General features: G+C 39.3%; 1 protein-coding gene across 1 annotated transcript; it reads right to left on the bottom strand.

Annotated features, from left to right (window-relative positions):
* Nucleotides 1-752: 752 nt before the first annotated feature.
* LOC122180741 (V-type proton ATPase subunit S1-like) lies at nt 753-51,789 on the bottom strand. Its single transcript, XM_042872604.1, has 10 exons — nt 51,668-51,789; nt 45,385-45,511; nt 45,214-45,282; nt 38,647-38,840; nt 37,698-37,741; nt 32,345-32,430; nt 10,293-10,534; nt 9,620-9,673; nt 5,839-6,076; nt 753-1,574 (listed from the first exon to the last, which is right to left on the bottom strand). The coding sequence occupies exons 1-10, from the start codon at nt 51,769-51,771 to the stop codon at nt 1,365-1,367; spliced, it is 1,368 nt and encodes a 455-aa protein (XP_042728538.1). The 5' UTR covers nt 51,772-51,789; the 3' UTR covers nt 753-1,364.
* Nucleotides 51,790-54,227: the final 2,438 nt, after the last annotated feature.

Genomic DNA, 54,227 nt, shown 5'->3' with positions numbered 1-54,227 from the left:
TGGCCTTGTATAGCTGTCCTTCAGTTCTCATATATCATCACCAGTGAACAGAATCTATTTTAAACTTTGGTGAATCTAGAGAAGAGTCATAGGAAAGCTGTCTTCTCCAAACCAAGTCCCTTGTAATGTCCTTTGTCCTAGCTATCAGTTTCACGACTATTACGTCAATTTTCAAGGAAGACTCATTCTTCAAAGAGGGGATTAATGAAGTCCAGTTATCTCTTCTGCCAACTTATTTTTGCGCAGTGCCTGTCTAACGCATTTCTGTGCAGATCAAATGCCAGCATTCCTCAAGGTTTTGGGGAAAATACTACAGCAGTGGAGTCACTTTTCCTAGTACCACACCAGTCTCCTTTTTGTCTTCCAAGTCAGGACTGAATGATTGAGAAGGAATAGCTTCAGAGAGCATTTAACTTACTTCACTGGCTTCAAAGCAAAAATGTAGCATCCAGAAATGATGAGTATAAACTATTACTGGTTTAGTTAAATAGCTGATTTTAACCATCTTTGCTCTTAATCTCTGTCCTATGAGATGGACAAAGATTAAAAAAAAAAAATAGAATTTTTCTCGTGTGGCAAATATAACTTTGCTAAATTGTATCTTTTTGTTCTTTATCTAGTAACAGAACGTGTACAGTCTTAAAAATACATTTCTAACAAAAGAATAAAAATATTATTTTACCTTTTTTCACCATTTTTCCATTTTCTGTCCCATAATATTTAGCAATTCCCACCACATTCAGATGGATCAGTGAGAGGTTGTAGTCTCTTTATTAATTAATTGCAAAAGAATTAATCACACTGAGCTCTATCAGGCTTCTGGAAGCAGTGAGATGACCATGAACACGTTCAGACTTAAACTGTACAGTACCACTCTCTTTTTTCCCATTTTTTGTACAACTTCAAAACTACTCCAAAGATACCTGGCAAAGGAAGAAGTCTAAGAAAATTACATTATTTCTATCTGCACTGGCACATTTAATCATACTTAGTATGACAATATTTCAGTTTCTTATTGAATTAGTTATTTATAAATCCTTCTCATTTCTCTCTGTTTTGATAGTCTTTCTTTGCCAAAAATATTTAATCTGAAGGCAGCTTGTTCTGGTCTTTTTAATAGCTAGAGTAATAATCTTGACAACCTCACCTTAGACCTTAATAATGAACATTATTAAAAAAATGAAAGTTAATAACAAGTAGAATTATTATTATTATTGCTAACCATAAGTATCCTTTTAATATGTCGTTTGATTATCCTTTTCTGCGATGACTTTTTAGGTTACACATGTCAGACAGTAGGAGGCTTATAAAAATCATAAATATCAACCCAGGAAAAGCTGAAGCAGCATTAAATAAATCCATAGCTATTCTGTCTGAGGAACTGACAGAGCTGGACCTTTGGGATCATCAAATCTGCTGTTTGTTGTGAGCTGCATGATCATATGGATTCCATAGGTCAGGATCCACAGTAAAATTATAGATGTTACCAAGCCCATCCAGATTGCAGGACTGAAGAAACCTGTACAGTCGCTGGCATAGGAAAACTGGCCATTTTCCACGTTGAATCCTTGAATCTGAGAATGAAGAAAGACAGATGAGTGAGATTAAATGTAAAATACAGACGTTACTTCCAGAATGTATGCCACTCTCACTCAGCCCATTAAAAAAGAGTGAGAACAAATTATTTTGCATAACAATTTTCCAGGTCTTCTTTCCACTTAAAATTTTAAGATGCAGAAGTTATATGTTTGGCAAGAGAGAGTTGTGTTTCCACTTCACAAATCTGTATTAGTTTTGAAAGTAAAACCCCACGTGTGATCAGCCTAGCTCAATGACCACTTCTGAATCAGGAAATTCAAGGGCACGTGAGGCAAAGCTCCCTAAATGATATGATTTGTCAAAATATCTGGAGATTTTTAGATAATATCTCCTTGATGAGTAGAACTTCTAGAGCCTACTTTAAAATGCATTTAATGATATGTAATATTTTACCTGAGTTTCAGGAAAAGTTTAAGAAAATAGTTGGTAAGGTTTTTTGTCCTCCATTGAGGTGTGGACTCCATGCTGTGTATTCACATACAAAAGCCCATATATGGAACTGGACTTCGTGAAGGGTGTGAAAAAATAACAAGAAGGGATTCTACAGGTGCACTGGGCAGAAGAGACAGGCAAAGGACAGTGTACCTCCTCTGACTAATGAGAAGTGAAAGTTACCTTCAACAGGCATGAGAGGTAGTCAAAGACTATCTATTCTGATCCATCTCCAAATTTTGCAAAAAGTATGAACTAACTGAATGCCTTTGAGACTGATACTATACTTAAACTTTTGTTAAAACCAGTTAAGATTTTGAAAGACATAAAGGGAAGACAATTTGCTGTGTAGAAACAGGCACATAATGACATAAGCACCCACTCCTTCAGAAGGAAGGGAAACCAGTGGAAGAAAATGGGAAAAGAAGATCATGGATTTTTAATTTCTGTGTTCCCATTCTATGATTACTCTGTGCTTTAAGATAAATTAACATAAAAATGTTGTGTTAATAATTGATTTTGCACTTCCTATGAAAGATGCTGCACAAACTAAAGCAATTTGTCTGCAGCTTGTAGACAACGCTACTTCAGTAAGCACTCTGAGTTTGAGTTAACTTATGGTTCAGGCAACTGAAGTTAATGTGCATATAATATGTGTTAAAGGCAATGCCTGAACCTTGTGGAATGCTGATTAATAAAGCTATTATCACATGCAGGAGTAAGGTACCATGGTTGTAAAGATAATTTTAACATCATGAGATTTTTTGGACCTTGCAGAAGAACCTTTCCGAGCGAGATCTCTGCCGCTACTTGCAAATCCTAAATGCTTTCGCTATGGGCAGTCAGAGTTCTGATTAAAGCAGGATTACTGGCAATAAGCTTTTGGGTTGGGTAACTGTGCAGTTTCAAAGAATACAGGTGCTTACCAAAGCTGTTTCTTATTAAGCCACTGCTTTGACAACAGATGAAAATGTAAAATAGTCATGAAATATAATCTGAAAAATTTATTTACAATAAAAAGCAGTTGATGATTTATATTATTTCAGTAAAAAAAAAGGCTGAAATTCTGAAAAACAACGCAATCTCATTACCACTTTTACAGGAAATCTGAAGCACTTAGCACCTATATTTTTTTAGCAAGATATTACCACTTCTTTAGAGCCAGAAATACTGTATTTTATTTTGTCGATCCTATTGGTGGTGGTTTTTTGTGTTTTTTCTTTAGTGCTTTTTTTTAAAAAAATGATTATGCTTATTGAACCTCTGAGATGAAAGCTTTAATTGTACATTCTTAAAATGTGGTATCTACTTTCAAGAAGAATTATATGCAGGATTCTTTTTTAGCTTTTCTGAAGCTTTATCGTTCCTGTGGGGGTGTCACAACGCAGCTAAGCGATAAAAATGTCATTTCTAGCAGCATTTCTACCAAGAGGAAATTAAAAATACTTCAAAATTTCTCTAATTTTTATGAATGCAAAATACAGCATACAGGAGCCAAAGCTCACTTTCTGTGGAAGTTTTGGTTTTACTGTTTGGACTAGCATTATTTGTCTTGTCCATACTAGCAAGCATTTGCTGAACATGTTTTAAATTATTTGTCCTGAATTGAGTCTCCTCATCATCTGGCTTCTGACAAAGCCTTCAAGTAAGATCTCTTGTTTTCACTGATCTTAAATGTACACTGGACTTCTAATTTTTGAACATAGTAATATTTCAGCCATAAAGAATCTTGCCACAAAAAGCCACAACAGAGTGATATTAGTACAGTTACATCTGTGAGTGGTGACACTGTAGGCAAAGGCTTTGTCTAAACAATATCGTACTGAGGTTTTTTATAGCTCCAGAATAAAGCAATACCTGCATCATTTCAGCCTGGTTCTGGAACATACTATGGAAGCCTTCACTGTGCAGATGCTACAACCTCTTTAGCGTGGTGACACTATTTTGACCATCCAAAGTAGTAAAGTGCAATTGTACCAGCTAGACTGGCACTGGGTCCTGATTTCTGATTCACTGCATAACATTCACAATGAAAATGATGTTCACCAGTGTCAGCAAGCAGATTCTGTGCTGTCTGCAATCACTAAGCACATCCCATGTGCTTTCGTCATCTTGCAACACAGCTTGGGAGTTAGCAAATCTCATTCTTGGACAAAGACCAACAGTGATACCATTCAGATTTCTTCACGTATCGGTAGACGAAAACTGGGAAGGTATGATCTAGCTTAGAGAGAACTTAGAAAGTGGTAAAAAATGGTGACATTCTGGCTTGACACAGAATCATATAACAAAAATGTTCAGAATAAGACTTTCCAGGCTGTTTTTAACACCAAAGACTTGATTAGAGAAGAAGGCCTTGTTCCAAAGGAAAGTTCTGTTATCTGAACAGTGGAAGTGGAAGCAGCTGTTGCTCCACAGGAATAAAGAAGAAGGTAGGTAAACCTACTTCCTCTCCTCTTATTAAAACTAGACTGAAAGGATTCCTGCTAAAGGAGGAAGAAGACCTCTCATGACACTTTGAGAAGGTAGAAGTTCTAGGAAAAGACAGGTTGTTGTAAGTGGACCCTTTGTATTTTCACAACCCATGAATTTTCACAGATCACAGACTAGTGATGTCAAAATCTGTGCTCTGCACTTCAAAGATTTGACTAAACAAGGTCCAGTTGCATGGACTCAGACATTTTCAAGCCCTTCCTTAAAACACCACCATCAGGAGGAACCTTCACAACAATGGTATGTACTGCTGTACTGCTTCTCAAAAACTGTGGGACTTAATCTTAGAGCCTGCAAAGAGGCAGATAAAAACAGTGATTCAAAAGGAAGGCTGCCAGAGATACTTAGGTCTAGTGTTTTTGTGTGGCTGAATAATGACTAAACATATTAAACTTGCATTTCATCTTATTTTAGAATTCAAATCTGCAACAGACCTAAGCAGCTCTGGGTAGTAGGAGGAAAGTAAATCTTACTACCAATGCTATTCTTTTGAGATTTCAGTGTTTAAACTGAAATGTCAAACGTGAATTCAGATCACTGAGATTTTTTGATAAATTATTAAGAACTATATGACTATACCAGCATTTGTATTCAGTTATGAGATTAGCTCATCTTTGACAAGGTGAGTCTGGTTTGCTAATGTGCCTCTCCCTAAGTGAAAATCTCCCTAAGTGCCCACCTGCATCTACACAAAATATAGGGAAGATCTGTATTTCATTAAAAAAAAAAAAAGCAGCAAAATGTTTTCCTTCTGGGCCATGTGGTACCTAGTATTTCTCCTGATTGAAATCCATGGCAAACCTTCCAACCTTCCATTACATTTAATTCTACTGGGCATTGTTTCTGTCTGTAGGAGTTTAGACTATCTATGTCATTGAAGGCTGTAACCACACTAAGCTGTACTTTTCTAGGTAAACAAAGAGCAAAGAAATCAAATAAAAACAAAGTAAGCAGCATAAAGCCACCCACCTAAGAGGTCCACATTTCCAGCAGCAGCCCAATTCATTAAACAGGCGTGGAGACTTAGTCATTCTTTGCCTGATTAAGCGCATTTGGTTTTATTGGTTTTTCTTTTCTGAGGACAACTTTGGAGGTTTTGTTTTTCACAGCTGCACTTCCATGTTCTTACTGTTCAGCAACTGCCATCTCTTTTACCCCTTTTTTGAATAGCTCACCTAGGGGGAACAGATTTTCTTCTACATTTTTCCTCAGGTCAAATTGAAAGTAAGGGTATTATGAATTTGTGTCGTTCAGCACCTACAATAGAAAGTAATAATTCTTGGAATTATCTCTGAAACAGCAATGTGTACTCACTTGGAACCTGGAAATGAAAACATCCCAGTTGATTGCTTCCATGTTGGATGGAATCAGCCTTGCCGGATAGAGACTACTTGTTCCCACCAGCTGACAATGAAATGAGTACTCTGCAGGAGCAGAGATGACAGATACATTATACTTAGCAAGTTTTTCTTCATCTTGTACAATCTCAACTGAATCCAAAGTGAACCAATTTCTAGCTGAGCCTCCATAGAACATATTGGTCATTAAAAACCTAGAAAGACAACAGAATAAACAATAAGTCCAAATGCCAGAAGGAAAAAATTAACATTCATTTGATAAAGCACTGGTGGCAAATAATAAAGGTACATCACAGCTGGCGTCTCACATCATCAGGACTGTTCATAAGTGAATAGCCTTTGTGAACATTTCTACTGCTTCTTGGGGTTTCATCTCACATCTCATCTTTGGCAGGCAAGGAGCAAGAAAATGTGATTTCATTCTTCAAAGGCCTATACCAATGCAGTATCTCATCACTTACCAGCACTTTATCATGAGTGGACCAGAACTTAAAGACACCGTCAATAGGCCTGTAGTGGCTCTCAATAAACAATTTATGGGATTTTTTGAAAAAAATTGCTTTTATGATAGGTACAGCCCTGATAACTATTTTGATTTGTTGTAATTCTTCCTTGATTCAGATGCTTAACTTGCAATCTATCTTTGCAAATGTCTGAATTTACAGTAAAAGACAGTTTTCTCTCACTAGAGGGGAGGAAGGATTGTCAGCCACACTTTCCTATGTGTAGCTGTTTAGCCACAAATGAATATTATCTCATTTTGCAAAAAGTGGTTTCCAGTAGTTTACAACTGTGGCATTTAAATAAGTGTTACTACCACTGCAGTATGAACAAATGTTCTGAAAGAAAAATAGCTGAGAATATACAGAAGTAAATTCTTATCTATAGATACCAGGACCAAATCTTTACCATTTTTACCCAGTAGCTTTTAGGTAATCAAATTATTTCTTCAGGAAATGATAAACTTTTCTCCTTATTATTTTTTGCTTCTTACTTAGTCCCCACTTGTTTTGCATATTGATATCTCTCCTGGATATGTGGAGTCATATAACCACAAGGAGTTTATAAGAGTAATCTGTTTATCAATAAGTCAGACTTGATTCAAAATGAAATATTCTAATGTTTATCCACACCACTATGGGCACCACTATGCATGGATTTTAAAATCTAGGGTAATAATTAGATGCAATTATGGCAGGTTTGAAAAATACGCAGTCACCTATAAATGAGGCACAATACAGAGTAATAGTGTTCTCCATTGATTGTTTAAATCAGTTGCTTTCAGTAGCATATCATCCATTCAATTGAAAGTCTACACTCAATACTATCAATGTTCCTTAGAGGTAAAATAAAAAATTACTACATTGAGCTATTTTCTTGGTTTTTTTTTTCCTTTTTTTTTTTTTTTTTTTTTAATGATCAGTGGGTTTTGATTCATATAATTTCATAAAATCATAGAACTCAAAGCATCATTCAGGTGAAAAAAGGATGTTCTGTCTTTTGTCATTCCTGTCTTGAACTTAAACTGCTCCTTCCACACTATATTCAGCCATAAACATCAGTGAAAAAAGAACACACCCTTTGAACTGCATCTAGTGTACAAACATGTATGGAAAATTACCCCATTGTTATAATGATAACAACTTATAAATGTATTAGCAGAGATACTAGTTGTGAGAATCTTTTCCTGATATATAGCACAATTTGAACTGAATTTTCATCTGCAGGCACTAGAAGAACTTCTTCAACTTAAAGACATGGCCTTTTATAAATATACATAAATATACAATATATACATAAACATACTTAAATCTTGTGCCAGCCACAAATGATGAGTGTGCTGTGCTTTTGCTTAGAAGGCAAGGAAGTGAAAATAAGGAAGTTCTTTGGAAACACACTCCATGAACAAACAAGTTTTAGAAGGCTATGTATCTTGCCCTTTACAGGAAATGCTGTGCTCACATTGAACATTACAGCCAATGCAGGAAGCAAACTTTCACAAAGCCATTATACTAAGTATTGTGGCACAAACAGTTCTTGGCTGCATGCTAGACTTCCTTTGTGGCAGATAACCCTGTGAACTCTAACTGTCACTACTTGTTACTGATCACCATCTCACGTGGCTATTCATTGCAAGGAGAAATGTTTCTGAAAAGGAAGTTATATGGAATTACTGTTGTTCCAAAGATTGCAACAGAAGCACAATTGACATGTACCAGACTTTACACCACAGTTTCTGGAGCTATTCTATTCTATTTAATACATGCTGTACAACAACAGTCACATTCTTAGAAATTTAAGTAGAGAAAAGAGAAACGAAGCTCTATCCAGCTAATGCCAGACAGAGCATTAGCACTTCTGTCCAATTTGGTACCTTTCTCCAGAGAAGCAGCACAGCCAGAAAACAGTTCATCCTTCTACGACAAATGCAGGAGGCTGACCACTGCTCTTGCTAGAGGAAAGAGCGAGGCATGTTTCCATAAGAAGAGACAGCTATTGCAGCTGCTTATAGGAGGTGGGATATGCCTAGCTGCTCAGCATAACGTGGTAGGCTTGGGGTGGTAAGGACACGCTCCGATTGAGTTTACACTGCTGAGGTTAGAGTTTATTGAGCTTAAAGAGAAACAAATTGAGCTATTTAACCATGATCCTGTCTGGTATCATTTTATTTTATTAAATGACCTTTATAGAGAAAAAATAATGCAGTTATGGCTTTGTCTTCTGTTCCTTCTCACCTCTTTGCCCTGCTCATGTCCTGTCTACTGAGGCAGAATGTAATCTTCCTAAGAAGTCATCTTCAACAGCAAATGTAATTGAAATGAACCAGAAGGGGAGAACAGAAGTTATAATGTATCTCTGTGGGTTTTAGTTCTTGAGAACAGACATGCTGGGATGAGCAAAGTAAATAAAGTCTTCCCGAATCATGAAAAGGTCAATGGACTGTTCTGGTTCTGTTAAGTACATATTATATACCATGCAATACTGTATTATGGGAGCTAGTAGAGGCCTAAAATGACATGACTGTCTCTTTAAGCAGGAGATAAAGTGAAATGAAAAGAGCAGGCCACATTGCCTCTGACGGAAAACATTTAACTGCTGTTCCTGCTGCTGAGGAAAGAACTGAGGTTAGTGGACCAGTAGCTGTATGGCAATTCTCACAGCAGTACAGATGCTATCCTGGAGTCCCCCAGCAAAAGTAAAAGCAGCATGTTTTCTGTTTGAGTTTTCATCCCAAGTCTTCCTGTTTCTTCATTTTCTCTTCCCTATTATATATTCTCTTCCCTTCTTACAGTGGAAGAAGCTTCCTCTTGCCATCATCCACAGAGCAGAAAAATTATCAGTTTTTGCAGCCCTCATTAGCCACAGGCTAACTCTGAAAGAATACACTGGTAATCCATATCAGGTTGAAACACAAGCCTGGCAAGGGAAGCAGACTTCAGCTCCTAGAACTATTTCTAAATTAAAGTTTGATTTCCCTAAGAAGGGAAATCCTGTTCTGACCCTACCATCAAAATATGATGTTTTGTGTGCCACTGTCTTACAGAATGATTGTTTACACTATTTTTCAGAACTTTACCTGAGCATGCTTAGATACTCCTTAGTATATGATAACTCCTCAGCAATAAAAAACAAAGCCGTGATTTTAATAACCTTTTCACCACTTTTTTTCTTTGTCTTAACTTACAAATGGGCTTCGTACATCACAAAGATTTATTTAAGAATAAATCATAAGTTACCTTATCTCTAGGCTGTTGATTCCATTCACTGGCTTTGTGTATTTTAATGACAGTCTAAGAGTAAGAAAAAGATTTTTAATGTTAGAGTAGTCAGCCTTAATTAAATCCCTGTGACATTTCAATCAGAAGGAATATTCTAAATCAATAGGCAATTACAAAAGTCATGTAGAAAAGGTTCACAGTACAGAAAGCACACAGAAAAATATGACAAAATATTTCTATAGCCGTTTTTCTTTTTTTTTTTAACCAAGAGCAGGTGCTTCAAAACAAATGAAAGCAGAGATCATGTTTCATTAATGTATTTCCAACTGAAGTACCACCTACCAAACGGCAATACTGCACTTCAAGGGAATTTTACAATGAAACAATAATCTCGTTAATGCTAGTGGAGATCTCTGTGATGGCAAGATTGGGCACAGAGAAACCCATTTGGACCAAACATAAACAAGCAAGCAACTAAATAATGCAGAAGGAAAAAAGAGCAAATGTAGAGGAGGCATCTGAAAAATTGTTGTGGTCTTGACTCAATCTTCTTTGTACAAGAATATTAAATTTAATATTTTTTTATTTTGCATGCTTTAGTAGAAGAAAATTAAGTTTTTATTCTTTCCATTGCTCTATTAACTTCCAGAACAATATGTATATGAAATTTAAAATTTCTTGTTCTACTCACGTTGTGTTGGCGTCTGAGCACGTAGAGGAAGAAATATCCACACTCCGGGTAACAAACGTCGCTTTTGTCAATTCTATTAAAACTGAACCATTGACAACAAGGCTAAAATTACTAGCATAGAAAAGGATGCACGTATTATTTCCAGTGGTCACATTCAGAGGTGGATATGAGGAATCGTCGTCTTCTTCAGTAGCCATTAACTGTCGCCTTAATTTCCACATCACATCAGGTTTTCTAGAAATCTGGAATAACAGCACATTAACACTTCATAACCTTTGAGAGAGAACTCACAGAATCACACAGAATCACAGAATGGCCAGGGTTGGAAGGGACCTCAAGGATCATGAATCTCCAACCCCCCTGCCACACGCAGGGCCACCAACCTCTCCATTTAATGCTAGACCAGGCTGCCCAGGGCCCCATCCAATCTGAACTGAACACAGTGAACCTCTATCCTTCTTAAATCTGCATTTAAACTTAATATTTGCAATTGTCTGCCTTTTTAATGGGCAGCATGGTGGCTAACTGGGTGGTATTGACTTTGGTTCCCATGTCAGGTGAGTAAAATGCGTACCCCTTATATGAGACAAATGAATATAAAACTACGCTAGTGCTGCCTTAAGACGGTAGCATCCATTTCTGTTAACATATAAATAATTAGATTACAAACAATATAGTGAAATAATTTCATCTCTTCTGTGATCACAAGAAAATTTTAACTTAACAGTTCAGTGACCATGCTCCTTGATAACAGGAACAGGTTTTACACTCTTCATTCTAATAAGCAAGCCAGTAAACCACTGCAGTTCTGTATTTAGGCTCTTCTGATGGTTTCTGGAGGAAAATGTATACTCAGTTGGATGAGAAGGCGAACTTTTATAAGAGACTTCACTACAGATACATTTGCTTTAAGGAAGCTTCAAGGAATTCCTTTAATTGGTGCCTTCTTGCAAATGTGCCTAGGGCATCTTTGCTAAAAAGAGCCCCTCTGATACCAACAGTAAAAGCTATCTGGTTGTACTGGATAAAAACTTTATCTTTTTGTTCATGTCTTCACTTTTTACTCATACCTGTACTATGCCATTTATTTTTAACACGTGCATCAGCTTTACAACTTGATATCCTACTAGTGGCCTTTGCCCCTGGATAACTTTAGAATATAAGAAATGAGAAGTGTCACAGGAGTTACCAGAAGTGTAAGTGTGTTGATCTACTGTCTCAAACCATATCTAACAAGTTCAAAGATAGGTAAGGACTTTTTTTTCCAGTTTGAAAGAGAAGCTATCATACCACTTTATAATCCGACTGTAGAGAAGCCCCCCAAAAAATTTGTTACATTAACTGCTGCCCTCTAAACACTGTGGGACATCTGTTATTTACAATGTGTCTTTGCAGATAGCCATCTCATTCTAGGAACAAAGCAGAATGGGTTGAGTAGAAATCCTTTAACTAAACACTCAAATGAAGATTGCAATCTTCCTCTCCTATACATGCATACTTTATGAATTTCTTTTTAATGCAGAGCAGTGCCTTTTCAAATACATCAGAACACGCATTATTTTAAATGAATACCATTTCCTTTAAAAGAAGAGTGCACAACAAAAGAAAATATTCAACTTTTGATATAAAACTTTTAATCTTCCCTTAGGCTCTCCTGAAATGTAATCATTTTATTTCAAACTGAGAGGAAGAGCTGAAGTCTAAATTATATCCTGTCTAACAATTGACTTCACTATGTGGGCCCCGCATATCATCTAAGGAGGGCTTTAAAAACCACCTGGTAATAGCTGAAAACAATGCTGCATTGGAGACTGTGATTGGGCTGAGTTTGGGGATTAGTCTAAAGTATCTTAAAATAAAAAGAAAGCCATTAGGATATCAACAGGAGACTGCAGCTTTATTTCTACTGCTCTGCTGCCAGTACCTTTGACATGAAGCTTTCACATGAAGATTCCCTTTGGTCTCAGAAAAAGCATATAAACCAGAAGAGCATTTACCTGTAAAGTAGGGGTGTCAGGGACTAAGAAATCCATTCGTTTTCCCCGACTACACCTGTTTTAACCAATTTGCTCATGCTGAAGAAGGGAGGCAACACAGCTTGCCAGGCACATTTCTAAAAGTGAGCTTTGTGTCAGTCATATTTGTGACTGAAAACAGAGAAAGTTTCAGATGAACAGCAGTCCTTATGTGCACTGCTAGGTAGGAAGCACAACACCACCAAACAGGAGCCTGAAAGTGTCCCCTCTCTGGAGGAACGTCCCCCAGGTATATTCATCCTGTCAGCCTGCAGGTGTACGAGGTACCCATGGCTGAGGCAATTTAGCATGTTCAAAATCAGAAAGTAGCAATTCAAGAAAAGCTCAGTCCTGAGGCTGGAAGGAGAGGGTCTGAGATAGATACACAGCCTAGGAGCTGCTGGAAGGCTGAGGACAGCAATGGCTCCTTGCAGCATCCTGCAGCTTGGGGCGGGCAGCTCTCCCCAAACGTCCCCATCTCTCTGTTTAAGTTTCCTTTTGTGGCTGCACAAGCATGAGTTTACTGAATTAAAACTGCTCTCCCCATAACGTATATTCCATGCTGAGCTGTAAATGAACAGATACTTCCTTGAGACATTGATTATATTTACACTAAATTTTTGTAAATCAATCAGATTTTTTAGAAACAATTCATAGAAGCAGTGCTCTCAACCATTACATTGTATTTTGTTTGGTGCCCCCTTCAGCTTTACCTAATCTGAACTGTACGTACTGCGAGTCACTGTCATTTGCCTGGATTTATCAATGGCATTTCTGACCTCAGATTTACAATGAACAATCACAAGACAAGATCAAACAAGATATGGGGGAAAGAAAGGGTGCAACTGACACTGCCTTAGATCTCAATTGAACACTATGGTTCCTAACTGAACCTACAGTAGAAGCTTGGACAAGATTTTTCCCTTTGATCTAGTTTGTAATCATTTCTCTTGGAAAGGAGAAAGCTAGCCGAACTGGCTACATTTTGATGCACAGACATGCTGATTTTTTTTCAAAGCAAACAGATCCAAAATTATTCATTTGTTTTGTTGGCTGGCTTACTGTTGGCTGTTCTGAAACAGAATGGCTAGGGACAAGAAAAAAGATTTGGGGCCATTTTATATATCTGAAAATACAAACATATAGAAATTGAATGCTTGCAAATACATGTAAAAAAAAACCCAAACATAAAATACTGGGAAATAAAATTTAATTGGCTGAAATTATGAATGGTAATGAAACTGCAGAATACAGGCTACATTTTGCATTAGTTCAGAAGCAAGATTTTTGGATAACAGTTCAACAGATGGTTATGCTTTTTTTCAGTCTTGCACTTCTTGACTTGTACATGGCTATATTTAAGTGTGAACTTAACTATCACTTAACCGTGTAACTATCAGTAAGAATACAAAGTGTCCTGATCTTGTCCATTGCTCCTTTTCATCTCTAACATTAGGGTTCTGTAACCACAGCTCTGTGCAGTTGTTGCTCTTGTTGGAACAGCAACAGGAAACAAAAGGTCATTCCATGCTTTCAGAGAAGGGGGGAATGAGGAAGAAGATTACGCTTCCTTCCACTTTTTGGGTTGTATCCCAGTCCTTGACTCCATACTGGTACTATGATCTGTGATGTTGGAATCACAAAACTACATAAAATCTCAGCTTCCATTAAAAGCAAAACAAAATAAAATACAGAATATACAGTATAAGAACCAGATAATAACTTATTATCTTATTATTAGCTTATTCTGATACACAAAGAAAAGAGCCCAAAAATATTTAGGGGCTGTATTTCAAAGACAAAACTCAAAGTGAGAGGGGATATAAAAAATACTTCTGGGTCACTTACAAATTTAAGCCTGAATCATGAGCCCAGTGTAACATCAGAGGAGGGGAAGGCACTGTAGCCATGTGATCGGAGCACTCCAAAGACAAATACTTGGTATCTGGAATAGAATTTGCCTCAACAGCTTGAACTGCATCTACATTTAATGTACCATCAGCAGAGCTCTTGACAGGACCCCAAGCTGAATGCACAATTGCAATTTTTTAATATGAGAGACCATTACAATGTTTATCACAAGGCATCTTTCTAAAAATGATGCTAGAAAGCTGCTGTATGCTGTGGTGCTGGTCCCAGGACAACAGCAGATAATGCTGCTTGCTCTGGTTTTGTTGTAGCATATCAGAGATCACTCAGTATTCATGTCTCAGCCAAGAATAAGCACATTTCCATTCCTTTTACTGAAATTTCCATTTTCCTTTTGTTCCTGTGAAAAAGGTCAGTTTCTTATGTTTTTTTAAATTGATATAACATCACAGCTTCAACACAGACAGCAACATCACCACTAGTCCAGCCCCAGCCCTGCCAGTACATCAGTTCAGCTAAAAAATACTGCATCAAAAATCTGAGCTGCAGGCTCATGGTAATGATAAATATCAGAATTCAAGATCGGTGAACAAATATGTTCTTTCCAGAATCAGGCTTAGAAAAATCATGAACAAGCAGAAGGAATGTCTTTGCTCAAACTTATTTTGAGCAAACCTATAAACCATTGGCACAAATCTATAGCCTATCAATATTTTGATCTCTAAAAAAGTAGAATGTCAAGCAGTTACCAGTTATCTCTGGTTCTGAATTTGAACTTTTCAAGGTTTTTATTATTTCCATTTTGTTACTGTATTTGTTGCTTTTTTTGCCCCTCTCTGTACTATTTTAAAATATCATCTCGCTTTTGGTGTTGCATTTGGCTAACTCTGTGTTCCATTTAAATCTCAAGCTATCTCTCCTTTTTTTCCTGAGCAGACTGGATGTACCTTGGATTAATTCTCTGGTACACCAGTGGATTGTGCTGCCCTCCAGAGGAAATTGGACAGGCTGGAGAAATAGCCTAAACCTGACTAAAGTCTGACTAAAACCTCAGCAAGTTCATCACAGTGAAGTACAAATTCTGCACCAGACAAAGAACAGCCCCAGATACCAGGGCACACTGGGAGTTGCCCAGCTGGAAGGCAAAAAAGAAGCTGAGAGTCAAGGTGGACACCAAGCTGAACACTGACAGCAATGGACCCTTGCCACAAAGAAGGCCAATCCTGGGCTGCATTACGCAAAGTATCCCCAGAAGGTCAAGAGAGGGGATCTTTCCCTTCTTCTCAGCACTACTAAGGCCATGCCTGGAGTGCTACGTCCAGTTCTGCCCCCTCCCTAGTAGATGTAAGACATGGAGTTACTGGAAAGAGATGCTGAAGGGACTGGAACAACTCTCCTGTAAAGAAAGACTGAGAGCACTGGGCCTGTCCAGTCTAGAAAAGTCTTGTGGTGATCTCATCAATGTGTATACATACCTGAAGGGGGCACGCAAAGAGGACATTCTCTTTTCTGTGGTGTGCAGTGCCAGGACAAGAGGCAATGGGCACAAACAAAGACTGGAGGTTCTAACTGCATTTCTGTACCATGTGGGTGATGGAGCACTGGTGCAGGCTGCCCAAAGGCTGTGCAGTCTCCCCATTGGAGATCTTCAAAAGCCACCTGGGCAATCTGCTCTGTGTGTCCCTGATAGAGCAGCGGTTGGTGCAGATGGACCCAGACGTCCCTACCAGCCACAACCATTCTGTGCTTCTGTATGATTCTGTCCTAAGTCATCTAAAGATGTAGACATCATAAATACTAGACCAGGAGGCATGATGTGAAAGGCTTCCTCCAAAATGTTCAAAGGCTGGGTTCCTGTACTTCAAAAGATAGAGGCCCCACATTGTTAGGACATAATTTCCTACCTACTAAACAAACTGCACATTTTTTTTTTACTGCTTTTTGTTATTCCTACTGTTTGAATTGGCCGAGAAGGCCAATGGCATCCTGGGGTGCATTAAAAAGGAGTGCGGCTAGCAGGAAGTGATCTTCCCCCTATACTCTGTCCTGGTGAGGCATCCAGAGTACTGCATCCAGTTCTGGGCTCCTAGGTTCAAGAAAGACAGGGAAATGCTAACAAGAGCCTAGCAGAGGGCAACAAAGATGACAAAACGATTTGAAGCATCTCCGGTATGAGAAGAGGTTGAGAGACCTGGGGCTGTTCAGCCTGGAGAACAGAATACCAAGAGTGGATCTGATAAATGTTTATAAATATCTAAAGTGCAAGAGGCAATTGGATGATGCAAGAACAAGGAGGAATGGCCAAAAACTGCAACACGGAAAGTTCCAACAAATATACGCAAGAACTTCTTTACAATGACAGTGACAGAGCACTGTAACAGGCTACCCAGAGAAGTTGTGAGTCTCCTTTTATGGAGATATTTTGGACACTTTCCTGTGCAATCCACTGCAGGGAACCTGCTTTAGCAGAGCAGGGAGGTAGGACTCAATCATCTCTAGACATCCCTTCCAATCCCTGAAATTCTGTGATTCAGTATGAATTGACCTACCAATACAATGTGTGAACTCTCAGATCCATGTCTGTCCATCACCTATACAGACATTACATCAGAAATAGTACTAAACAAAAAAAGAACTTGGTTCAAAGTAGCAAAAGATTTTGAGTAAGTTCAAATTCAAATGCGAACTTTGATGGAGTAACTACAGTCTTTCATACTCAGTCGCAAATTATCTCACCTACCTGCAACTAATTTTGACATTCATTCCTTATTACTAAAAGTGACAGAGATAACATTTCTGTGCTGCTGCAGCTGAACTGATGTTTAAACTGCATTTTTACCAGGAATGTTTGTTGGGTGACATGTCTGTTTTCAGAATCTTCTGAACATTTCCAGTAGAGATGTCTAGCTTATCAGGAATTACCAGAAGCTCATTTGAATGAACCTTTCTTGCTCCTTTAACTATCTCTTTTGAAGGCAGCAGGGTATCACAACTTCAAGGTGGTTTTTCAAATTTGAAGTTTCTATCCATACTTAGATCACCTGATATTTTACAACTTGCATATTAATTCAGTAAAGCTTACATATCTTAAAACTGCAGAAATCCCAAGTAATTGCACGTGCTGGTGTTATCAGAAACAAAACTAAATTTTCAAATTGTTCTTTCCTTCCACATTACATCTTTTCAGTGCCAACAGCATGAGGTAAAGACAAAACAGTTACCAACAGAACAAAACAGGTAAAAATGTGCACTGCGTAGATTTGGAAACATTTAGAAACTTGGTATAGAAAAATCCTTTTCCATCCATCCGTATATAAACTAGAGTAAGCACTTTGGATTGAGAGATCCAAGTCCTTACATTTTTTACTCAGGCACACTTCCTGTCAACAATTTTTTCCCTAAATAAAAGCTTCAAACTGACCAGAATCACCAAAGCACACTGAACAAGCTAGCAGGCTGGTAACATGCTTCTTTTCAGGGAAACACTATACAGAAAAGTTGTTCTAAGTAACAAGTAACAGGAGAAACAAACTTTAAAAGAAATATCATCTAATTCAAAATCTAAGCATATTATTCTTTTACAATCAGTGTCTCAAAGCTTGCTGGGGACACAGATGAACAAGTCCTGGGCAAGGGTTGAGAAATCCTTTGTCTGGAGAACACTGATGGACAAGTCCTGGGCAATGGCTGCAAGATCCTTTGTCTGAGGGACACAGATGGACAAGGCCAGGGGCAACGAGAGAGAGATGAGCTGCAGCTTAATGGCCGTGAAGCGGTCTTTTGTGTGGACTTATCTCAAGGATCATGGCCGTCTCAGCTCATCCCTGCTCAAGCACCCAGGGATGTAATGTAGGCAGAAAAATGGATAAAATGGATAAAATGGGGACCTACAATCACGAGGTTTAGATTTTCTGGCAACAGATTTCTCATGAAGAAGAGGTTTCTGCCATGAGAAGCCTCACAACCTGCCTCTCTCCCTCCTGGACTTGCTCTGCGCTCTACCACGATGCTGAAGAACAAAGGTGTCTGCCATCAGATTCCTCACTACAGAATTCCTGCATGCTGACGGACTCTCCTGGGCCTGCTACCGGAGTGCTGCTGCTTCCTCCAGGATTGGCTCTGCGACTTCTTGCTATTTGCTTGCTGCCCAAGGCCAGCCACACTGCTGCTCTCCTCCCCTGCTGCTTTTGCCTCAGACCTTCAAACGCCGTGCAACAGGACCACTGCTGTTTCCTGGTGGTGACTATCCCCACTTTACGCAATTCTTGCTTCTTTCCTACCTTTTCTATCGCCCTCCTTCCCTTCCCCGTCTCCCTGATTAGGATTTAAAATAAACTGGTTGGACCAACATTTGAACCGTTGTTTCTTAATCTCATGCTGGGTATACAGATACTAAAAGAACCTCATCTCCCTCCTTTAAATTGGAGCAAGACAGTGAACTATAACAATACGTGGGATAAGTATAGACTTGGTTGCCTGTAGTGTTCACATATGTATGTATGCAGAAAGAATTACACAAAGTATGAAGATCCAAGTGCACTGTGTAGAAGGCTGGCTCATGGAAGAACGGGATTCAGCAGATCAAAAACATACTTTGAAGCAGACAACTCCTTACTCAGAAATCTCATTCTTATCCCAGCTGGCTGCAAGGATCTTCAGTTGGATCTAGATGTAGAACACAAAGCTAGTGTAGAACACAGATCTAGTGGTGTTTGCAGAAGGACCAAAAGGAGCTTTAAGTGGTCATACTTAACAATGCACAGCAGGAATCCTGTTTCCAAAGCAAGTTTAATTAGCATTGCTGAAAATGGAATGGGCTCCTCACCAAAAAAAAGAGAGAAGTGAAAATTCTAAGATATAATCCTACTTTCTCCTTTTCCTTTCCAGTTCAGCAGTTGGTAGAAATTCATTACACCACTGAAGCTAGCACTCTGAAGTGAACTGCATGCCATTTCACACCTTTGTAAAGCAGCTGTAAGCCTAATCAAGACATCTGAATAAAACTGAGTAGCGTGTCCTTTTGCTCAGTGGAGTTCTTAGCTTCTTTTTCACATTTTTATTAATATTCTCACAGAGCAGGGGAAAAAAAAGAATGCACAGAAATGAGGTTATTATATCAATGGCAATCATTTATTAACAATGATTACTAACACTTTAGTGCCTTGCGGGATATATGACCAAGCTTACTGGTTCACATTATCACCTGATGCCTCCTTCACCAGCCACGAATGCTTCTATTAGCAACCCAAACAGCTCAGGGACTATGATCTGCTATTCTGCATCTCATCTCCCAGAATTCTTCACAAAAGTGAGGCTGGGACATAGGAAAAGTGAAAGTATAAACATGACTCTAAGAGATAAGGCTCTATAATTGATAGCATTGTTGTGACGTTTTGATATCTCTGGTTAGAAGGGACAATAGAACTGCAATATAACTGCTCAGCTCAGTGGCCTATACAAACATAATCTGCAGTGTTATTCAGTATGTTTATGGCTAGATGTGTTTCTTCACAGGTCTGTCCTTTTGCAGCACTGGGCTGTACAAGATTTCTTACTTATGTTTACCAAGTGCATGGCCAGCCTGTGCAGTTTAATATGGTGCAGAGGTGAATGAGCTAGTCCATCAGAACCATAGTTAGCCATGGTTCTGGCCAGCCATGCACTTACCAGAACCCAGAGCAGGGAAATGCGCTGAGATGCAGCACTTGAGATGATCATTCCATTTAAAAGTCCTTAAAATGAGGCATGGAACGTTTTGTGTACATAGGCTAACAAGCATATCCACAAACACCATCCATAGTAGTCTCAATTTTTCTGAAGGAAACTGCAGTATTTCCTGTTTATTGCTCCAACTTTTAAATGATCTTTATACTACACTTTTTCAGCTAACTTCTGGAAGAACAGGAACTGGTCCATAAAAAAACTCTTGATTTTAGAAAGTAAAACACAGCATGTATGAAACAGTACAACGAAATATGTGTAAAACAGAGTGTGTAGCACTGGAAAGAATGGCGACACTTAAATTCACCACTTATATTTCACTTATGACAACCACCCCAAATGCAATTATTCCAATGAAAACAATGTCCTGGTCATCTATCAAATTGTTAAAACTCACTTGAATCATTTTAGCTAACCAAATTTTTTAAACTTGAATACAAAATAGGGGGGGAAAGTACAGAGAATTTCTATATAACCTAGATTTAATCCTGCAAAGAATCTACCAGATTTATTGTTCAAGCAATATGCTGATGCCAATATCTCCAGCCTGATCTCAGGCAATTCTGCTGTATAGATAAAAGAAGCTGCAAATTTTACATTAGTCTTAGACTGCTACGGGGAATACCCACTCCATCTAACTGTTTTCCCCACTTTCTTATATCTGTATATAGAATCCAAGTTGCCATGGGAGATGTGAAAAAGGATGAAGAGTCTCTGCTGCAGGAAGAAGAAAGAGATATGTAATGAAGGTTGGACTGAGATTAGACAGGGGTCTGGTGGGCTACATCACTGAAATACGCAGACAGGGTAAAATGCATCACTACCAGGGCTGGAAAAGTTGCCAACACTGTTTTTTTCTCCAGTGTAAAGTAATCACAGGAGAATTAGAAACATGAACATCCATAAGTGCCTCTTTTCCTCCACTTAAAATTTTGAGCCCACAGCACTTTGGATGACTAATCTGCAAAACAGGAAAGCCTATCTCCTGACTGAAGAAAGAGATGTGGACAGTATGATAGTATTATATGCAACACTTACATTTTTACTTACACTTCAATGAAATTATTTTTTTGCTTTAAAATTTACATATTATTCTTACTACTCCTTGGGTTTGTCTGTAATGAATGAAAGTCCAAATACTGGTATGTTTTTCAGATGGTCCCTATAAAAATACTGTGTTCCATGTGACAATGACATTCTTTGCTTCCAGCATCTCCATCTGCTTGTCACAACTCTTTCGGAGAAACTCAGAACTTGCAGTGAAGGAACTTGTGAGGGGAATCTGGCACTGTCTGTCTAGTTTTGATGAATCAAAAGGCAAAGGCCAATAATTCAAGCAAACTGCATATTTTTTTGAACGTGGAAGCTGAAACAAGCTTTTTTTTTTTACAGAAAATCAATTAAAAAGTGTTTACTTTCTACTCTGTTTTCTTTTACTCAGTGATCCACTTAATTTTTTCTGACAGTTGCATGTAGCTGGAAGGTATATATATAAATGCAATCCACATCAGAAAGTCTAGAAAAAGTCTTAGTTCTAAGATAAGAACTAAGAGCCACGCATGTTAGAAGATTAGCACACTTCTTTTTTTTCTTGATAAACTTAAATGAAACATTACAGGTTTGCCTCAAAAAGCTGTATTTCCATGAAAACTTAGTTAATTCACCCAGTTAACACAACTAAGCTTGCATCATCAATCTCACCTTCATAGTTTCCTTCATCTCCTGCCACTCTCCAGCCCATACAAGCACTGCCAGCAGTTGGTTGTAACTGCCCCCTCTGGGGCTGTTAGTTACTGACCTTCAACACACCTTGATAAACTTTGAAAAACTGAACTTTGTACGGTGAGGTGTATCAGAAAACAAAAGACCAATGCCCTTCCAGCACTACAGAGAGGTCGCTTTAGTAACCCCACGCCTAGCACTGTTCTTACCCCCTACCCAGACAATTCCAAGCCTGTCTGGGGATTTGGTCCAATCACCAATTGCTCCTGATGGCAGTTCACACCCTGAGAAGAACTGTGGAGCAGTCAAAAGGAAGATAATTAGGTTCATAAAGAACGCATATACTGAGAAGAAGGTAAGAGTTTGCAACAGTGAAGAGGCAAAGTAGGATATAATATTCATAGAATCATAGAATCATAGAATCACCAAGGTTGGAAAAGACCTTCAAGATCATCCAGTCCAACCGTTCACCTATTCCCAGTAGCTCCCACTAAACCATGTCCCTCAACACAACATCCAGCCTTTTCATATCCTACTTTGCCTCTTCACTGTTGCAAACTCAGGACTTGCAATAGTCCTGCTCAACGTAAGGCAAGAAATTCTCCTTATTCTGTTCCAGGATTTTGTCAGTGTTTCATCTGAAAGCCCCAGAGGCAGAGCTATCTTGCTGTTAGAATACCAGGGGTTTAACTTACATGCTGTACCACACTAAAACAGAGGATGCTGCTGCTTATGAATCATTAAATATCTATCTGTGAAATGACTCAATCATTTGAGTTAAAACAGAAATCCCATCAGAGAAGAACAGCTGCAAAGTGGCTAAAATTGTAAACATTGAGGTGTTAGAAAAATGACAAGGACGGAACAAAACATGCCATGTAATATTAAATCTGATGTCAGGTACCACATTACAATAATGCCTCCATTAACAAATTAAACAAGATGCCTATGGCATTTTGGCAGGAAAAGTATGGGTTCCTTGTCTTTTTTTTGTTTGTTTTCCAAGTTTGACAACTTTCTAAGCCAAAACGGTAGCAAGAAAGATACCATTTATTATCTGACTGAAATTCTACTGAATCCAATGCTGTCAGCTACAAGGCACAAGTAAGCATGGTCCTTGGAAAGGAAAAACTTCCACTACACAGGCATTTCTGTAACAGGCAGTATTTTATTACTGACCTGATCTAATTTGTAGCTTTGTCTGCTAATGCTCTAATGTACAATCTTTGTGAATAAAGGTTTGCATGCAGTTCCAGGTGAATAGATTTTTATGGAAAAGCCTGTAGTATTTAATAAAAGTAACTTCTAGAGAGAGCATTTCAGTAGAGCTATCCATCAGAAGCAAGGACATACTTCTCTGCTAAAGTCATAAAAATGCTTCATTATTAATTATCATCTCCTCTAATTTTAGAGGTGTGCATGCTGAACTTAAGAAGTAATAGCTGTGTATGTACAATGGCTGTGCTTGAGTAATGATGGCCTATCCTTCTGCCTGCTTCTAAGGGCAGAAGGGCATTAGGTGATGGCTTTGGATCAAATCTAATACTAATACTTCAGTGGATCTCAGACAGGGTAAGAGAGAAAACACAACTAGTACATGCACAAATATCTAGAACTGCTCCGCAAAATGTCTCCCTACCAAAAAACACTGAATTTTTAAAATTGTAACATTCTGTTGCACTATATAAAGTGAATAAATTAACTTCTAAAATGAAGGGAACGATGAAATACAATATGCCAGAAGAAATGAAAATGAAACAATTCAAATTTCTTCTAATTAGTTGTAACTGTGTTACAGATTGGATGCACTAAGATTTAGGGGTTTGTTAAACTGCCTCTAACCATTAGATCACAAAAACTTCCAGGGATATCAGGGTTATATGCATCTTACTGACTGCTGGCAAATTTTTCTCACGTGCTGGTGAAGGGTGTCGTTGTCTTTCTAATAGCTCTCTTTAGCACAGACAACACTAGAAATCAAATGATGCAGGATACAAAAGCTTTTGCTTTAACTTCCTACAGAGGAAAGGAACATGGGAAGTGCTGGTTGGTGCTTCAACCACAGGCATGAGCACTCTTGTCCTACAGCACAGAACTCCTTGCTCTTCAGACACAGGAATATACTGTGAGGAGACACCAACACTGTGATTCTCATGGTGGATGGGATTGGTTTCCCATTTCTAATCTCTCACTTCTTCAAAATTGGAATGCATGTTTACCTCTGAAGATTGTGCATGTGAACCTCAATGTCCACAGGCAAGCATGAGAACGAAAGTCCGTAAACTTCCTTTTGCAGAGCTTTTTTTAGTCTGTTGGCTGCCTCTTCTGGCTAGTTAAATATATTACATATTACCTTTTACATCCTTGTTACAGAAAAATGCTATGTGAATATCCCAACCTGCCATCACCAGGTAACGACACAAAACCAGCCACAGTCTGTGTGATCAAAGGTCCATCAACCTCCCTTCCAGTGCTACTGATCATAATTGGATGATGAAGAATAAGAAAAAATTACATAAAAACAATTATCCCAGTATACCCTCCTTGATTCCTGACATCTTGCAATAGAGACTTTCAGAGTTGAAGGCTACATTTCAAATGAACATGGGCTCTTCCTTCCATCCTTCCTTCCTTCCTGACTTTCTTCTGTTAGTTTACCAAATCACAGAAAGCAATGTTCAAGTGCTGCTTTGAAAGCAATGCCTCATCTTTTATTATGTTGGTCAACAAAGTCAGAGGTGGACGTTGGTGGTACGGTAGTAGAGGCTGAACCTTTCTGCCAGTACTCCATTACATGTTGTTGCTGGGTGACAGATGGCAGCAGAGGGGCAGTCTGACAAAATGGTGCCTGACATGGAAGCGCCAATGGAGCAGAGATGTCATTGCATTCCTTCATGCCATTAACTGACGCTTGCTGAATTTTTTTTGAGACCATACAGTGGATGTGAGCACAGTGAGGCAGTGGATGGTGCATTTCAGTAGCAGTGACAGTGGGTCACCTCCACTGGTGCAGATTTTTACGAGCGCAGAATGCAGGCTCTTGTTTATTGCTGGCAAAAAAAATAGTGTTTTGTAGCTGAGAATTTGCTTGATCAAATTCTGTTACTGGGTTACTGTGCTCTTCTTATCTGTTGTAATTTCCACGGAAATAAATAGGAGGCATTACTTTCAGAGCAACCTACATACTCTTGTCATCCAAAGATAAGTAATGTGAAAATCAGTTTATTTTGTTTGTTTTAAGGAACTTGATGCTCCTGAATTCCTGACTGCAGTCTGTAAGTTCTGATCATCATCAACAGTAGACAGAGTTAACAATTATTTCCTGTTTAACTTCTCCATGTTACTGGTGTTTTTATTTATTATTTCTCCTTGAAAAGTTGCTTTTTCTAGATGAAATATTTATGTCTGGTACAGACTTCTAATGTATCCCTTTGGAGATGGGGTGGCCAGAATTTCATGTACTATGTCACTCACAGACTTGCACTCACCAAGGACTTACACAGTAAAATAAATGACGCTTACTGCTTTACTCTCTTCCTTTCCAAACAATTCCTAACTTTCTGCTTGCTATTCTTCTCAGTGTTGAGCACTGTGATGCTCCAAGAGGTGCGCCCACAGTCACACCATAATCTCTCTTCTGAGAAATAGCAGCCTCTCACCACAGTGAAATGTGCATATTTAAGGCTTTCTTCATGTGTCACTTTCCAGTACACTGGATTTCATCTGTCATTTTATCACACAGTAACACAATGCTGCGAGTTGTTTCTCTAACTCATCAGTACATCGACAAGCTGCAGGGCCCTTAGATTTTGGCCCCCTTCCATACTGACAGTGTCTCTGAGGAACAGCACATCTCTATGTAATTCTACTGATTGATAATTACTCCCCATTATAAACACCGATCCTTTATTTTTATCCATGATTCCTACCTTCAATTATTTTCTTTTTATTTCTGCTCTCAAGTAACCCCATTTTTACTGCAGCAACAGGATCACTCCTCCTGTGTATATTATGCATCTCAAAGAATGTTGAATCCACTCTATATTGTCCTCTTGTAGCCACATAATTACTACTATATTTTAGCCAGCTTGACCATTACAGGAGATAGGCTTCCTGGTTGCATTCTCCAGAAATATGGAACCTCTTTTAAAAAAACATGTAATACCAGGCAGCTCCTGTAGCATGTAAGTACATATATGTGTTATATAAATTATAATGAATAATTTAGTCATTAGAAATCATAGTTCGGCAGTCCCTTATTTTATTTTTCTTAGAACCCAGGTCAAAATTACCTTACTTTTCTGATACAAAACTATTTTATTGATTTATTCTGAAATCTATTCTACCAACTCAGTAACTACAGAAGAGACTGGATGATTACTGAAAAAGTCTTTGAAGTGAGAACCTCTCTGTGTTCCATCACCAAGATTATCAACACAGAGATTCACTTGGCTTTGTACTGTCACTTACTTTTCAGATTTCCTCATTCTGATTAGAACCAATACTCACTGAAAGCATTCCTGCCTACAGTACTTCCATATTTTTTATATCTTTTGTACATTATTTCTAAGAACATCTGCCTTATAACTTCACACTTATCATGCAAGAATTTACATTCCTTCCCATTTTCTGTACGCATACAAGATGTTCACTTTTTGAAGAACAGTTTTATTACTTTCAACAGTCTTCCACTCTATGGTTAATCATGATGAAATTTGGGACAGTTTTATTTGAGGAGAAGTGCAAGGGGAAAGAGGTGATCTTTCAAAAACAATTTTATACATTTAGTTTGAACTTTTAATATATTATGTTTGAACAGTTTGCATTCTAACTAAGAATCAGTCAACATAATTAGAGGATAACTGGGCAACTGACTGCATCACAGATACATGAACTGTTTCAGTTTTAGGATTAAAAAACTTTACATTCAAATCACATCAGCTGGATGCTATGTACAACCTGTCTTCTAAAACACTACAGGAAATCCTAGAATGCTTATCTTTCTCTCTTGATTTCAAACTTTAAAAAGCTGTCCTTTGCCAATCTGTCATTCCAAAAACATCTCTATCCTGATATTTTCCTTCTACAAAGTTTTTAACATGCTGCCAAAATGCTATATCAGTATGCTTGCTTGTTATTATGTATTCCATTTATCCTATTTTATTTTAGTATTAGACTCAATTTTTATTTGATTATCATTTTGATGACCTCTAACTGTAGATTAATGTATTTTTACGAGTTTTCTTGGCAGTTCTTCAATCTACATTTTACAGATTTCTGGCTTTTTCTTTTCAGACATCCCAGTTTTCTTGGTCCTTAATTTCAGATGCCCTGAAGATTTCTAATATTGTTTCCATGGAATCCGCCTGTATCTTAAAAGTTAGAAACTGAAAAGATAAAAGACTATAATCGTCAGATAAGAGTAATAGTTTAGTTCTGTGCTGCCTTTCATTTCTCAGTGAAGTCAATGTACTTATATATATAAACATAAAAATGGAAGCAAAGCTTGCAAAATATGTTTAAATTAAGTTATTCTTAACGCTGATGTCTACACAACAGTAGCAGAGTCTAGTGTTAAAGGTAAAACACTACCTTGCAGTTCCCCACTAACAAATGGAACAAATTATACAGAATTTCTGGCTAGAATTTTTCACATCCCTAGCACTGAATTTCCACACTAATTTGGCTAAATGTTTTGTTCTTTTTTTTTTTGGTCTAAAGCAACACATAACTGGCTTCAACCAGCTTTAAGCAGATCTTCTGTAATTATTTAAAAAGACTCTACCTCATCTAAGTTGAAAAAAAACTGAGTTAGCTAGAAATAATTAAGTGCATATTCTTCATCTATAAGTTAAAGTTTATTTTTTATTATAATGGACTTATAAAGAGAGAGAAGGCTTAAGGATGAAGAATTCATGTGTTTCTTCTTTTATGTTGGAAGCCTTAATGCTTTATTATACTATGTCAATCTATAATTGCTTTTTCAAATGTGAAAAACACAAAAGTAAATGATTAAGATTCTTCCCCTATTTAATGATGCATGAGGGCATCTACTCTACAACCCCAACTTCAGTAAGTGGTATTATAAGCACTTTTCCAACATTTGGCTCACAGAAAAGCTCCCATTATAATGTTTCATTATATTTAACAATTTAAAGCACTTCATTAATCAGAAGCTGTGAAGTCAGTGGGGTTGCAGTGTTTAGTCTCCTCAGCATGGTGAAAGAAAGAGAGCAGCTGCATGCCAGTAGAAGATGCAGCACTGCAAAATGCACTTGAAAAAAAATGCAGTAGGTAAAAAGCAGAAACAAAGAAAATAGAACCACAGATGCTTGCCAAAAAAGATAAAATCTTTTCCAACTCTTTTTAAACCAAGGCTCGTTTCTGTATCACCTGAGAATCTACACCTTCAAGAAACTTTCTGAAGAGTCAACCATTTGTGCTGCCCATGTTACTTATGGTTGCTCTTGTAGTTCAGACTGCTTGTCTCTTCGTGGGACCAAAGAGGCAAGAAGCTTAGATGCTATCTACAGCTGACAGCTCATACGGTGAAGCAGTCAAAAGCCCACGGTAGATGCAACTCTCTGAAAACGTGGAGGCAGTAGAGGAGGTTTGAGCAGCACCTCACAATGCATCTGTAAAAAGTGGCGTCAACAAAATGAACATCAGCTGGGAAGTAGCCATAAACCTCCCGTTGGCAATATTCATCTCTTCAGAATTCAGTCCAACTAGGGAAGTGTAAAACTGTCTTGCAGAAGTTTCAGAAGCAAACTTGCTAAAACCTGACATGGACAACACAAAGACCTGAAGGATGGGAAACATCATGAGATTCACAATTTGAGGGCTACCTTTCAGTCACCACAGTCTTCTAACCATTCCAGTTACAACAGAACAAGCAATGTCATGTTTACAAACACAAGCCGAAAAAATTAGCTGGCAGTCAGCACAAGGAGGGGTGACTTTGACCACAGCTCCCAAAACCACTAAAATTCATACATTCAAGACTCAAAGTAAGCTAAACCTGATTGTAGTCCCTTTATGACACTGGCATGAGAATTCTGTAAGCTTTCATGAGAAAACACGGAAGTAATTTCCTTGGTGAACAAGATTTGGTGGTGACACACCAACAGAGATATGTAGCACAGTCTATCAGTAGATAGAGTGAATCCCAGCTCTTCCCATCCTCCTCCGCTACAATTCTAAGGGAGTTCAGAAACAAGAAAGAACTCCCTGCTCCAACAGGAGACACCAGTGCACAGCACTTTAGGCCAGCACATCTCCTTGTTCTGATTCTCCAGATGAGAGCATCCACCATTCCCAGCATCTCAGTCTTCACAGGAACTGAGGAAGAAAGGAAATGCTCCCTCTGGAGGGAAGATGACTTCCTGATTCAAGAATGGAATTGGGACTGCGGAGGGGGATTCTGATGATTCTCCCAGAGAAACTAAGCTACCAAATGAGTTTTAAGGATGAGAAAGGTCTTGGAAAGAGACCCCTCAGATCTTGAAACAAGCTTCTGTTTTTTAATGGAAAACAATACTAAAGCTATTGCTCAAAAAGTGCTGTGACTAAACACCTATGTTGAAACTTGACCTAAGCACGTCGATTGTCATTATGCTTGTCAGAGACAAAGGGTGCACTTCCTCTCATCCTATAGCAATCATCTGTAAGAGGCAAAAGAAATACACCATAAAAGGACCATTTCAGTCAGTCCTTTGACTGTGAATAGAACCTTGGTTGATGACATTTACATTTCACTTGCCCAGAATTAGATGACACAAACCAGTCTCTCAGTGCCAGCCCAACTCAGCCAGGCCTCAAGGGCAAAGCATCTGAGAGGGGTCACAAGATACGGCACTTGCCTTGTTGCAGGAAGGCAGCTCGGTTATACCGCAGCAACTGAATAGTGAAACCATTCCATGTTTCAAACAGACTCTGTTTCAAGGTCTTAATTCTGTCTCCCAGCTTCAAGCTCTGAAACTGGAACAGAACAGGAACCAGGTGGAATAAATCTCTTTCATGCACTGGGGTTATTAACTGATAGCTAAGATAGCCCAAGGGATCTGTGGCTACTGACTAAACTGAACAGCTCTTCCTCATCAGATCAGAATAGGGACTTAGTCATCAGAGAGTTTTGCTTCCTTTCTCACTAATTCACTTTCTGCAAAGCCAATACCAGTCTGGAATCTTTTCCAATATATGCGTTTTTCACATTTATTTTTCTTTGCTTTAGGCAAGGAAAGAAGGAATGGATGAAACAAGAAGATGCTATGAAGCCAGTAACTGTCCAGCAGCAGAGGTATAGCTGTCAAGACAGAAATATCTCACAACCTCAGAGTTTGGAAGCTTCATTGCATAAAATTAATTTAACCCATCAGAATGAGATCTTTTTTTTTTTCCTTCATTCTTGAGAATGTCATGCTTAAAGCTCATTTTCCTCATCAGCAGGAAAAAAAAAAGCCCACTTAGCAAATGCAAATCTTTTATAGGAAATGACTGGTATTGATTTTCAAAAGTACTGAGTAATGTGAAATCTTTTCCCACACAATGAAAGCCTTTTACTTCTCATATTGAGTTTTCGGTTATCACTTGGGAGTGACCCTGTAATTGCTAGATCACTGAATATGGTGCCTACAGTTTAAGCAGAGGGAATCAGTTCTCTAAAATATGGGTGCAAAACAGTCCACATCTTCCACAGTTCAAGCACACCAAAGATATGTAATACATACTAAGAAGAGGTTACATGCAAATCAGACAGACGAACCCTGAAAGGCACTTTCCATTTTGACTGTCCCAGCCCTGAACAGAAGTTGATAACTGTGAATGCACTGCAATAACTTAAAGTAATTGTATAAAAATGCTTCCAAAAGTGTTATATGATATTAAGTTCACAGAATTAAGAAAAGTTTAAATTGCTTACTTTTAAAATGCAGAACATCTAAAATACATTGCTTTAATTATTTAAAAGTGCTTCAGTTGCTCAAACTAAGTCATTTTAATTTAGAAAGTCTTTTGAAATCTGCATAGTTTTAAAATTCAACAAACTTATAAAATTACTCTAAAAATTCCTTCTCTAGATACCAATTCTTTCATTAATTAAAAGTATTTTTCATTCTAATTGTTCTAAATGCAGTTTTCAGCTAAGAATGCCCATTGCCCATGCCTCTTTTGATTTCAAGAGTAAAAAGACATAATAACTGAATAATTTTTGTCATATCTTCATTAAAAGAAAAAATGCAGTATTTGAAAAATAAAAAAGAAAGCAAGGAGTTTGGAAGTCCAGAACTCTTACCCTCTCCTATCCACAAGAAATGCACATCACAAGAGTATCAGTGTGAGCTTCCCCATGCTGCTTGGTCTGATGTCTATGTGTTCTAGCCCTGGTCTTGAAAACTAAGCCTCTGGAAGTAGGCTTACTTTACAGGATGGTTGATTGAGGAAAGTTCTGTTTTTCTTCAATAGCATTAGCTTTTGCCCGTAGTCTGAAGGGACTATTCTGACTCCTAGCTAGAGGTTTAATATGCTATTTCCTTGCAAAAACACAAGTTATTTCTGATCAAACCCAGGACACCTTTGAGAAACATAACAAATTTTGGCTTTACAAAAAAGGATCATTTATGAAGTGCAATCTTACTCTTCTTTCGGGTGAGCTAAACAGACCTCAGAACCATTTAAAGCAGGTTCTCTAGGTATTCTTGAGCTACAAACAATTCATAGTGTTTGTAGCATTCCCTCCTGAAAACCCTCCATCTTCTCAAGATCCTGCCTGAGGGCTCACTGGAGATCTAGACAATCTCAGTAATTACTTTCCTGTTCCCAAACCCAAGAAAATCATAACTTCTGTATTTTCAACTGGCATTATCCTGAGCTTGAATTAAAAAACTAAACTAAGCGTTGTATTAGTAGCTCAGTTGTATTATCCACTGGATGAGACAATTTTCATTCAAAGTGGCTACTTTATGGGATGCAGCACATCCCTCCTACGCCTCTCTTGAGAGTGAACTGCATTTTGTTTTCCTCAAGCCATTTAATTACATTAAAATGTGAATACTGCTTCAAGACAACCTGTACATCATACAAAACAGATAATGCAAGTAACTATTCTGCACTGCTACTTACTGTTAACATGATACGATGATCTATACATGATGTACTGACTATCAGCAATGGTGGTGGAAACTTTGTGTTCCAGTTGTAAATATAAATATTGGCTAAAGAAACCAGTTTCTTTAAAAATGACTAAATTAGCAGCCTTCAGTTAATTAAATACGTTCTATCTTTATTGACCTGAAAAAGCCCAATAATGCTTCACATAAAACTTACTATAAAACTATTAAAAAACTGTTAAACATTATAGTCACTAAAAATAACTTGTAAGGACAACTAAAGACATTGCAAACACATAGTCTCCTAGATCTTTTTTTTGCTCAGGGACACGATCTAGCAGAGGGTTGTTAGAGTTAGGGTAGTATGGTTAGGTCCTGATTGGACTCATGATCTTTAAGGTCTTTTCCAACCTGAGTGATTCTATGATTCTATGATTTTAGTAGTTTTGTAATACAGCTATTGCATATGAAGACTCACGGAGTCATTTCTGGTCAAAACCTCATATAATACAGATTGCTTGCATGTGTAATCTTGAAAATCAGCTACATCGTTCTTCTGTAAACATTCAGTTGTTAGATGACAAGCACTTGACAGTTCTAGGCACTGAAGATTACTCACCCTTGAAGGTCTCACTGCAGTATAAATTACTGAAAAATGAATCCCTCGTTCCTGCAGATCCCTGGTCAGTCTTCCAATTATTTTATCTATAAATAGAAACATGTATAATGTAATAAATCCTGTATGCTGAGGAAGCTATAATCCTACAGTAGTCGGCAAAGTAATGAGCTAAATGTTTAAGCTTATTTAGTTTATTTATGTAATTTAGTTGCTAGTACCATTCATATGTCAATAGGTACAAATGGGATAAGACGTGTTCAGTGTCCTGAAAAATGAACAATCCAGTGAGACAATACAAAAACAAATACGTTAAAGATGTTCAGAAAAAAAGTAGATGTAGTTTTGAAGCTGACAAGTAAATACAAGAAAAATAATACCTGAAACACAGAAGTTTGAGAAATTCAATGCAAGAGAAGAATAAATCCAGCAAGAAATGAGAGCACAATGCATATCCTGTCAGTCAAATGACCAGTTAATAAATAAATAACTAATAAAGCTGAACTAGTACCAAGCTGTGAATTACAAACCACACAGAACAACAGATCACTGAGAAGCAATCCTCAAAATAGCAGCAGTACTTAGCCTGGAACATGATATGTATAATATTTTTGCTTCAATGGATTTAAAGCCTGATTCTGTACTCTCAACAGAGTACAGAATGGAAAATTTTGCTGTTGACTACAGTGGATAGCAAGATAGAAATCACTGACATATTTCTGAAACAGGAAGGAAAATCAAATAAGGAAGAGAGGATCCTTCAGTGTGGTCCAAGAAACTGTGTAGAAAATTCACTTTTAGCTCTGAAATGACAGGTAGTTGTGACAAATACTTAGAATTAGTAAATGTTTTCAACTTGTATGCTGAAATATTAACATCTACTTATGATGAGGAACATAACAATTGTGATTCAAAAACTGATATTACAATTGCCATTAGGACTCAGAAAGAAATAAGCCAACAGACTGACACAGACTGTTCCTGTGCCATTCCACTACTCATCCACATAATATTCTAGTGAATGGCTATTACACAGTCTGTACAAGCAGGTTTCTCAGACTACAACATTACACTTTACAGAAATTATATTTTATTTTCACATATTGGAAGTGAAGCTTATATCATTAGCCTTTTAAACCTCTTTAACTTATAGAATCACATAGACTCACAGAATCAATAACTGCAGGGTTTGGAAGAGTTTTCTGGAGATCATCTAGTCCAACAAGCCACTAAAGTAGGTTCCCTAGAATAGGTCACACAGAAAAGCATCCAGGTAGGTTTTGAGTATCTCCAGAGAAACAGACTCCACAATCTTCCTGGACAGCTTGTTCCAGTGCTCTATCAGCCTCAAAGTGAAGAAGTTTTTCTCATGCTCAGATGTGCCCTTTGCGTCTTGTATTGTCTCTGAGCACCACTGCTAGCCCCATGCACTTGAATTCCGCTCTTCAGATATTTGTAAGTGTTGACAAGGTCCTCTTTGAGCTTTCTCTTTTTTTAAACTAAACAGCTCCCCGTCACAAGTCACTCAGCTTCTTCTCATATGGGAGATGCTCCAGGCCCAACATCATCTTTGTCGCCCTCTGCTGGACTCACTCTAGTAGTTCCCCTTCTTTCTTGACCCAAGGACACCAGAACTGAACACAGTACTCCAGATCTGGCCTCATCAAGACAGAGGAGAGGGGAGAATCACATCTGCTGACCTGCTGGCCACACTTTATTAATGCACTCCAAGATACCACTGGCCTTCTTGGCCATAAGAGCATTCTGCTGGCTCATGGAAAACCTGTTGTCCCCCAGTACACTCAGGCCGTACTCTGCTGAGCTACTTTTCAATAGGTCAGCCCCTAAACTGTACTGATGCATGGTGGTTATTCCTCCCCAGGTGTAGGACTCTACACTTGCCCATATTGAACCTTATCAGGCTCCTCTCATCCGAACTCTCCAGACTGTTCAAGAATCACTGACTGGTTGCATAGCCTTCTTGTGTGTTAACCACTCATCCTGGATTTGTGTCAACAGTAAACCTTCTAAGGGAGCACTCTATCCCTTCATTCAGTCATCAGTGAAGAAACTGACCCAGTACTGACTTCTGGGGAACACCTCCAGCTACAAGCCTCTAACTGGAAATCATGCCACTGATCACAACCATCTGAGTTGTGAATATGGCTTCCTGACTGAGTAAAATGCCTAGCTTTTGTGAAAATATAAGTATTACTTTTTATGTAAGGTTGCATAACAGCTTGTTTGCAAGCTGATTTCCTCATGTCAGTCAAGAATCATAGCTGTGTAAAGTTTCCTTCTAAAAAATTATCAATAAAAACATCTACTATTAAATAAGAAACAGACTTGGTCAGAAAATCAAATGCCTAATACACTACTAGTGAAATTATACTGGGTGTAGTTGTCCAAGGAATTACGTAATGTAGATTAGTATGCAAATCTACATGCACTGAGAGTAGCTCATCAGAAATTCTCAGCAGCCTCAGCCAGAACTTACAGGAAGAAAAATACTGCACTGAAAAATGCACAGATTGTGGGGTTTTTTTCTTCCATTAAAACAACTGATTGCCTTATGAAATAACACACTATTTACATTTTGCTTCACTAAGGAGCTACATGTAACTATAGTTACTGCTAAAATCTACAGCTTTGGCCTTTGGGAAGATTCTAGAGGAAATTTCTTCATTCATTCATAGTAAAATTGAAATAGATCTTTCTTTGTATGTGATAAGATTCTCCTGAGCCAGATACCTTGCTAATGAAGTGTTTGCAGATCTCCCAGAAAAATGGTCAAGATTTGTCCATTCTATCTTGAAGTACTGAAACTGCTTGCCTACACAGGAACATTAGTTAACCCAGCCTCCTTCTGTAGTGGAAAAAGAGGCATCTCCAGATGGTGATATTAATGTTAGAGGGATTTTAGAGTGGCATTATTGCTGGTATTTTAGTCAGTATGAATGAAAGAAACACTGTAGGTCTATGAATGTGAAACAGTTTGTCCAGAATAACTCTCTGCAGTTAGCTTAATTGCATGCTATGCTCTGGTGGAAGGATTAAAACTTTCCGTCTCATTGAAGGCATGTCCCCTGAATTTCACCAGGGACTGCAGGATTAGTGCTGTTATTAATTTCTAATCTACTTTACTTTCATTGCATGCTTTTATACATGGATGGAAAGGATAGAGGAACTGAGAAGCAATGTTCTGGAAGGAGAAAAGGAAAAAGAAATAAAGAATATACACTACAGGTAAGAGAGAAAGAAAAGAATAGAGCAAGATGGACGGGGAATGGGAGAGGAGAGAGTGGAAAAAGGGATAAACTGAGAATCAGAGCAGAAAGAAGAATACACACAAAAGAATTAAAGAGCCTCATCTTACACACAGAGTCACAAGCAGCTTTGACATTAATTCTGAGGTACACTGCACACAACAGGTAAGACTGATAAGGCATAGTTCAACCTTCTCCTGTGCAGAGAAATATTTAGGAGAACTGGCAAAACCTGAGTAACAATCTCAAACTATTTCATGCAAATGAAAGAAATACTGAAAAGCAGCACACACACACAAAAAAAAAAAAAAAAGCAAAAAGAGAGAAGAAATGTACAGCCTGGCTGACAAAGGAGGATCCATTCTCTAAAGACCTTGTTACAATAAAAAAAAAAAAAAAGAGAGGAAGAAATAGTATTTCTAGCAACTGTTTTATAGAAATTACCCAATATCTGTCTATCTAGGCATGAATGAAGGGAGAGACTGGAAATAATTCTGAATCCGCAGAAGTTTAAGCAGGTTTGAATTCTGAATTCCAGTTAGGATTTTGTAATGAGTCTCATTTTAACGACGTGCTAAAACTCCTGCTTATTCTAGCTTCTAGAGTGCTCAGAACCGCACACTTCCTTTGGGCAGAATCTGAACCCATTTGCTCTGTCTGACAGAGATTGCTGTCTGCAGTGAGTAAAACAGCAGGAGACATTTCTCTGACGTCTTATTACAGCAGATTTTAAAACCCTCTACAGCAGAAAGGAATTAAGTTGCTGTGACAAACATAAGAGTCTTTGTGAACTTCTAGGCAGCATAATAGAGATCTGCCCTCATTTACTATGGGTTTACAGTTAATACTGTTCAAAAATTACAAGCAGCATTGTACTGGTTAACAATTCTCTTGTCACCTTACAGGTATGTGACACACAGTATTTTTGGTTGCTTATCCAGATAGTGCTAGCAGCACTCACTCCATGACAAACACCAATAACTCATGGCCTTGCAAGCCCTTACGACCTTGACAGATGTCCTGGCAACAGTATTCTGCAAATGGCTATGCTCCTGCTGCAGCAAGTGCTTGGACACCCACACCTGCCTGACCACATGATTTGGGACCCTCCTCTGGCAGTTTTGCAGTGACCCACTCGAGTCTGTCCTTTCCACTGCATAGACTTCAAGTAGGATAACTTTAAGGAACTGCAGCTCAGCTTGCATGTGATTTAAAACTTACAGCTGATGATATCTGCAGGTTCTACTCAGCAAGTGTTCAATGGCCAATTTGGCAGATGTGCCAGAACATGAGAATTCAGCCCACACTATCACTTTTCTAGAGCATAACTGCAACTGAACACAGTGTGAGGATTTTGCACTTGGTCATATGAAGCAGCACATCTTCCACAATCCACACACCTTCTTCCTGATAGCAGGTAATTGAAACTAACCACAAAGCTGGTATAGCCTGTTCCTGAGTCATTCCAAAGGTCTCCCATTAACTTTACTGTTCCAACACAAAAGCAGCCTGAAGCAGGATCTGGGAGGCCTGTTCTTGTGCTTGTGCAGCTGATGAGAAAAATGTCCCATAAAAAAAGAAGGTAATGTTTAGCCAAGGCTGACATTAAGCCAAAGCTTTTGGAGACAAGAAGGAAGAACTGAACAGTAATGGTTTTAAACTGAAAGAGGGTAGATTTAAAATATTTTAAAGACATTCTTTACTCAGAGGCTGGTGATGCACAGAAATAGGTTGTCCAGAGAAGCTGTGCATGCCTCATCCCTGGCATGTGTTCAGTGCTGGGCTGGATGGGCCCCTGAGCAGCCTGATCTGGTGGGAGGTGCCATGCCCATTGCAGGGATTTGGGATGCCTACGGCAGAGGTGAATCATCACCACATTTCAGGGCACAGAGATGTATCCATTTCAGTGGATTCTGAATTACTCAGTACTTCAACAGGATGATAACTGGCTGCTTATAGGTACGTAGATGGCAGAAAAAGCTTTAAGCAGTATTACAACAAAATCTGGAAAAAACAGGAAATACAATCTGTTCAAGCAAAAACAGGCTTAAGTGGTGAAATGTTTGCTACGTCCTGGCTATATTGCTTACCATTTTCAGCAATTGCTTCCAGGGTGGAAATCTCATTTAAATCACTACAAAGAAGTGGGAGAAAGATAATTAAATTTTTTTGCTATACAACAGTGTGAATCAGAAATGTATACAGGTACATACTAATCAGCATGTCACTTTCAGCAGACTACAATATTTTTTCATCTTTTTCTCATCTCCTCCTTATGAACTTCTCCTTCTGCAAAGCAGTTCATACGAGGACCACATCTTTAGCTGATTCCTCCAAAACCTCAGACTTCCTTATCTGCAGAGAAGACAGATTACTGATCTTCTTTTGACCATTCTCTCCCCAGATTTCCTTGCATTTGATGGTTGTTAACCTAGATCAGCTCCATGACCCACACCCTGTGACCAGGAGTGCTCTATACCAGTCAACCCCCAGCAGTGTAAAAGCCCTGCAGGTAACAGTCAGGCACTAGCATTCACCTGAAGGGACAGTCTGCCTCCATTAGGCAGCAGTTGTTACAGGTCAGGAAACAGGAAGCTCTATAGGCTTCCTATTCCTTTAAGATTCATATTAAATTCTAGGATGCTTGGATGTTTATTTGTTTATCTTTCCTGCCAGTTCTTTGACCCCTGAAATGTCTTCTAGCAATTAATTCAGCAGGTTAATCACATGATGCATAAAATAATTCAGCTTTTCTGCTTAAAGTATGCTGTCATTTAGTTTATTAGTTGTCCCTTTGTTCTCATATAATGAAGCAGACAAAACAGTAATGCCTGACTGACTTTCTCAATGTAATTCAGTTATTATACCTCATCAGAGGACATTAAAAAACACTGAATTCACATTTGCTGGAAAAATAACTTTGTTAACTCTGTAAACTACTGTTTGGATTTTTACATTTCCTGAATACAACAGATATTTTCAAAAAGCAGTAAAAATCTTGCATACATTTGGGTGAATGTGTTTGTGACAAGGTCCTACCTGGTAAGTGGTTGTAGCTGAATTACAAGTAAGTTTGGTTTAGATGTATTCACTTCCAGCTGAGAGATATCAAGATTTGTCAAGTTTTGCAAATTCCAATCTCCTGATGCCTGAAGAAAGCTCAAGAGATCCCTGGTAGCCTTGCAGTCAACAGCAGGCAAAACTAAAGATGAAGGAGAAGACTGAAGAATTTCCTGTAACAAATTTATGGACAGTTTATTTAATAATTTAATACTAATCACAAACTATTTCTTTTCTCTATCCTTCATTTAACACTCAAGGTGAGAAAACAGTGTGGTAACACTAGGTGAGTTCTCACCAGCCTGATGCTGGTTGCAGGCTGCTCCTGGAAAGGTGTAGTGAACTGACATCTTCATCACTCTTATTCCTGCACTGTTTTGGAGCAAGCTTAAGACACACTGTGACCTCAAAATCTTACTGTCCTTTCCATGAGTGTAATGGAAAAGGAGAGGCAACTGGTGTAGAAGTTCTCAAGCTGAAGAAGAAGGTGGAGAGTATACTGGAGAATATGAGGCAAAAAGATAAGGCATCAGAGGGCCATCACACAGGAACTAAATGGCCTCTTAGGTGAAAAACAGCAATGTTGGAAACTTAACATTCCATCAGCTCTAGTTAGTAGGGAGTCATACTTCACTTACCAAATTACCTTCCTTTGTGTACATGCTAGTGGTGTAGCACGCAGTACAGATAAATATCTGATTTGTAACTATTAATTAGATAAATCTGCATATTTTAGAATCTACACAAGAATTGTCACCATGAACTCTAAGAGATCAAACCTTAAGCATCCAAGGAGCTAGTTCACATTGTGCCTGGAGGATCTGCTTGAGAGGGTTTATGGATCCAGGACAGCTGGCTGCTTTTCAAGAACCACTTCTTAAAAGCCTACAAGCATGTAATCTCATTGTATCACAAGTCAAGAAAGCAGAGCAGAAGACTGGCTTAGCTAAACAAGGAACTCTGCCTGAAACGACTTTGAGTACTGTGTCCAGGCCTGGGCCCCCAGCACAAGAAAGATGCAGAGCTCTTGGAACAGGCTCAGAGGAGGGCCACTAAGATGATCAGAGGCTGGAGCACCTCTCCTATGAAGAAATGCTGAGGGAACTGGGCTTGTTTAGCTTGGAGAAGAGAAGGCTACAGGGTGACCTCATTGTGGCCTTCCAGTACTTGAAGGGAGTAGATAAACAGGAGGGGGAACGGCTGTTTACGAGGGTGGATAGTGATAGGTCAATGGGAGAATGGTTTAAAGCTGAGACAGGGGAGGTTTAGGTTAGATATTAAGAGGAAGTTTTTCACACAGAGGGTGGTGACGCACTGGAACATGTTGCCCAAGGAGGTTGTGGATGCCCCATCCCTGCAGGCATTCAAGGCCAGGCTGGATGTGGCTCTGGGCAGCCTGGTCTGCTGGTTGGTGACCATGCTCACAGCCAGGGCATCAGGTAACATGATCTTTGAGGTCCATTTCAACCTAGGCCATCCTGTATTTCTATGATTCTACGAACTAGGTCTGAACAAGAAAATGTATGACCTCTGAAAGTAAGGTCAGCTTCACAGAGAGAGTACAGCTCGCATTTGCAGGGGGAAAACAAGAAAAAACAAAGCTCAGCTTCAGTTGACACTGCCACTGTGGAGGCAGACAAATTAGGCTTTTTCAAGTATCCCAACAGAAACTGGAGGTCAAAGGAAAACACTGGACTGATTCTTGGACCTGATGGCCACCTAAGAACGAGAAGGAGAACGAGGAGGCATTTAATGCCTTTTTCCGCTTCAGTATTTAACAGTAACAACAAATCTTGGGCTGCCCAGACCTCAGAGTTGGAATACTGTGACCTGGGGAGAAGTGACTTTGTAAAGGATCGGTTGTAACAGTTCAGTGTTTACAAGTCCATGGGGTCTGACAGGATTCACCTACAGTGATGAAGGAATTAGCAGATCATATAACTGAATCCCTCTCAGTTTACCAGGGGTTGTAGGAATTTGGTGAGGAACCGGAGAGGGTGGTGCCAAGTTCTGCTTCTGGGATCCAATGATAGGATGCACGGGAACAGAACAAAGATGCACCAGGGGAGATTCAGACACGACAGTATGAAAAATTTCCTCACGTTAGAAACTGGAACAGACTTCCTATAGTGGCAGATGATGCCTGTGAGTGTTAAAAGGTATATCTGGACAATACCTCACTTTAACTCCTGACTGGCCCTGAAGAAGTTAGGCAGTTGGACTTCTGAAAGTCCCTCCCAACTGAACTGAACTATTCTTGGTATGGAGGCACACACAGACTTCATATTGTGTACTCTGTTTATTCATTCAAAACACAAATTATAAGGCTCAGGCTGAGCCGGCTCAGATAAAGAAATGTCAGGATATCTATTGCTTATAATTCTCATAGTTGAGTTTCTGATGAAAACACTTGAGTGAAATGCATTTTAGTCATTCTCATTCTATAAATTTCAAGCCTGCATTGCTGAAAAATACCTTCCCAAAGATTTTTCTGAAAGATAAAAAACACTTGGAAAATTCTGGATAAGAACATAAATGATAGAGAGTTGAGAAGGATCAAAATTGATGTACACAAAATTTCATATGAAGATTTGAAGGTTTCTTTTCCTGAGTTCTAGCTTACCACTTGTTAACTTTGCTTTCTCGTTTTTTATATTTAACTCCTAGATCAAGTCTGTCACTTGATCCAACATTCAAATATCTGAGTTGTTTGAGATTCTTTTTCTCCCACTTAGTGACAGAAGTGTTGTGGTGTTGCTAACACTTTTCTCCTCCTACTCTTTTTTCTTTTTGTCTGTTCTCTGACTGCCTACCACTTTTCTGGCCTCCTCAGTTCCTTTCTAAATGCTTGCACGTTTTCCTTCCTAAGTAAAGGTTAGTTTTTTCCATATTTCTATAGATGCTCATACAGGAGGATTATGTGGTATTGTCTGATTTGCCATACTGATAGAAAAACCAGAACAGAAACTAAAATAGAACAGAAAACACTGATCTCATTTACAAATCTTTGAACGGGGTGCTTAGCACCTCCTAGAAGGAAAGAATGATATATTCCCTTTTAGTTTGTTTTGCATGTACGAATTCAGAGCCAAAATCCTGAGCAACAGTCCAATTGTCAATTATTTATTTATTTTTATGATTATTATTTAAAAATATTTTAATCCTCCACTGCTTAGCAGCAGCCAGAATGGAAGCAGCCAGTTCTATCAAAGATATATATTAAGCAGTTTACTCATTTATTATAGAATAAGAGATAAAATGCATAATTACTGAGTAATGTCTGAACTGTGCCTCTGCTCCTAACCAATCCTGCAGTGCCATCTGTCTCAGCTTCCAGCCACTTGTATTCAACCATTTTCCATTCAAAGAGCACACACAGCTGGATATTTCCTCATTAGCATCAGACAGACATTTTGATCACATGCGTCTTGACATTTGACCACTGCACACTTGCTCTTAAAATACCAGTATGTTGCTTCAGGCATTCTGCCATTTCAAGTACCACGAGCATTCAAAATACCAAACCTCCAGAAGAGGAGAGAGAATGAAGAGGACAACTGAGAAACACCTGGCACTGCATTTTGCAAAACGTCTAAACAAAAAGGTGTAACCACATAGCAGCTGGGAAGGGAAAAGGGAAAAAAAAAATCCTCTGATTGACCTGAGGACTGATAGCACAAATTCCTACACTGACAAGAGAATTTTTAATGTACCTATGGCTAAATCGCTCGGATTAATTTGCCCTCTGTAATGTCCCTTGAAGGACCTCTTGTGAGTGAAGTACTGCAAGAAGCACCACGACTTGTTTACAGATCTCACTGTTCAGGTTTTTTTGAAGGTAGGTGTGAGAATTGAGAACTGAGTGTCGTTCTTCACACAGGAAACTTAATATCACATCAGTGGCTGACAGTCATCAAAACAAAATAAAATACTAGGAGGTTCTGATGGAAAGTACTGAGGGCTGAACAAAACAAATCATCATAAGACTGAATAAATTATGACACACTTATCTCTTGATGCATATGCAGTTCTGCATGTTCCTTTGTCAACAGAAATAACCCAAAAATGAACAAAACCATAAAGCTAAAAGAGGTGCATGGAATGGCAACAAAGACGATCAAAACTACAGGTAGGGCCTCTATGCTGAATGTGACTGAATAGTACTCCACAGTCTAGAAAAATGAGTACTGAATGATGATATGACAGAGATCCAGAACCACAGTAGGCAGTGACTTACAATAATAATTATGCAGCCACCCAGCTGGCAACTAATTGTAGTTTGCTACTGTACACTGCAGTTCTAAGATGTTCAGTTATTGCCTGGGGAAAGCCAATGCTAATATTAAAGAAAAACAGTTTGTAGAATAGGTGACTACTTAACACAAAAAAAAAAATCCCCAAATGATAATCTTTGTACTTTATTATTTAATTAAGAAGTTATTGAATGTTTAAGATAAATGATCTATCTACAAAATTCCTTTCTATATTAACTGGAAATAGAATTCTTTTACTGCGTACAAAACCACTGATTTTGAAAGTTCAAAACAGCATTAATGTAGCTGAACAAATCTAATATCTGTACATGTGGTTTACGTGTCTATAACTCTTACAAATACTGCATTCTTTTTGTAGTACACGTGCTGCTACATGCACATACACTCTCTAAATGAGATCTCTGGTTTAAGTTTGTGAATAAATTTGGATTGCTGAAGTTTAACAGCAAGATGCTGGAGTAATACAGAACATCTATAATAGTTTAATGAATCACGTATATAGCTTAGATTGTGAAGGTATAAAACTTTCAGATTATGCAACATGAAAGATTCTAATTTCCCCAGTGAAAAAAATCCAGATCTGACCTTTTCTTTGTCCACTGTTCTGTGAATATTACGGTCTTTTATAGCATGATTAAGAAGGGATTTCTTTCCCAAAGTAACTCAACTGGAGCACAACCAATGTGATAGCTACTGAGCATATTTTTGTAGTCTTTGTTGCACTCAGCATGGAACTGGATGATTAGATGATCTTTAAGCTTGCTGAGAATGTGAATTCAAAACTTTCTTCTGCCAGATACAGACTAACGATTTACTTAAATGTGATGACTGGATGTAGACCATTACATCATTAGGGACTTGCAGCAGTCATGTACACACAGCTTCTTAATTATAAGATCAAACCAGCTTTACAGCTATGTAAACACAAAACTGGTTCCGACACCATTGTGCACAGATCTGAAACCCAGAGAAAGTACAGCACTTCAGAGAAGTACCAATACATCTGCCTGAGGATGGAGTCACTAATCCTTACGCTACATATAAGTGTTACCCCCATTCATTCCTCAAAAAAGCCATGTACACACACTGAATAGTTGTTTTTGTTCCAGCATCGTTGTTAAAATGCTGTCATATGGCAAAGAGATGAAGGTTAGTATTAGGGATACAATGAAGATGTGAGGTTCCTACACAGGATAGGTAAAGAGACGGGTAATATGTGAATATTTATGTATTTGATTGTACATACAGCTTGCTGTGTGGTGCCTAGGAATTAACACTTTGTGTGCTTTGATGTAAGTTATATTACTAATAGCTCTGCTCCTCCTGCACTGCCCACAGGAATGCCTCAATGATTTTCAGGTGAGAACACTTCCCTTTTCCAATTACAATTCAATAAACTGTCAAGCAAGTACAACCAGAGATACTGAGCAAAAAAATCTATAAACCTCTTCACTGGGAACAGAAGTTCACACTCATGACCAGCTCAGATTCTGTGCCTAGAGTTTATTTTGGATTACTGAAGTAGCACAAATATTAAAGCAATCCAGCATCTAGGCATATATTCACACTATTCAAACAGGGAATGACATGGAGCTGCAACAGGGGAAATTCAAGCTAGCAATCAGTACAAAATTCTTCATCAAGAGGGTGCTCAGAAACTTCTCCTCAGAATTGGTCATGGCACTGAGCTTTTCAGAGTTCAAGAAGCATTTGGACAATGCTCTCACGCATCTTTTCCTGTGATCCTGTGTGAAGCCAGGAGCTGGACTTGATGATTCTTAAGGGCTCCTTCCAGCTCAGTATATTCTATGATTCTTGGAATAAATTAGCTGTCTGGATAAGTCAGCTTCACTTTGCATGAAAATAAAATAAGTATTCAGTTTTGAAAATCTGGAGTACATCCTTGATTCCTTACTACTTTTCTTTGTGTGGCTTCAAAACACTATTTTGGGGTGTCAGTCTGGGACTTATGCCTATGTCTAGACATAGTTTTTCATTATTCAAAATTGCAACATGCTTAGAAACAATTTTTTCAGTTAAGATAATTCTGAAAACCTGTGTTTTGAAGTAAAATAGCCGCAAAAGACATTTCTGCATACTTGATTGTTTTTCTTTAGCCCATATGCTGAAACTGAAATAATCTCAATAAATAAATTGGCAAACTGCTGCAGTTTGGTTTAATATTGCCAGATATTGTTTGTTTGCATCCTTCTTACATAATTTTCAATTTAAAAAACATGCATACAAGGAAGTAAAAGAGAGAAATGCTTGCCTGAACATTTTGAAATGGATTCTTGTTACCATAGGATTCACTGTAGTAGGTGAAATCGTCTATGCTAAGCTGAAAAACAGAGAGCAGATTGATGAGAAGGAGCCACATTATCTCATTCAGATACAGACTTAACTTGGCACTGCTAAAGGAAAAGGAATTAATGTTACATACCCTCTCTTGAAGGAACAAAACAAGGCTGCTGGGATCTGGAGTAAAAACAGGTTGCAGAAGTACAGCCAGCTCCTGTGCTGAGACAATGTGTCCTTCATGCAAAGCAGGGTCTGGATTCCACTGGGATCTGCAAAGAAAATAATTCTTTAAACATTAAATTTGCTGCCAGTGATGACACAGCTTCTTTCTTCAAACGTACACAACTAGTTCATGATATCATCACCTTTGGATTAAGATCAGGTTTACGGTTCAGTTTACTTTTATTCCACTTAAAAGAATTTGCCCATTTACATCCCTATCCTATTAACTGGATTACAGCATTTGTCCAGACAAGGTACAATTATTCTCTACTAACTTTTCTTGTTTGCATACAACATCACACCTACATCTTTCAAAACATTAGCTATCAAATAGAATGAAGGATATGTTGAAAACCATTGGGAGAGGTCCCAAAGGGAATCTCAACTCCCAGTATTATTTCCAGGGCCATCAGTCACCTTGATGGCTAAAGAGCAACACAGGTCAGGCCAGACCAGAAGTTATCACATTTTTTTCAAAAACCTTCTATTGAGTTAATGATTATCATTCAAAATATGCCTCTCTCATAAGGCTTTCAGGGCAAAACAACCATCTCTGGAGAGGCAGCTCAGAGTAAAACACCCTCCCAGAAGCAGGAGCTCTTCTGAACAGAATGGCAAATGATACTGAGAAAAGCCTACAGATCTTTTGCTAATCTGTCTTCAGGAGGACTGGACAGAGAAATAACCTGGCCACTTAGTTTTATTACAAAAAAAAGAGCAGTTATGGGCAAAACTGGAGCTGGCATTATTCTTTCAGTACCTGACTGGGATTTAGCAGTATGCACTCTGGGTGTACGGGGATAAAACTTAATACGAAAAATGTTGTCCCGGGTGACTTGACCAAGGCAGCATCGTTGTGCTGCAGAAAACTCAGACCGAGAAGCTTTAGCTCCCCTCTTCCACAATCACAAATGATTTGCTATGGCCTGAAAATCTGGTACGTTGGTCCCTCTGAATGGAGCTATTTGCAAACAGAATATAACATCAGCTATTACGATGGTCACAACTTAGTGAATTGACATGACGAATTGACGGTATTTTCTAACCCAAAAGCAACTCCGAAATGACCCTTTCAGTTCGTTTATGAATGAAAACAATCTTTGTTTTCATCATGTTTTCTGCTTTCATCTAGAGATGGAGGCAGAGTGGGGGCAATGAACATAGAGGGGCATTCTGTGTCATTTCTCAGATAGGGAAAACCCATATTGCACTTCAAGGCTTGCTGATGGTTTGAATGAAGACCGCAGGGAGGGAATCAAAAGCCGCCATCCGCACGTACAGCAGAGATAAAAAAGACGTAATTGTACAGCAGAAGATATCTAACTCTCTTCAGATTTGGGAAAGTACTAAAGCCCACACTATTTCTGGGGGACTTTTCCAAGACAAGGTGCTGCAGGTGTTCAAACTGGATTCTAGAATGCCTCTTGCCTGTTTTTCAGCTTTAGATGTAAAACTTGCTATGCAGGAAGGAAATTTCTTCTTGTTCAACAGAAACTGCCATTCAACATTTTCTTAGTTTTCCTCAGCTCCTTCATTTCTATGTTCATTTGTGCTTGGCAATCCACATTAATTTGTATTTCTGAAGACCATGAGCTTAGAAACTGCAACAGACATGTTAACTTCTCAAGAAAGCTGACCTCAGGATGTCAGAGATTTGAATACAAACTTCAAGAATAAAGTATTTGAAGAAAAAAGAAAAACTCTTGAAGATTCTGAATTCAGTAACTGAGCGACGTTTTAGAGTGACATTAAAGGAGTGCGTGGCCACACTGAAATACTAGTAATACTGAAGGAAAAAAAGATAGATTCAATGGGAAATGTGAAAGAATGGTTTGTATGAAAGGAAACTATAGTGAATACCTTGTTATACTTATTTTTGCAAATCAGATAACTGATCTTTTACATGCCTAGCATAAAAAAACTTGAAGACTTTGAGAACCCTCCGGATTTGCAATTAAGTAAAAAAAGTAACAGAGAGAACATGAAACAAAACTAATTCATTTGCAGCAGCACAACAGCAAAGGCTTTTGTCTTAAAACCCTCCGAAATTTAATGATCCTGTTTTAAAACATTCTTTGCTTCTAAGGTTTCCTTGTTCCTTAGAGCAGCCCTTGCTGGCTATATAACCTGGAAAAGCACCTTTTGTGAGACCTTTTAGCTTTCAGACATCAACTTTAAGAGCTCCGGTGGCATCATTAGAAAAATAAATCTCCATCAGCTGGCCAATAATTCTATTATAATACAGTGTTTGCCTAACCCTCCTATTCCCCATATGATACACTTATTTTGTTTCTCTTCACTATCCTGCCAGGTGCTCCGGTGTGCCTCACCTAAGGAGCCCATACTGTGGTGCAACAGAACTCTCACCGCAGATCAGATGGGAAATGTCAGATGTGTTTTGCTGGCTGCTTACTGTTAAGTGCAGAATGAAACGGAGATATGGGCCCATGTGGTGGATATGCTGAGGGTGTGCATTACTGCCTGCAATGAACCCAACTATTCCTTTGAACTCTTCACCTCTAGCAGCGCCTGAGTGAGGGATGGCAGAGGATGAGGTAGGCAGCGGGCCAACACACGTATCGATTGCTGCTATTAATTGATGGCTCACACAAAATGGGATGCCCAGAGCAGCACAGCTGTCTGCAGCCCCAGCAGGCCCTGCCTCCTGCAGTACAGTCGTGTCTCAGCCACGGGGACCTCTGCTAATGCTCACGCTCTCCTCAGGCTAGAAACGCAGAAGCTCAACGCTCAGCTGCACTCTGTAGCCAGACAATGTGGTAAACAAAGGAGGTAGCTACGCTTTGCTTCCTCCAAAACTACACTTTGGAGCTTCCTTCTTGCTCTTAACTACTTGGGCAGAAAAAGAAGTCTAAGCATGCAGACTACTACCAAGATGGGATACATTTTCTGATCTGTCTTCCTCCTAGGTAGAAGGGGGAGCAAAGATTTCAAGAATTCTTCTATCTGGACCTTCGAGAGGACAGACAGTAAACAAGCAGGGCTTCCTCACTCAGGCCTGTTGTCAGCAGTACGCACTTACTCAGCAGCTGTATTCTGAACTCCTGCCTACAAGTTACTCCTGTCACTATTACCACATTAGATCACCACATAAGAAATAACGTTTTCCCTTGCACAGAAGAATCCAGTAAGCTCATTAATAAAATTCTGGAGATGATTTTCTATACAAAAAGCTCACCACTCCTAGCAGCACCAGTACAGTGACAACTGGTGACTGCAAGAAAAAATTAATCCAAAGGGCTCCTCAAGAAAACAAATAGGCTCAGAGCATCTGCAGAGAAGTCCAGAAAACTTACAGCTGAAATCATTCCCTGTTTTCACGTCTCCTTTCTAAACTACACCTCCTCCCAGCAAGATTTTTCAGTAAATTCCTTACAGCTTTAGGAAGCATGGCATATGTCCCATTTGGCACTAACACTTTCTCAAAATCACTTGTAATCTGGATTCACCAGAAAAAGATTCACAGCACAGCATAAATGAAGGTAGTAATAAATTCTCAGCAACTACAAGCAAAAAACAGTCTAAAAGAGACACATGAAGGCCAATCACAGAAGCTACTTTTAATGAGTTTATTTCCTCAGGCTCTCTCTAATCTGTGGAGAGAAAGAAATTCTTTTGAATATTGTTACAAAATGGCTAAATCATGTTTCCGTTCTGAATCACATGTAAGAGGAACCTCCCCCCATCCCTCCTGCTCTGGAAAGCAGCAGCATTAACGGCTTCGGCTTGAAGTCTGATTTAAGATAACGCTAATTTTCCCAAGGCAAAGTTATTTCGGAAAATGTCCACTGATAATTTGGTATCTCTTTGTGAAAAGCAGGACACTGTGACCTACTGTCTTATTCCCTTCATCTTCCTGGGTGCAATGGGGAAAGATTGCTGTTTGGTACAAAAAAAAATGAACAAAAAAACCTCTGCATCTGTTATCTAATATTAACCTTGAGTAGCATGATCACAGTACAATAACACATGAGAGATTTTAAAACGTCACATTCTCCTAATGCAGCTCTTCAAAGATACCATTTTACAAACACTGTATTATCCCTCAAGGATTCAATATGGTATCCTGACAGTTAACCCAGGAGATGGTGATGGAACAGATGGGTGCATCTCAACTCCTGTCTGGCAACGAATGAAACTGAAGTTTTAAATTGGAGGTGTTTTTTTACAAAGTGAAAAGAAATCCACTGATAATTACTGTACTTCTACACAGTCACCTCTCCTGAAACTCTCAACAATAGCTCCCACATTGCAGGGGGCTGTAGAACACTCACTGAAAACCATACATTGCCACAAAACACCAAGGTGCAAACAGAAGTTCCTGTTGCTGTCTCTTTATTTTATAAACTAACATAAATCTCCTTTCCTGTAGCTTCAGAGGATTTCACAAGAACAATTTTTTCCCTCACAAAAATTTTCCCTTTGAAAACACAAAGGTCACAGGAGGAGGAACGCTTCTTCTATTGATGGAAACACAAAACTGGTTTAAACAGTCCACCATCCTGATTTTCTTGCTCTATATTTGTATAGACCTGAACAATCTGCAGTAGAGCAAGTTGCTAATTGCATCTTGGTGGAAAAATTGTTTTACGACCTCCCTGGGACACTGCTTATACTGACAACACACGTATTATTTATATAAACTAGGCCAAAGGCAGCACTGGTCTTTTCTCAAACTCTCAAGATCACTTTTATCCGAAGAACAACTCCAACACTTACTTTGCTTTTAAATATAGAGGTAGCTCGTGTTACTCAGTTATATCAAGGTGAACAAATTAAGTATTTTGAATACAAAAGACCTTAATGGAAATATCTGTTTATTTCTTTTGAGGGTGTGGGGTATGGGACAGGTCAGTTACCTAATTAAACTCACTGAAAAGGTAATGTTTTTGGGTTCTGGTATGCTGTGGCTGCCTTTGGCCAGAGGAACTGCTTAAGAACACTCTGGAAACTTTTAAGAGATGGGCAGACATACATCAAAGTTGGTATTCATTACCGCTGAGAAAAGAATACAATGCCCAGGACACATAAAAGAAACCCAACAAGCACCTCCTACCTATATGTCTTCAAATGCAATTTATCAGCGTCTCTCAGCATGAAAAAACAAGAATACCATGCTTGTCTGTAGGGCACTATACATGGAAAAGAATTCCCTGAAGAACTTGAACAGCACAACTGCTAATAGTCACAAGATTTCTCTTTTTGCTGTCTTAAAACTACTGCATTAAGGACTAGAAAACAATGGCAGCAAGAAAACCACAACAAGACAGCAGGATTTAGCTCTGAGACCTTAATTTCAGTAATCTTGCCCAAAGACATGAGATGTACGCTGAGATGAATGACAGCAGCATTCAGCCCGTCTGCCTGGTGGCACTTAGATAGATCACCGCGCTTCAACACCTTCATCAGCTCAAAGTCTCCTGAAAGGCAGTGAGCACGGCCCTAGCAGCTGAAAGGGCGCTTATCACCAATAAACCATTGATGGATTCCCTTCTTGCTCAAACCCCTGGCTGGAGTGTGCCAAATTCTGACTGTGCATATTAGAGAAGTGAGTAAGAACCCAGCTGTGAGAAAGCCTGCTGCTGAACTGGTATAACACACGTTGTGCAGAGCGCAGGAGCTCTCCATTGGAGGGTCTGCAAATTAGATAACGCTCAGTTATTCCTAATACGTGAAGCCTATGCACAGAGAAGTTCTTCTTATTAAAAGAAAGAACTGTATTTAAAATAAAAAAAAAAAAAAAGAAAGAAAGAAAAGAAAGAAAGAAAGGAAAAGAAAGAAGAAGGAGAACAATAATGAAGAGAAAAACCACGGTGGAGGAGCCGGAGCAGTGAGCCCGGCCCGCAGCTCCTGGCCAGCTCCTCCGCGACGCTGCCCCGCGCTACGCCTTTAAGCCAGCAGAGCTGCAGCAGCGCGCTGGGGGTGCCTCGGGGTGAACAGAGCCCAGCCACTCCGGAGCTGAGTAACGTGGGTCCTACCGCCCGGTTCAGAACACCAACACCACAGACAAAAAAGAGCAAACCGTCCCGTTAGGTAGCGTGCCAGGAGGCAAACTGATTCCCTGGGCTCAGCTCCTCGGCTCGGTTCGCTGCCGGCGGTTCTCAGCCGCAGGCGGTCACGCAGAAACGCTTCCCCCACGGCCGCACGCACGCAGAGCGGCAGGGTCCCTCCGCTCGCTCTCCTACCTGCCCGTGGACCACAGCAGCGCGGGGACGTGCTCCGCGGGCAGGCCGGGCAGCAGCAGCGCGCCCAACAGCAGCAGCAGAGCGGCGGGCCTGAGCCCGGCCATGCTGCCGCGCCCGGCGGAACTGGCCTGCCCGGGGGAGGCAGGGCGCGCGGCGGCACCGGCACGCAGCACTTCCTGCTCGGAGGCCGCTCCGGGCCGCCTGTCACGCGGCGAGCGTCTGCTGCGCGCGGGCTGCCCCGGCGCGAGGCTGTCACGGCTGCGCTGGGCCGCGCTCTGCGCGCTGGCCCCTCTCGTGCTCTGACACCTCGTGGCTTCGCGGCAGGCTCGTGAAGTCCGAATCTCTGTCGCCTTGTTTCCTAGCTCCTTGCTAACAGCTTTGCTCAACTTCAGAGTGGAGTTTACAGAAAGTTTTCTGTGCTGCAGCAAATGTATTCTGCAGCACTTCTCTCCCTGCCGTGTGTTACTGTGCCCCTCAGCTCCTGCACGTGTGCTGAGAGCTGGTGTCACACATTCGGGTGTTGACAGGTTTGAAATCTGCAGCAAACCTCTGCTGCAGTTTCAGCAAAGGAAGAGAGAGTGAGAAAATTGAATCATAAGAATGGTTTGGGTTGGAAAGGACCCTTAAGATCACCAAGTTCCAACCCCTGCTATAGGCAGGAACACCTCCCTGTGGACCAGGTTGCTCAAAGCCTGGTCTTGAGTGCTTCAAGGGAGGGGGCATCCACAGCCTCACTGGGCAACCTGTTCCAGTGTCTGACCACCCTCACAGTAAAGAATTTCTTCCTGATATCTAATCTAAATCTACCCTCTTCCAGTTTAGAGCCATTTCCCCTCATGCTGTCACTAAGTGCCCTTATAAAAAGTCCCTTCCCAGCTTTCCTGTAGGCCCCCTCAGGTGCTGGAAGTCTGCTATAAGGTCTCTTGGTACTTTCTCTTCTCCAGGCTGAAGAGCCCCAGCTCTTTCAGCCTGTCCCTGTAATGGAGGTGCTGCGATGCTTGGAACACTTGGAGTGTATCCATTAAAAACATGGGACTGTTCAGCTGCTTTCTGTAGTGATGCTGTCCCAAAAATACTAAATTGCAAAAGTCAGGAGCAAACTGTGCTCGCTGCAGAACTTGGCTAGGCTATTTCCCAAGTTTCATGCATGAAGAAAATTGTCCTAGAGGTACTCTTGCTGCCAGGAAGTGTGTCCCTCTGCAGTTCTCCTTCATCCCTGGTGCTGCTGAGCTGTCTCTGCCATCACCTGACAGCATGAGGCAGCAGGAGTCATGCAGCACATGGTGAGCACATGGGTGCCTCATCCAGCAAAATAGTAAGGATGTTACACAAAAGGAACAGTTAGCTGTGCTAAAACAAGTTAGAACAAGGGAGAAATAAGGAAGCACAATGAAAATTGTAAGGGAGGTTGTAAACACTGGCTGAAGACATGCATTTCTGAATCAGAGCACACATAGCTTGACTCATCCATTTGCCTTAATTCACAGTGTATTATTCCAGCACTGTTGTCTGACAAGAGACAATTTGTTCAATTTAAATCTCAAATCAGATTTCAGTTACAAAAATAATATTAATGAGGAAAGTAATGAAGCCGATCTTCTATACATACCTTTCCATAGCACTGAAGTTAACCCTTTCATTGCACTTTCCCCTCCTCAGAAATATTCCATAAATCCTTCATCTCCCATTTCACTGCATGTCTGAGGGAGCACACTTGTAAGGACAATCAGATCACAGAGGATAGATGTAGAATTGGAGCGCCCTTGAGAGAATTTAGTATAGGTTGGAATCATTCAGTCATCGTAAGCAAAATTATTTGTAGTTCTAGAGGTGGTTGACTTATCCATGGTATCTTCCAGAATGTGAGATACCTGTTTTCTCACATAACCATCTGGAACAGCACTGACAAATTCTGTATTGCACCTGCTGCCTACAAAGTCATGAGCTGTAACTCCTTCTGTCCGCTTCTTCCCTTTAATCTTCATATCAAAATCAAGATTAATTGAGTGTCAGCATTATATAAATCAAGAGTGCACAATGTGGTTGCCCACAGAAAGGAGTCACAGAATTTATAGCAAATCTTTCCATTTTGCCGAACAAACTAAACCTGCAACTGCAGTTGGCAGTCTAGAGAAACAGCATGATACTGCTCCTACCCTTGTTTTTATCCCACTAACCCATGCCTTCTGAGGTTGACTCCAGTCATTCTGCAGCTCTCACAATGCAGAGATTCTTGTTTTGTGAAGCAGTAAAGCAGCCTATTTCACTATTTTTCAAACAGCCAATGAAAAGTAGGCTCTACTGGCTCTCTTCCATTCCTAATACAGTTGATAACATGACCAATGCTGCCAGGACCTTCATGTCTGAATAAGACTTAACAGTCTGACCTGAATGTATGGAATTCAGGGCTAACAAATACACAGATAGATAATGTGTTATAACCTGACAGGAACCTAACCGCAAGAGAAAATGATTCATTAGTACTTGAAGATTCCATACTTTTTTCTTTTTTTTTCCCTTCCCTTCCCTTCCCTTCCCTTCCCTTCCCTTCCCTTCCCTT

The sequence above is a fragment of the Lagopus leucura genome, unplaced genomic scaffold (assembly GCF_019238085.1).
Source record: "Lagopus leucura isolate 7727_CA_CO unplaced genomic scaffold, USGS_WTPT01 Super-Scaffold_100008, whole genome shotgun sequence".
In the NCBI taxonomy this organism is placed as follows: Eukaryota; Metazoa; Chordata; class Aves; order Galliformes; family Phasianidae; genus Lagopus; species Lagopus leucura.
This window is presented reverse-complemented; position numbering and strand designations above follow the sequence as displayed.

Bases quoted from the DNA above. Each gene is read 5' to 3' on its own strand.
- LOC122180741 (XM_042872604.1), bottom strand. From the start codon at position 51,771: ATGGCCGGGCTCAGGCCCGCCGCTCTGCTGCTGCTGTTGGGCGCGCTG. The intron at 45,512-51,667 runs GTAGGAGAGCGA...TTTTCTTTGCAG, and splicing joins CTGCTGTGGTCCACGGGCAG to ATCCCAGTGGAATCCAGACC. The intron at 9,674-10,292 runs GTGAGTAGAACA...TCTTACTCTTAG, and splicing joins TGCTCAGACGCCAACACAAC to ACTGTCATTAAAATACACAA.